Source organism: Drosophila biarmipes, chromosome 3L (genome assembly GCF_025231255.1).
Source record: "Drosophila biarmipes strain raj3 chromosome 3L, RU_DBia_V1.1, whole genome shotgun sequence".
NCBI lineage: Eukaryota > Metazoa > Arthropoda > Insecta > Diptera > Drosophilidae > Drosophila > Drosophila biarmipes.
This window is the reverse complement of record NC_066613.1, coordinates 5,265,397-5,332,954: the sequence shown is the minus strand read 5'-3', so window position 1 is coordinate 5,332,954 and position 67,558 is coordinate 5,265,397. Positions and strand designations below refer to the sequence as shown.

Here is a 67,558-nt window from a genome sequence, read left to right as displayed (position 1 = left end):
GGGGATGGCTCCTCCGATGGCCAGCCCGATGTAGGTGGCCTCACGGTAGTTGTCCCGGATCCCCCGCGACTTAATGGCCAGCACGGCGATGAAGACGATCAGGAAGACGATGTAGATCAGCGAGAAGAGTAGCTCCGAGAACTGGGTCTTGCAAAGCGGAATCAGCACGGTACTGACCGCCGCTATTCGGGTGTAGATCTCCGGAGTCCCGTCCAGCGTGGTGTAGGACGTGGGGTAGAACAGCGCCGAGTAGTTGGTCTGCGAGGCCACGGTGGTGCTGAGGAAGCCACTGCCCATGACGGGCACACTGGTGGTGTACACCTCCGGCGGCTGGGTGAGCAGCCACTGACCCCCGATGGCCACCTGGATGAGCAGCGCGAAGAGGAGTAGCAGGCCCTGGTAGGGCGCCGGCAAGTAGACGCCTCCGTTCAGGCTGATCAGGAAGACGCACTTGACCAGCAGGGCGGCGAAGACCAGGGCGTAGGACACGCCCACCCCGAAGCGGATTGCTCCGCAGCTGAGCAGCGTGGGCTGGGCCGTGATAACGGCCCCCAAGCTGGCGCAGGCGAACAGGCCGAGGAGCAGCATTTGGCCCAGGAAGAGGTGCCTCCGCGAGGGCGATGTCCGCCAGGCCTTGAAGAGCACAAAAATCTCAAAGGCGGCCATCATGAGCATCGTGAGGGTGGCCAGGACCAGCACCGGCACCACCCACGGCTCCTTGCGCAGTCCTGCGAAGGGCAGGTGGGTGGACACTATGCTGGGCGGGGTGCTGTTGGTGTGGCCCCCTGGAGGCGCCCGGCCAGTGGTGCCGGCTGCCCGCGCCTTAGCCCCCAAACTTCGCCGAGGCGTGGCTGACGTGGTGGTGGAAGTGGTGCTGCTGGAGCTGCTGGCGGACAGCGTGGGCACCACAAAGAATTCCGTGGACATTTCCAGACGGGCGGCACTCGATACATTTCCGCCCGGAAAGTTGAGATCCAATTGTTTGGCAGGGCGCTGGGAATGGGGGGCTGCCGGAGTCGTGGTGGTGCTGGTGGTGGTGGTGGTGGTACTTGTTGTGGAGGTGGAAATGGTGGCATTCCGGCTGCTCGGCTTGAGCACCTGGTAGGCGTTGCGGTCGGTCTCCTGGCTGGTCACCAGGCGCACCCGCCGCCAAATGTTGTTGCCATTCACGCTGAGGCTGCGCGACGCCGGCGTCGTGGCGATCAGCTGCAGGACCAGCAGCAGGATGAGCAGCAGGTGGCGTCTGCCGGCCATTGGATGCGGTGACCCTTCGTTGCCCAGAACCTTGCCCGATCAGATGCGGCACATCTCTCGCGCACTCGCACAAACCCTCACACGCGATCGCGATCGTTCGTCTCGCAATTCTTCAGTCCTCGCTGGCTCTCGTCCCTCAATTCTTCGGTCTATTTCTTCTCGTTTTCGATTCTCGCGCGTCGACGTCCGCTCGCTCCGATCGACCAACTGCAACTGACTGGCGGCTCTGCAAGTCGGGCTTTGGCCGGGCTTTGTCGTTTGAGACCTGTTTGACGGCGGCCCCGTCGAACTAACACTTGTTCGAGTTCGAAGCGAGCTGCGTTTGCTTGCCAGGCTAACGCACTGCGATAGCGGTAATATGTATGTGGTAAGGAAGCGGACCGAAGGGTATTTTTACATTTTAATTATTTATTTATATTTCGAAATTGGCCGGCTTCTGTTCGAACTGCACGTAACTGAAAACTTATTCTTCTGAAAAGTAGAGTCCAGGAGTCGTAAGTCTTTAAAACTGGAATAACGCTGCCACTTAAATACAATGAGAGCATAATTGATATCAACAAGCCAAGGACCTCCCCATGAAACCATTTTATTCATAATGTTTTCAGGATACAGTAAGTGGCACCTCATTCGGTGATAACGCTTACTAGATGTGTACTTCAGTAATCTAATTGACAGGGTACATAAGTTGTTGTGCTATTCAAATTGAATGGATGAGTTAGAGTCGAGCCCTGAGTTCTGAGTCTCTTGCCTAAGCAGACGGTTGCAACCCTCTGCGAACACGATCCACATACCCAGCCCAGGTCCCACTCTCAAGGCGACCGCGCCGCAGAGAACACTTTCATTCGTTCTGCATATGCGGATATCACTCCGCCGCTCGACTTCGTTGGTAGGAAAGTGCGGTGCTATTAGCCATTAGCCCGCCGCTTTTGCGGTCTCCCCACAGAGCCACTCTGCTCGAGCACGGCAACAAAAGGCGAAATGCGAAATCCGAGCACAAAAGGCGATTGTAAATCAAAAGAGCGCTAATGATATATCGATATACAAAGTGCTGAGGTGGGAAAGGCATCGCCAATGGCGTTGGAAACGGCAATAGGAGCTCGGCGACGGCAGCGCTCCGATTCCTTAAGTACTATTGTGCTCGGCGCGCGCTTTCAGCCAAGCACAGTTAGCACCGAGCCCTGTTCTGATCGCCTGAATGAGTGGGCAAAAAGAATCGTCTTGGGCAGGGTGCTGCATAAAGGTGGCTTTAGATCAGGTGGCTTTAGATCACACATGTTCTTTAGGGAATCCCGCAGTCCAGCAGTTGACCTAAATAATAATAATAAATACGACTATTATTCTGTGCTCGTATTCTAACACTAATAATATCCGCATCTTTTACCAGTAATTATTGTAAAGGGCTTGGAGAACATGTATTAATCCGCAATGTGCCCCAGGTAATACCTCAAGGCGAGTGCAGGCAGCACTCCAACCGAGGAGAACCTTAGTGGCCAGTGGACTTTCCGCATTCATCTCCATATTTGGCGCAACTCGCAATGCGCAGCCATTAGCCGCAACAAATGTTATGTAGATCGTGTCGACGGCAACTGACCCCTCCCCGACCCCCCGGGACCGGGCCAGCTTCCCACCGCCCGACTCGCCCGCTTACGGTATCGCTGGTGGCGATCTGCGAGGTCCGGCCAGAAGCCGCCCGGCAATCTGCGCTCTGTATTGACATGGAGGCGGGTAAATAACCTTTCGGCGTGCCCCGAAAACAGAGCCGGGAAAGAGATTTCGCATAAATGAGCGCGTAGTCAAATTTGAGATTCGCCATAACCGGCCATAACTCAAGCTCCGGCTTCTGCTGCGACCATGATCTTGAGCGATACGAGTGTACGTACCTGCTTCGCTATACCTGTTCGCCTTGTAGATTTAATCTGAGGAAGACATTCGGGCGGACTTCTTAATACGAATCGAGCAGGGATGACGATATAGCGTAATTTACGAACTTTTCAATTAGAACTTGTCGCCGGGAAATTAAGTTCTGCTCACGTTGTGCCTAATCCCTGTTTTAGCTAAGCCGGCGATTATTCGGCAGGCCGCCTTGTCGACTCCCCATTATCCGTTTAATTAAAGCTGTCACTTGGCTGTTGGCCTTGCCGAACTGCCGGTTCCCCTTGGCAACAGTGCTTTATGTAATCCTGCGGGCTTAGAGCAATCTTAGCTAATTAAAAGGCGTTCTAATATTACGTTTCGCCTTTCTCCCGACCGCCGGATTGGGTTTCACGACAAACCCGAGACACATTGCGTTAATAACCCCTGAGTGAGCACAAGATCAAGGCAACCCTGTGGCTCGTGCGCAGGCCAAAAGTTAATTGGCCTACACCTTGGGCAAAAGGTTGGCTCATTTCACAAGCCCAGTTTTAATCTTGGTTGGAAAAGCCACGTTCGTTCTAAAAATAGGTGCGGAAAGCTGAAATTAAATTTGAAGCTGAATGGTAGCTTGGAAGTGAATGTGTTGACTCTTTGTTGACTATATTCCTACTTTTCCGTAAATATTTGGTGAACCAATTCCTAAAATGTTTTTGGTGATCAATGTTTTCCGCTGGCTGTAGCGCTCTCATTACTTGGCCTATTCGAATGCGTTTGTTTGCCTTTTTTCGAGGGCCTAGAATTTTCACGATTCCGAAGGGGAAAGGACCGAACTGGCTCTGACCTCATCGCTCGGATGGGCCAATACTTCTTGGCCGAACACAGCGACGGCGCCGAAGTTCAGAGTCCCGGCCGAAGTTGATTGATTCCGGGTGATTTGGATGTTTGCCCGAGACCTGGACCTCGGACCTGGAGCCTGGACTAGGACTGGAGCCCAAAGAAGTGCCGACAAACGGCCTGGGTAAAGAAATGTGTCGGATAATCGAGCTGGACCGATGCCCGCGGCTCTTTTTTAAGCGCCTTAATTTATTTGCCACAAGACAAGCCGGCGCCGTCTGGGTCAAGTGTCAAGCGGTCGAGAATTTGCGAATGTTCCCGATCATAATTCTACGGGCGCAATTAATTTTCGGGCATTTCGATTGGGTAACTTTTTGGACCAAGCAACGATGTTGCGCGTAAATCTTCGGGGATGCTTTTTGAAATTTAAATCGAAACCAGTTGGCCAAGTGCATTGAACCTACAACCATCGGAATGAGCAGGGCTCAGAACCAAATGTCCAGAGACAAAGCCTCTTGGCGATCTTATTTATTTATCAATATGTAGTGCGGTTCCTCCACCCGATTCCCTTTGGCTCGCCACCTTTCGAGCCGAGTTCATTGTCGTCCCCAAAAGAGCGAATTCTGATTATAAGCGGGCTCTTGGTCTGTACCTCCTGCCTCGTACCCCGCGTGCTCCTCGTCCGCCCCATCCCCCTGTCCAGTACCCTCATTCCAGAACCCCTCCTTCGCGACGGGGCTGCGCTTTAATCACGTGCGTGCAATGCGCACATGATGATGCGCCCCAATCCGAATCCCCCGTGCATGCACCCCTATGTCCCCCTGTTCCAGGTCCCATCCGAGCCCAAAAGCGATCCCGACCCCTCCGGCGCTCTCGACGATGCTGGGATGCCGCCCTGGCTCTTGCCGGTGCAGTGGCTGGTGTTGCAAATGCTGCCAGACCAAACACCCAGGGAACACTGCTCAACAGAGGCGTTCGCTCTCTTACAACTCACAGTGCTGTGCACATGGTTAGATTTAGTGGACTATGTGCATAATATACTTCGATTGAGATTTGATATTAAGTCAGTGGGAGGAAAGACCTTAAGATCTTTGTAACATATTTGGATCTATATCGCTCAACTAAAACACGGAAGGAATAAATTTATTGTTGTTTTATAATTTAAAATTCTTCTAAAATGTTACCTAACTAAATATATTTTTAGGTGACTCACTTTTTGAAAAATAACCCTAAGTTTTGGGCCACTGGTTATCAACGCTTTTTCTGCAGTGTAAACAAATATTTCATTCCAATAAATTAGCTTTAACCGTAGTTTGCTTATGCCAAATTTTTAGGAAAGCCTAACATAAATTTGGATTATTATTGGAGTACAAATATTTATACCTATCTTTGCTATTACTCGCTAGATATAAACATTTGTTTATATTCATAACATTAGTATGCTGTACCCTACTTTTTATTAAACTTAGTAGTGTTTAAGGAGTCTACAATCTGTCAAGAACTAGAGATTTTATTCCGTGTGCGCTCTGACTGGCGAGAATTAGTTTATGGAACAGTTTCAGTGGCTGACATGTCAGTAATACCCCGAAAAACCTATGGGCGTTCCCTCCGCTGTTCTTCCCCCTACAAGTTGGGCTCCATTATGCAGAGTGCATATAAATGTAAGTGCAAGTACCAGAGCTAGTACCGGAGTGCTGCCTTCGCTGCCGTTGTGTGCGAGCGCGCATGCGTGAAGCGTCCGTTTTAATCGTTGCCTGGCCATCGAATATTTCTTCGGCCACGACGCTCCGACGGCGATGACGACGTGGAGAGCTTGCTCGTAAATCCGGCGTATAAAAGGCACATAGCGCGGCCCATTGGTCAGGAATCAGGGGTTCCAGGGAGTCCATTGTGCTGTGGGGAGCGGTGGGGTCAGCCGCGATCGCGAACTTGGGCTTCGGATCGGACGGGGCTGGGCAAGCAAGGCATAAAGGCCTTTAGATGGTGGCTAACTTGACTCTAAGAACGCGCACCGCAGTCGTCTGCCTGACCAAAGGCTGATTTACTATGATCCGCTTGAGTTTTATGTGCAGAAAGATAAAATTTTTAAGATATTGACACCTTGTTAGGCGTTTGAGAGACAGCCGGTGCCGGGCGATTGCCGGGGGCCAGCAATAAGGAAAAGAGCTCAGGCTGGCCATAATCTCCGCGGGGAACGCCCCCCGATCGCACCTTCCTCGCATTCGCATTCGCCCTTTTGCGTGGCTAATTGTGGTTAAAATTAAATGCATTTCCCGTCGCCAAATGCATAAACTTGGGCCAGATTATCGGGACGTCAGGCGCTGACTCCCAAGCTAGGGTCCTCGCCAGCTCTCGAGGTCTGTGTGTGGGTGTCAAAGGCGGGATTTGTTAAATTTGTGGAATAACACATATCTTTATGGCTTCATTAGCGAGAACCCTCTCGGTGCCCCTTTCGCACAAGAGGCCATTCGACACACTGTCTGCAGCAGCGCCAAAGGATCGGCATCGACATAGTCGTCAAGCGTCATCGTCTTCGTCTTCGTCTCCATGATTGCCGCAGCCGCTGTCTAGGTATCTGTCACTCCGCAGAGTGGGTCCTCATTCTGGGGCCCGGAGCACTTGAGACTTTGTATGCACACTTCAAAGAGGTTCACTTCGGGTCGCTTCGATTCGGTTCTGAAAGCCTTTAGTGCACCTTGGCTTGGTGGCGGAGAATGGCATGCACCGCGAGATTTAGTACTTAAAGTTAACAATAGCATTGTTTGTTCAATGCTCAAATATAACTTAAGCGAAAGGCCCATATTGTTAATTCTCAAAAGATATTATTCATTATTGGACAAGTCAAAAGTGTTTTTTTATATGTCGACACTTGGCCCAAGAAAGCCCTAAAAATGTAAAACTCACTTAAGCAGCTTGGTTACGGTTACCAGCTAAGAACAACATACCATATTTATCAAGGTTAACTATACAAGGCATACAAGTGAATGAGTTAATTTAGATAATTAAGATTTATATACTTAAACCCTACTAATAAAAAATTAATCCACCTAATGTGGTAGTTACAATTAACCAAAGTTATATCGAACTAAAATGCAAAAGTGCACCCCCAGTTCGGTCACATTTTCGGGTTGGTCTCAGCTTCCCAGATTGATTGAGCCTTTTATTAAAGCGCACGTACAGCGTATTAAATAAATTGTTAGTTACGTTCCGGAACGGAACGGAACCAAAAGGAACGGGCCCGTCCCAGCCTCCGAACCCAGGGAAGCCCTTCTGATTCGTCAGAGCCTGTGTGAAGAGCCGTGTGCTGCGGTGTGGTGTGGTGATGGTGTCATATGGCACAACGCCCCCGAAGGTGCTTTGCGGGAAAATCTGAAGAACATGGCGGGAAACGACGCGCCGCCAGGAATTCCTTTTTATTCGCTTTTCTTAAAACGTCATTTTGTGTGCGGCGAGCTAAGGCTGTGGACCCGTGTCTGTCGAGCTAGATGTCTGTGCATTTTGCTTTATGGTCCAGCCACGTATCAATTATGTGCCAAAGTGCTAATGGCTGTTGACGGCTTTGGCCGGCCATTGTGGGTGTTGCCCCGAAGGAACATTCCTCGGACAACGTATGCCAGAAAGGGTTTCCTTCTGCTTGGGAACTGAAGCTGCGCTAGCGCCAAATTAGTTTTCCACTTTTCTGCAGTGCGGTGCAAGCGGTTTCCTTGGGGCGAAAAGTGAAAACCAGTTTTAATTACTCCGCCACTTCGGCGGTGAATATCGCGTGCCAATCTCCAGGCAGAGCACTTCAATTATGACACAAATCCATCGCATGCCAGCCAACTAAAATCAGCATTAAATATCCCAAAACCATCGAAGCGCAATGGGCGGCCAACTTTTCCCAGCTATGCGAGAGTGCAGAATGGTTTTAGAAAAGCGAAATCGAGTACTTTCTCAGCTGGTATTGAAATGCAGGAATTATATCTGAAAGTACTTTGGAAAAGGCTTTATTGAAGAAAACATTTTACCAATAAGGTCTGCGTTTAATATTATATAAAAAACAAAAACATTGACCAGGATTTTGCTTTTTATATGGTGGTTTTATTCGTATTTTGTTTAATTTGTGCCTATACTTAGGTTCTTTTTGACGTTTCAAGATATATAGACAATGTTTATTCAAAAGTTTGAGAAAGTTTTATTTCTATTAAAAGCGGCACAAGCATCGGCTAGTCATAGCCTAGCCTTAAAGTTGCAAATAAATAATGGTCCTCAACTGTTTTAAAATTTTGTGAGCTCGTCCAATGTTATACTTTATTTGTAAACCCACCAGGCGGAATTTTCTATTGTTACCTTCTTTCAGAATCCCAGGCGTTTCCATAAGGCTCTGACAAACAATTGAGCAACTACGCCTTGGCTACTGAAGCTGATCATAGCCATCAACCATCGTCTTACAGCCAATCACAGCAAGAATCGCACAGAATCGCCCAAACTTTCAGTCGTCCGCATCTCTTGTTCGGGTCTTCGGGGTCGGTCCGTTATGCCCATCTGCATCCAATTAGACGAGGGCTTTCTTCCAAGCCGTGCCTTGTCCTCGTGGCTCTAGGCCCTCGCTGAGCCCAATTCCGATGGCCTTTTTTGGGGCCAATCGGCTAGTAACTTATACGCTTGTCGTTCACAGCGCATGATTAATGACCAACAAGGGCCTTAGACCAAAGTTGTTAAAAATCCAGCACTAGAATAAGGATGCCAACAGAGCTGGGCTCCCAGCAGATCCCAGGCCCAGACTTTAGCCTCAGCTACGAGCTGGCAATTGGCACAGTCCAAAAAGAACGCAGGGAAGTCAACGAAATGTAAGCCGATCCAGCTATGAGCTACTTGGAAAAATGGGTTCCTTGGGGTTTGCGGGAATAAGGTATTATATTAATTCACAAACGTTTTATGTACGTGTTTTAATAAATTATTAGTAAATTTCTAAAAATAGTAATTTAACAAATCAGAAAGTACTTTATTTTGAAAAAGAACCATCTCCAGTAGTAATCCTGACATTTGGAATCCTCAAGCCCAGTCACCTACTGACTATAACGGATATTTTTATTGTGCCAGATCGAAATCTATCTCCCTGCCTCCAGCCCAGAGACTCAATTACCAGATTGTAGAGTACAAGAACAAGTAAATCTCTGCCATACATGTGAGTTTCACACCTGAATGTAATCGAATTTTTATCATTTTACCTCCGCATTGCATTGTTGCCTGGCAACTCGCGGCGTGTACGTTTGAGTGGGACAGAGCTGGAGTTGCAGCCAGCAAATTGAAATTTATTGCCACTGAGCCACTGGAAATCCCGTCTGCGTTCTTGGTCCCTGCTCTGCGGCCTCCCCCCACCCTTAACTCCACCTCCACCTCCACGGGATTACCAAGATTTGGGGCCAGGCCAGGGCAGGGCAAGGCAAAAGAATGGTGCTGCAGCTTTTCTGTTTATTTTTGGCCAGGCCAACTGGTCGCGTATGTGGGTCGCATTTATTACTGGCGGTCTTTCCACTGGGCCGAGGCTTTTTGTTAGATAAGAGGTGTGACGTTAGCCCATTAGAGACGGCGGACGATGATAGAGCATCGGAAATCGGGAATCGGGAGCTGGGAATCTTTAAATCTGGTATCGGGGATCGAGAATCGCCTTGATTGCCAGTCAGTCTCGGTTTCAGTTAGCCAGCCACGGACTTAGTCACTTGCCATCAAGTGGCCAGAGCCAAAAGACGAGGCCGATTGCCTGAGCCAACGCCCGCACGACTTCAACTCGTACTTGACTCGCTCTTGGACTTGGCTTTGGCTTTGGACTCGCAGTTGACTAGGAGCTTTTGGACTTGCCTACCGCCATCGGAGATTTATGGCTCAGATAAGCGCGAAAAGTTACAGATGCTTATGCAGCGGCAACCACTGCGAGGCTCGTCCCAGGTTCAGTTCGCGTTCCTGATTCGGCCCATGGACGTGGGTGGGTCAGTGAGTTTCCCCAGAAATTATTTCTGTATAAAAAGCGTTTAAAGAGGATGGTCTTTCTGGCTTCAATGGGTTCGCTATACTTTACGGATTGACTAGGTGAAACTTTACGATTTCCCGGGGAGGAATTGTGAACGCTGCACTAAAACCGAAAAAGTTTATTAAATCTCAATGGACACAAAATATTTAAAATATTTTATGCTTATTTATTTAATTTTAATAACAAATGTTTAGTTCAAATTTTAAATCTCCTCTCGCTGGAAGTGCCTGCAGCACGCTGTTGTCGTCGTCTCGTTAGCGTGGCGCGATTGTTGGCCGCGATTGGAAATTGGCAACTGGCAACTGGCAACAGGCAATGGCCAAGAGCAGAAGCGGCAGGATCAGCAGCAGCTATATCCAAAGTCAACTTCCCTTTTGGTCTAGTCCTAAGGGCCGACCGATAAGAATCATAGTCAGGCTCGGGCTCTGCGCCCCATAGAACTGGCACTGGGCCTGTCCTTAAGCCGGGAGTCTGACTAAATTAGGGAATGCCGCTTTTAATTTCTATCAGCCTTATCGTAGCAGCCGCATCTTAAATGAGGACAATTATCAGCCAAAAGTGCAAGTTGTTGGTCGGCCGCAGCCTGAGTGGGGATTGGCTTCTAGGCACCGATACCCCTTTTGGCTGCGGCCTTCTTCCCAGATGAGTTGTCTAGCTGCCTCATAAAATTGAGTTTCACTTTCAATTGCTGCAGCCTGGCGAGAGTAATAGAAACTGCACATTAAACGCAACACGTGCCACGCTTCATGGGAGCAACAACAGCAAGTGCAACAGCAACAACAACCTCCTCCTTGGCGTTCGTTGTGCTGCACTTTGCAATAAATCACAAAAAAAGCCCCTCTGTCCGTAATTAGCGCAGGGAAAAGCGCAGCAACAACATCATCAAATATCGCACAATGAACATTGCTCGGAGAAAAAGCAAAGAAAGCATGACGGGGCAATGGGAGTACACTGCGCAGTGTGAGTGATCGTAGTTATAAGGGCGGAAAGCCACAAATTGGAAAAACTTAAAAATATTGATTTTTTGTTTAAAGTATGTAATACAATACACCATAGCTAGAATTACTGTTAATATGTTCTGAAATCCAGTTCGACTTAAGTTAAAACCTTTTCCTTATATATCTTGATTAGGAGGGCAAAGCTTAATGTCTTTATGCCAATTTCATCAGTCTGTTAAGGGGGATTCAATAAATACCACATTATACTTTCATAGCTTATTACTCGGATACTCACCATTATCTTAAGAGTACTTTCGAACAATAGGCTTCATTCTTCCAGTGTAAAGCGGCAAATGGTGGTCTTTATTTTCGCGAGCTTGCACTTGCCGCAGAATAGACTGCAATTTGTTGAAGCAATGGAGCAGCAACTCGGCCAGTTTCGTTAAAAATATTTTGGGTTGAATAACAATAGTAATAATGTAAAGTGCAACGCAGAGTGCCGCACTGAAAACCAAAACCATAAAAGAAAAAGTGAAATTTTCCAGCAGCATCGAAGGCTGAAACTTCAACGGCAGCAGCAATCATCTTTGGAAATTTTTGCTTTTGTCTAAATTGCAAATAAGCCGAAGCCTGAAGACAAACCGCAAGTAAAAGTCTCCCTGGCGATAAGTACTTCCTCTCGAGCGGATCTCTTCGAATGCGGATCTGTAACGGTGGAAATTTACGTGGATGGGCTAGGAAGTGGAAGATTTCCTTCTTTTGGTTTTTTCCGATGACAGTAACAAATCAAAAACCCGACAAATGTGAGCGTAACTTTCAGAACGCTTTCTTAAAACTAACTTAAGGTAAAGGTAAGCTAAGGTAAAGTGTAACTACAAGAGAAGAAAAAACCAATTAAGTTTTATGATCCTCTTCCTTTACGTGCCGAGGGCTTTCAACTCCGGTCAGCTCCCCCCAGTTGGGACATCTCATTTGCGGGAATTATTTATGTGGTCCTGGTTCTCAGACCCGCTCAGGTCTCGGGTTCCTCCATTGGGGATCCACCCCTCGCATGGTCGTGCCATTGACAACTTGCACAAATGTTGACCTTTAATTACGACAGCCAACAGCAGCCACAACTTGTTCTGGCTGGCCACTGTTTGCATAACTACGCACATAAGAACGGCTCGGGTACGAAGCCTTTTTACATATCCGCACACATGTGTATGAAAAAAGGAGGCAGCATCCACAAAACGGCGACGACGACAACTGCAATTTGTCCAGCTGCAGTGAAAGACATGTCCCGGGATTGGACACCAGCGGGGACGGAGGAAGGCAGGGACACACGCATGCCGAGCGAAGATGAGCAGGATTCGGGATCACTGTGAACGCTTCGCTGTCACGGCTAAGCGAAAAATCTTTTGGTATTATAAAATCAATTTCGATACGATAAAGATATTTCAAAAGAAAAACTTAGTTCTACCATTTTCCAATTTTTCTGTCCGTTTTTGTAACCTGAATAGTATACCAATTTCAAAATGTTTCTTTCTGTTTTTGTGTCCTGTTTATATAGAAGAACAGGGTGATCAAGGTCCTAGACCAATCTCCTTAAAGTTAGCAAAATTATTTAGTTAATCGAAATATACTTTTGCAAATATACAGAAATATGTTGATTTCTGGAATGTATTTATTATGATATTCTAACAAATGGCTTTTTTAACAAATAAAAAATGCAGTCAGATTCTTTTTAAGTCTTTTAGGCATGCGCTGATCCACTATTACAATAAAAATGTGTATTTTTATACCTTTGCAGGTTATAAGGATTTCAGTCAAAAGTTTGCAACGCAGTCTGTCCTTCTGGCCGTCTGTCCGCCCGTTTCTACCAAAACTAGTCCTTCAATTTTACAGCTATCGGGCTGAATTTCCCAAAAGTCTTCTTTCTATTAAAGGTAGTATATAAGTCGGAACCAGCCGGATCGGACAACTATATTTTATAGCTCCCAAAGGAACTATCGTTGAAAAAATTTAAACAAAATTATATCTTCGGTGTTTTTAACATATAACCTTCTAAGCTTGGAAATAACACTTTTTAATAAGTTCTGAATTTCAAACTACATTTTTTCGAAATTGGACGACTATATCATATAGCTGCAAGAGGAACAATCGGAAAATTAGTGGTAAAATAATATGAAAAAATTATATCTTCGGTGTTTTTTAACTTATAACCTCCTACGCTTGGAAATAACATTTTTTATTTAGTTTTGAATTTCGAATTAAAATTTATCAAAATCGGACGACTATATCATATAGCTGGTATAGGAAAGCTCGGAAAATTGGTCGGAAAATAATATGAAACAGTTTATAGCTTTGGGGCTTTTTGACATATTATTTCATAATATTGGGAATATAATTTTTTATATTTTTAAGAATTTCGAATTCAATTTAATATAAATTGGACTACTCTAACATATAGATGTCAAGAAAATGGTCTTAAAACAGAATGAAATAATTTTTTTTAATATTACTGGAGTCAGCAACAATCCTTAAAAATTTCACATGGTCTTACTAAAGTTGATTATTTTTTATAACTGCAAGGGTATACAAACTTCGGCTTGCCGATGTTAACTTCCTTTTTTTGTTTTTAGATGAGTTTGATAAATGGCCGATAAGTATTTTAGTATATTCCAAACAAACAAACCCTAATTGCACCAATGCTTTTTAAAACACTTTTTAAAAGGGATCCAAGTAATTTCCCAACCCATAGCAAACACTTCGTAAATTATTAGCCAAATTATTTTCGAGGGAATTACATTTCTCCTTTCTCTTTAGATGACGAAACAGGGGTTAACATACTAATAAAAAATTAACGTAATTACTTACTTAAATAAAATGGCCGACATCCGATTTACTTGAGAAAAACACGGTGTAAAAGTCTTATGGGTCTGAATCAGTGTAATTAAGTTGCACATTAATTTCTGTAACCTTTCCTTTGCGAAATCACTTAGCATCACTGGCATGCATATGTAGCATCGGGCTTCTGGCTCTTGCTGCGGACTGGGTGACAAGTGCTTAGTGTCAGCACCTTGGTTAGCATGTGGAGCTCCAGCGCCTCGATCCCCGGTCGATGACAATTTTCCACGGGCCAGGGGATAGGGGCCTGAGGATCGGGGATCGGGGAGATCGGCTTACACATTAATTATCACTTTTGTTGCTGGTAGCTGCAACTTCTCCAGCCTCGAGTAGGATGAGTAGCGAATCCCAGCGTTAACATTAGAGGGCGACTGCACTTAGTTCGTTACCAGAGTCTTTTGTCTTTTTATTTGCCATTTTCCCGCAGCCGTGCCCTCTGCTGTTTGCCCAAGTGATAAATGAACTGATGAAAGCCCAGCAGGGCGGGGGGCACTGATTTATGGTTGCCAGGCCGGGCCTGCAGAGTAATCGATAATAATCGAAAGCAACACCCACTTGGAGTGGGAAGATAAACGAACCGGGCCCCGACACTCCAGCGCTGCCACATATGAAAATTAAATTATAAAATGCCTTACAAGTGGGGCGGTGTCCCTGGCGTATCCTTCCATTCCCAACCCACCAGTGCCCAGGCTGCCATAAAATTGGCGAGGCCCAGACGCAAGGACCGCCAGCAGACGAGGGTGGACATGCGGTTTCCTTGACATTTAATGCAATCCAACTGCAGACGCCAAACGGGGCGGCGACCCAGATGCCCAACTGCCGCCTTGCCTCTCATGGCCTCCTCTCCTGCTGCTGCCACGCCCCACTCGTGTTGCCCCGTCGTCCAGGATGAGCACTCCACCACGCACCCCTCCGCAGCTCTGTGCTTCCTCCGTTCCCACACGCTGGGCCAAAGCAAACAGCCAGCGGGCAGATTTTGTCTTTGCGCACAAGTGCAGCACGTATCAATTATAGTGGGCTACATGCTAACAACAATAACTACACCAGCCGCAGCAGGATCCTGCACATCAGCCACTGCCGCAGATTCGCCATGGACAACGACACTAAAGTTTTAGAGGCGATTAAAGTTTGGGGGCATCTCTGGTGTGGACGAGGAGGCATACTCTTGAGCGAAGGAGCACCAGAAATCTCGAATTGTTAAGTGCCGCTTTTTAAGTTGAGTAAAGTTCTATTTGTGGAAGATTGAATTAAAACAGTGTACAAAAAATAAAACTCTACTCAAATGAAATTTATGAAAAAACATGATTTTAATAAGGACTAGATATAAATAGTTTGGCCAAATTCTTATGGAATTCTTAGGTTCGTCGGTACAAACATTTGAACCGGTCTCCAACCGAAGAGATGACTTTGACACCCCCGATTTTGACATGACAGTCTGACTATAGCACAATTTATGTATTTATACCATAATATACTGATATTAAAATAGGGTAATGTTACTATTAGTTAAAGTTTTGTTAAAACTTTGCATAATGGCCCAAACCTCTCAAAAAATTATCTCATTTACGACAGGGACGTTTGACTGCTTCGTCCAATTACCTTGGCCTTGCTGTGATATGGGCCAGGCGCCAAAACACCGTCCTGTGCTATTTCAACTCCAATCCCCGGACAGAGACAAAAATTCGGACCGACTCCAAGTGCCCCTGAAGGCACTAGATCCCAGATTCAGCCAGATCCACACCAGGCCGGTCCAGAAAACTAAACCTAATGGGCAGGCAACGAAACAAAAAGAAAACAGGCCATGCTTACGTGGCTGTGGTTCTAGCCAGGCTCAGCCGCAGTCCTGCATAAAACATGATTAATTCCTGGCCGGGTAATTTATGTAGGCACATAATTCACAGCGGGACACATTTTGCTAGAGAGTTCAGGCCACGGCCCGGCCGAATGCGGTCGCCACTTAAATGCACCACTAAAAATAGCACGAACACACACTCAAGCGAGTGCGAGTGTCGATCATATGCTTACTATATGCTAAAAATAAAAGGCCAGGGCCAGCCGAGTCGGGCCACAACCAAAACCCAAGCCCAAGCCCGAACCCATATCCAAACCCATACCCAAACCGAGCCTCGTGGCGACGACGGCATCGTTGCGCACATTTGATTTAAATTGAAGCCAAAGCTGGGGAATAAGCCCGGTCCGCAGCCAAGATCAGGGCTGTATGTATGGTCTCTGACCGCGGAGCTGACAATATCATTAAATATTTATGACGCCGCAGCTGAGCACGGCCAGAGCCTAATCCCTAATTAAATCTGGCCGGTCCGCTGGCGTACTTAGCTGGAAAATCTGTCAGGTTCGTTGCCTAAGTCTTTTGTTTTTGCGAACCTCCGAAAGCGTACCCCAAATTCCGAAAATTCTTCCTCCTAATTTATATCGAGCTCAGCTCTGCAAAATTCCTGGGTACAAGCTTAGGGTTTGATTTTGCGTAAGTGAGTCGTAAGTTGTGGGACTCCACTGTCCGGGGCTGCCGGTATTGGCAGCTTGACATGATTACGATGCAACCCACTGCAATACTATTTGTTATCTTTATGCGCTGCCGCTGTCACTCGGGGCGCACTTCCTCCTCGATTTCGATGCAGAGTCATGAATTGAGCCTTTGCATGCGCCAGTGACAAACGATGATGCTTCCGTGCTCATCTCTCCATCGGATCTCCCCAGTCCCAGTCCCAGTCCCCCCGAATAGCCAACCAGAATGGCATAAATTCTGGGCAAGCAGGCGAGGATGTGCAGGGAAAGGAGGAGGCTGGGGAGGAGCTGTTGCTGCAGCCCGCCGGCTTTCGCTTCTAATTTTTGCATTTGGTCCATGGCTACCGATCGGTCTGGAGTTGCGATCCCTGGCCGGCGATGTTTTAGCGCATTTTATTGCTTTATTTGAGAGTTTGGCATTGCAACGCTTGTCAATTTTACAACTTTATAGAGGAGAGCTCTTATCGTTTGCATATTTATGCATGATCGCCGTCCGATAGCCCGGCCGATCCCAAAAGCCGAAACCACAAGCCCCAAACCAATTCTTATGCCAATTCCTATGCCGATTCCCGATCCCATTCCCGGCCCATGGGCCATGTCTCTTAATATTTTTGACATATTGGCCAGGGCCAGAGCCTTGGCCATAAGTCTGGGCCCTGGCCAAGAAGGCTCCCTTCTCAGAAATTTTCACAAAAAGGAAACGGCACAACAACAGCAACAACGAGAACAATCTCAATGAAACCCAGCTCGAGTCGACTCGAGTCTTCGTTGCCTTTTCGCATTTGAATTGCAAATCCTATTATGACTTGTGAAATTATAATTTTTCTAGCTGCCTGGCTGAGGTCCCCATCGCCTGCCCCTGCCCCGCCCCTCCCCAATCTCCGTGGGTAGGTTCAAGTCCAGGGCCCATGTCCATGTCCAGTCATAACCGCAGAAGGTTCAATAGCATGAATTATGCATATGCAGACGGTTTCGTTCTTTTGGTTTCGTTTCGTTTCGGGAAAATCACAAGCACACGCATCCACATGCACTTAGTTATGATAACGTTGCACATTTCTGACTTCTCAGACTCCTAGACAGAAACAGAGATGCGGCCTCAGACTGCAGCTCTTCATATTTGTTTAGGCCAGCAATAACGCCCCAAAAGAACAGCATTCGCAGTAGGCACTGAAAGAAATATCTTACCTGTTTTACTTTGCTTACTACAGTTTATAATAAAATATTAAAAGATAATCCCTTGTTTAGTTTAATAATATGATTGAGAGTGGGTTTGACGAATTCAAAATGTATTCAATAGTTTCATCCAAGAAAAAAACGTTTTGAGTATAAATACGTGCCTAAAATTTAAAGAAATAAACAAATTTGTATATTTAATAATTTTAGGTTTTTCTTTAGGGGAGGCAACGCGCGCACAAAAATTAATATAACCTTTCATGTTGATAAATAATATACACATCATTTTTTTCTGCTTCAGTCCATTAATAATTCGAATAAGTAAATATACTTAATACTTATTTCTCTCTGTGCCGAGCGTATGCTTTATGCGTAGCAGCTGCTGGCAGCGTAGATGGAGATGGAGACGGCTCTGACGACGCCCCCTCTTTTGGGCTGCTACCGCAAAACTCCGGCATCAGCTCTTTTGGCCTCAACGCGGGCTGGAGCTCGGGCGTGGAATCCAACTGGGGCTGGTGCTGATGCTGATTCTGGGCTGCTCGGCTGCAGCAGGCCTTGCTGACAGAACAAAGAAGTCGTCCATTTGTAATTGTTGTTCCTGATGTTGTTTGGCTGTTTCTGTTGCTGTTGCTGCTGCAATAAGGGCAGCGCAGACATGGCAAAGGATTACCAAGCAACGCACATCTCGCAAACTCGTACCCATACAGCCATCCCAAACCCATTTCCGAACTCAGGCCCAAGCCCACAGCCAAACCGAGAGCGAGAGCTATACAAAACCATCTGTAGACTCGTACATTTGTTAAGGCAGTCAGACTGCACAGGCTTGCATATCTTTTATGACTTTTGACTTGACTTTGACTATGGCTCCTAAACGCCCTGGCCAGCAGAAGTTGAACGACCCCATGACTTGGCTCCGCGTGGAAAGGCCCAAAAATCGGTGGTCAAGGCTGACCAGCTTACTGGGATCTATATCTGCCAGAACCTTAACATTTGGAGACATCGTTTCGATTTGAGTGGATTCAAGAAATGCGTCTTGTAATTATTCACATACCATAAAATGGCGAAATACTACTTCTACATATAGCTCATATGATCTTAAAATAAGTTCTGTAAAGTGTGAAGGTTATTCCCTTGAAATAAAGTTAATTTAAAGACCTTGAAACATTTGGTAAGCTTTCAATCTATCAGTCCTAAGAAAAAGTAATTTGGTCTGGTTTATTTCTAAGGCTCTTTTAAAATGGTCGCACATGGGCTTTCCCAGGCAATTATGGATTTCTTCTCTTTGGAGCCTTGGCTAGATGGCGTGGGCTACTGCAATTTAGTTGGGCAGTTCTCCGACTCCAGGACAAATTAGATGTCAGTGAACAACTCAACTTGAACTTGTCTTAGGCCTGGGCTCGCCCTGAGGAGATTCCCTCGAAGAGGTATGACATTACCCCAATGCCAGCGATCATTTGCAAATTAGCCGCAGACAACAAAGGAATTATATTGCATTATATAATGCCAAACAAGGTAACACAAATGATCGGAGTCCAGGCCTAGCCCAACGTCAAATCAATTTGTTGCAGTCCAGGTCCCAAAGGGAAAACGGAAATGGAACCTGGTCCTCGGAGGCTCTCAAAGCAGGCTGCTCTTCTGATTTCTCATCATTAACATTGTCGCGGTCAAATCCAGGTATGCAGATGAGGCTAAGCCCCCAACGAACCCTGGTCAACACGCGAAATATGCGTACTTACGTCTTTGACTATTTGTTTCACGAATTCGCGGCGCATTTTACTTGGAAAATAAACAAGGAGGGGCAACTCATGTTTGATGAACTTCAGATACTCTTTTAATAAGTTCTGTTGGGAATTTTTAGTTGAAAGGGAAAAAACTATTTCAACTTAAAATTCAGGTTAAGTAAAAAAAAGAAATCAATAATATTCAGTGCCAAATTGGAAACATATAACTTCTTTGAACACTATCAAAGAATAACTTGATCCCCTGGAACCAACCGAATGCGTTGTCATTTGTATCCAACGGCCTGATCTCTAAAGAGCAGAGGCATTCTGTCCGTCGGTCCAAACAAGGCAAAAGGCATGTCCATCCTTCCTATCGTAACAAGAGCAATTTGTTCTAATGCACCGTGGCAGCGGCAGCTGCTGGAGATGGCGAGGCCAAGTCTGTGGAAGAGGCTGGAGGAGCTGGAGTAGAGGACATGCAACTGGCAGTGGTGCAGGAGTAACCGAGTTAGCTGAGATTGCAAGAAGGGCAGCCACTGAACACGCAATGGCCAGAACAAATGTAGACATTAGGCTGCTGGCCGGGACAAGGGGTCGGACGCGGGAGGGATAGGGTGGTAGATTGGCGGAGATTGCAGCAGCAGCTTCAGGTGACAGACACGCAATGGCCGGGACCAGAGAAAACCCCGGTCTGGGCCTCGCTATCATAAAACCATAACTATATTTGATACATAAAATTTTACATACATCTCCTGGCCAAATAAATGGCTCCCCCACCCACGATTCCTTTCGGTTGACACTAACGGTCGCGTCAATAAATTCGCTGTGCAAATTTCATTAATTGCTCTGGGTGGGTGGAAGGCAAACCGCGCGGGCAGGTGCCATATGGCCTGCAGATGCCACCGCTGCTCAGAGCTTAGTTCGCATGCAGTGCGCTGTTTGCCATAAAAAATATTTGCCGCCTTAATGTGAGTGGCTTATAAATTTGTGCACAAGCCCAGGCCGTTTATGGCCATCGGGCAAGGACCCATGGGGCACTTGTACCTAACTGTTTATGTGGTTAGATGGCAGCCCGGTTGGGTGTGTCTGTGTCTGGGAGTTTGTGTGTGGCTCGATGCTTTTTTGGCTGAAGTCAAATATGGAATGCAGCTTCCAGGCGGACATGTGCAGAAATTCTTTGGATGAGCCTCTAAGGTCAAGAAGGCCTCAATCACTTAACGAACCAGTAAAATTATTAAAAAGCTACACATCGTTAAATGTATATCTATCAACTACTGCCATGTCTAGATACATGTATCGGTATGGAGCTAAAATAATCATTTTACAAAACTGGATTTTTCAGCCATTTTTCATATCCTTACAAAGGGTATTAGGATTTCAGTCAGAAGTTTGCAACTCAGTGAAGGAGACGAGTATATATATTCTTGTATTTTTAAGAATTTCGAATTTAAATTATTAATAATCCTACGACTCTACATATAGCTGTAAATTAATAAAATAAAAAAAAAAAATTTTTTTCTTAATATTACTCAAACTAGCAATAATCCTTAAAAATTGAACATGGTGTTATTAACATTGATTGTTTCTAATAACTGCAAGGGTATAAAAACTTCGGCTTGCCGAAGTTAACTTCCTTTCTTGGTATATCCTGAGTTCTTAATTTTTCGTTCAAAAAGAAATGGTAAAGCAAAGGCAACAGTATTAAAAACTATTTGGCATTTTTGATTTTAAGGTGCGTTCTTTCTGATGAATTTGGAAATCAATAAATCACCATTTTACGCACTACTCTGTTAACCGATTTCTTATTAAACGTCGGGTGATATGGAATTATTTTGCCAGAGAAAGCACTTGTTCCATAGTTTTCTCATCTAGACCTCTACAGACTTTTCACATAGTTACAATCGAATTTATGTCAATAATTGTGTTCGAAAAGGTCCTCTATCAGATGCCAAAGTTAAATCCGTCCCAGTATTCGACAATAAAAATTATTCACAAACAATACTTTTTATATTTTGGTTTGCATTTCATTAACACCGTTGTACACATTAGTTTTTCAATTTTTACACATTAGCTTGTACTCTTTTGATGTAGGCAAAAGAAAGAGAGATTGGGAAAGACAAACGGCAACTAAATGCATGGCCACAGTGAGTTCAATTCGATTTGAGCTATTAGCTCTTAGGATCTGAGGCTCTGGCAAGACTAAATACAAGTAAAATATTTGTGGGGCTCAACTCATTCGCATTACACTTAATATTATATAAATTATTGCATCAAGTTACTTCTTAAGACTAAACTTTCTTTATAGAAAAGTTACTAAGGGCAACAAAGTCAATCATTTTGTAAATTACATTCTTTTTGGTATCAGCAAACGTGGGAATAATGTAAATTAGGCCATTAAAATGATCAGTACTACAAAGTATATATCTTTGGGATAAATTATTTGGTTGGGTTTCTTTCTGCAACTTTCGGTTACTAAACACTAAACTAAATGGCAAGAACTAGATCTAGAAAACCTTCTTCTATGGCACACTTGCATTTTACGTTGGATAGCAACTCCTGGTTTCTACTTTTGCTTCATATACATGGTGGCAATCTTGTCAAGAATTGTGTCGATCGATAGCAATTCTTCGCTGAATTTCTTCATTGTAGGTGCTGGCACAATCCATTTGAGGAACTCTTCCACATTCATCCGAAGCCTGGCCAAAGGCGTCAACGTGACGTCGTCGTGCGAGGGTCGTTGTGCCAGCTTTAAAGAAGCAATGATAACATTATCGATCAGGCGCTTCTCATAACCCAACTGGCGCAGCTTTTGAGCCGAGCTAATCTTCTTCAGTACCACTGCCATGTTGAATCTTATGGTGGAGAGGACTTGTGCGTCCTCAGACTGACTTCCAGTAGACTCGTCTCCACCCACTGGACATTTGGCGCAGTGTTCCGCATGCGCCTGCAGTTCCACCTTAATCTTGAAGAACTCGTGGCAACCCTCGCACATGTAGGGCTTCTGCTGTTTGTGTATCTTCTTCATGTGGTTTTTTAGGTGCGCTAGCTGTGAGAAGGCCACGTCGTCCTCGCATAACTGGCATCGAAAGGGTTTTTCGCCCGTGTGCTTCCGGATGTGCAGCTTTAGAACACTTGAGTGGGCAAAGGTCTGGTGACATATCTGTAGAAATGATGGGTGTGACCTATTACTACTTCCAAGCTAGAACCTCCTGAAACTTACCCTGCACTGGTAGGGCCGCTCTCCCGTATGCATCCGCATGTGTACATTGTACTGGCTCTTCTGGGTGAAATACGTATTGCACACCTCGCACACGTGCGTCTTAACCGCGGCGTGCTTTTGCATGTGAGTGGCCAGATCCTCGTCCGGCTCAATCAACTTGTGGCAGATCTCGCATTCGAGTTGCGTCAGCTTGTGGTGCTCCTGGTTAATGTGGGCCCGCAGCGCCAGCTCGTTCGCGAACTGGCTCTCACAAATGCCACACCGGTGTTCCATACCCTGCTCGTGGCGCTCCATGTGCACCCGCAGATTCGCGTTAGTTGAAAAGCTGGCCGAGCACTTGGTGCAGTTGAACTGCTGGATACTTGTCTTGTGGTGAGAAACCATGTGCTGCTGAAGCTATAAAATTAAAATTAGTGTCAATTTATATGGATTTTAAATTTAAGAGTAATACAGGGACTTTGCGAAAAACGTGAAGTGCATTTTTACAGAAAGCTACAGATTAATAAAAATTAAAAATAAAATCTAAAAATTCTATTAAGCTGATTTTTTTAAAACTTTTATTCAGATTAATAGAAACACTTAAATGTCATAACATCAATTTACTTTAAATTAAAAAAAAAAAACTATTTTAGGTATAGTTTTCAAACTGTTTGGAAAACTGTTTTGGGCAATACAATTAAGAAAGATTTAGGTGTGTAAGTTTTACATTCGCAAAGAACATTTTCGGTAAATTTCAGGAATCAAGAGTGGTATTCAATTTACACAACTTCGTTCTAATTTGGTGTTACTCACCTGACCTCCCCGCGCGAATTTTTTGTCGCAAAGGGCGCACGGATATGGCTTCTCGCCAGAGTGGAGCCGCATATGAAGACGCAGGCGCTCCTTAAGGGCAAAGGACTTGGGACACTGAGAACAGGCGAACTGCTTTCGATGCTCGTGGGCGGTGGTGATGTGGTTCTTGAGGTTGACCGCCTGGCGGTAGCTCTTGCCGCACTCCTTGCACTTGTGCGGCCTTTCGTCCGAGTGGATAAGCATGTGTCGCTGCAAATCAGTCTTGCCGCCAAACTCTTTGGAGCAGTGGCTGCATACATGGTGCTTTCTTTTCACCGGTTCCGCCTTGCGAGGAGACTTCTTCGGCAAGGGCTGCACGTAGTCGGCATCCTTCGAGTCCTGCTCGCCGACGTCTTCCTCTTCCTCCTCCGCACAGGCATCTCGCAGACTGGCTAAGCTGCTCTTTCGCCTCTTTATCGATTGCAGTGGGGCTGGAGAAGATTCCCTCGCCGCCGGCGGCGAGGACAGCGAGATTCCGCTGTCCGTAAGCAGGGAGACGGCATCCTCCTTGGACACGCTGCGTCGGCTGCGTACCATGGTTTTTTTTTTTTATTATTTACTTGATGTATTTATTGATGTAACTATACTTTGGGGACTTCTTAGTCGGGGACACCGGCACCAGCGCTCTTTGCTTTACTTCTAGGGTTAATGCTCTACGTAATTTACGGTATTCTGATTTTATTTTTGGTTTGGATTGCTATTTCTAAGAAAGTTCCCATACACCTTTGGTTTAGTTTGATTTAGTTTGGATGGGCTGCAAAAAAGTTAAGAACTGTTTAATTGCTCCACTCGCAGTGCGCCACGTTCCGAAGCAGACGGAGAATCAAAAACACAGACAGAAATAGTAACAGTGAGTGAGGCCGAAACAGAAACAAAAAGAGGAACAGCAACGGAACAGAACCTCCAGCTGTGTCAACAGTGATAAGACCTATGTATGCACAGAAACATATATCCGAAATTGTCTATCAGCTGAGGATTTTGCATATCTAGAAGCATTTAGAGATGCACAAAATTTTACCAGGATACGTAAATGTGCATTAAAGTGCTACACTTCAAAATATTTTGCAGAGATTGCAATCGAACTGGTGACTTAAATTCATTATTTATGAAGTGAGTTAGGATATTTGTAAATATATTTATATTATGAATTTAATTAAAAATTTAACAACATTTATATGTTCCAAAACGTGACTTTATAAAAATAATATTATTCTTTTTGAGTTTAAAATAAGCCGTGAGTCCATGCAAAAACATAATTTTTTATGGAAAGTTAGATAATAATCGAATAATCTTTTTCACTGTGTAGAACGCTAGGGACTTCCTAGCCTCGAATATGATCGCTTTATCATATGGCATTTCCAGAGAACGTAAGCTTCCAGAAAATTTTCCAGTTTGTTGTCTTAATCTTTTGTTTGAGCGGGAGTGAGATGGAGCGAGCGTTCGATAAGATCCCATGGAAGGCAACCACTGATAAGCAATCCGTCTGGACGATAAGACTCCACACTCACAATCACACGAACACCCACTTAAGGAGCTATAGATAGGTAAAGATGTATCTCTGCGACCTGAGCAATCCGGAGTCGTCTGTTCTCCCAGGCAGCGCAGTTCCCAATGAAAAGCGAGCACAAAGAAATGCAACTGGAAGAGAGCCGTGACGATGACCCTGGACTACGGCGAACATCTGGCAAACAGATTGGGAACCCTGCAGTGCGGCCAGCCCCTGGCCCAGCGCAGGGTTAATGGTTCATTAGAGTCGCACCCGCAGAAGCTGAAAACCAAACCTCACTTAAACAACACAACGGCCCTCGACCAAACTGTTGAAAAAGCGAATTAAAGCTAAAATCCGGAGCTGGAAATCGAAACTGAAGGAGAACGGGGCAAAAAGCACGAACGCCAGCGAAAATCGCACAAAAAAGCGAAAATAAAGAAGTGAATACATAACAGCAGTTTTGTAATGCTAAATAGGCGGGGTAATGGGTTGCAAGGGGTTGGGTCGGGGTGGTTAAGGGCTGAGGAAAGGGGGAGGAGGGCAGAGGGGCCGTTGAAGTCTTTCGTATTCGAAGCACAAAACTCGACGAGGTCGCAGATTGGGGACTTGCCACCGATTGTTAGTAGTAAGTGCCAGCACCACAGCAGAGTTACATACGATCTAAGCAATCTATACCAACAGAGGCCACACATGGTACCTATACGTTCCACAGCTCCATCACCGAAAACAAATTGGCCGCGCACTTACCCTCACAGTCATCGGGAATTACTAAAGCCTTTGATGCGCGGGAACCACTCATCACCCACGACTTGGACACACCTCGACTTCCTCTACATTCTGCGGCCAGCAATAAAATTGGGTTCTTATTTGTTTATAATTCCAACGCCCCATCGGCGTGTGTACATACTCTTTGCGATCCGCTAGCTGGCATTCGCCCCCGATTTCAGGGAGTATCCATCGCACTGCCCGGGGTTTACTCGGAGGACCTCGAAGGTTTACCTGTCCAAAGCCGCATCCGCAACCGCGATTTGCCCAACAAAATAAATAACAGTTTACGGGTCGCGGTGGTTTTTCGTTGTTGTTCTTAGTACTAGGGATGTGCTTTCCAGAGGGACGGTCACACTAGAAATCATTTTCTGCACACCTAGAGATGGCAGTGTGTTGTAGTTCCCGAGAGTCAATAAAATGTATTAGCTATTATTTGTTTTGTAACTCAACGTGCGTTTTAAGCGACAGCAAGCTAGTCTCAGCTTAATTAATAGAATTTATTCTTTATACAATATATATATTTATAAAAAATATAAATAATAACGATATGTTACACCCTGCTGAACTCGGCCACTTTTGCACACTGGATATTAGCTCTTGTGGCAACCCTGGAAGCCGCCTAGTGGCATCCCTTATTCCGAAACACGCGAAAGAAATGCAAATATTAGTTAGCAAAGGTGTTTATAATAAAATAATCTGCTTGAATTGAATTGAAGCTCACCAGGACCAGCACACTACCTCCGCGAAAAGAATTTACCATATTTACCAATTCCTATAACCGACACAAGGTAAGTTTCCCTTTTTTTCCGCCGGTGAACAAATTCCTAAGTAACCATAAAAATCTTAACAATTCCAGCTACCATGGCTGGCGTACTCTTCGAGGACATCTTCAACGTTAAAGACATGGATCCGGAGGGCAAGAAGTTCGATCGTGTGTCCCGCCTGCACTGCGAGTCCGAGTCCTTTAAGATGGACCTCATCCTGGACATCAACTCGTGGCTGTACCCAATGGAGCTGGGCGACAAGTTCCGCCTCGTTCTGGCTACCACTCTGCGCGAGGATGGCTGTCCGGACAGTGGGGAGTACAACCCCATGGAGCACGAGGGCACGCGGGCGGACAGCTTCGAGTACGTGATGTACGGCAAGATCTACCGGATCGAGGGTGACGAGGCGCACAACGAGGCTTCCCGGCTCTCCGCCTACGTGTCCTTCGGCGGCCTGCTAATGCGACTGCAAGGAGACGCCAACAACCTTCACGGCTTTGAGGTGGATCAGCATATGTACCTGTTGATGAAGCGACTGGCCTTCTGAATTTCCCTTATACTTGTTTCCGTTCGAAAATTAGACATAAACAACAATCTTTATTTACAGTGTGTGTAAAACATTGGTGCACGCTGTTCCAGGTCAAATTAGTGGATGATGTGGTCTAGTGCCTAGGTGGCCGTAAGAAAGGAGCATTTACTATCAGGCGAGATGGCTGCGGGCGAAATGGAACGCGGCGATCCACAAACGGTAAAGCCAGGGGAGTTGATGGGAACACAGGAGCATTTACAATCTTGGCCGGATTTTGCCGCGGACGAACGGAGAGCTTGGCAGGGCGGCGCTGCGGAGTCGCAAGAACCGGACGCTGCGGGCGGAAGGCAGTCAGGCGGCTCAGCAGCGGAAGAACGAACTGAGCTTGGGGAGGCAGCGGCAGACTGGCCAAGTCTATGATGGACGCACTTTGTGGTAAGGTGCTTGAACTGTCATCGTTGGCTGGTTGATCCGGGGGGCCGTAGACAAAAGTGGGCTCTTCCACCTGCGCAGGCGGACCGTAGGTGTCTGCTGGTGGTCCATAGGTCTCATCAGGTTGAGGGAACTCCACTGCCTCCTCCGTAGGAAGTTCGAAAGGCGGTTCGGGCACCAGGCCGGCTGGTGGGTATGGTGCTTGCTCCTGTTTTTGCAGGATAAGCGGCAGGGATCTAGCCTTCGCGGGTCCTGGAAACGTCAGGTGAGTGGCTTTAATTCCATTCAGGCAAAGAATGGAACAAAGGGTGAGACTTGCCAAAGAAGTAGTTGGATAACCGAACATTTTGATGTGCCAGCCTAAACTGTTGCATGGTGTGGCTTAGAGTCGCCTATAAATACCCACTAGGGATGCCCTTGGGGACTGCCCAATCCATTGGCCCAAAGAAACCACGAGGCCGATGACTTATAAGGCAGGTCGAATACTACGTGCCCATTGCGTTGATGACTAAAAAGGGTGAAATGGTGATTATGAAAATTCAGTAAGGTTTCCGTATACAACTTGTTAAAAATTTGTTCGGACAAATTGTTTGGTTATTAGTATTTAGTTTTTATTGTAAAATAATTTTGACACCTTGTTGGTAGAAAACATATCGAACATATTTTTTTAATATTACATTATTTTTTTAATGTTTAATTTATTTTTTTGTTAGTTAATAAGTTTCTATCTTTCAAAATGTAGTCCAAAAAGTAAATACACACGCAACAAGTTAAAGGATAAGATTTTGTCGGACACAAAAGCTTCTTTGTGTGATAGCAGCTAAGTAGTAAATTCCAGCCTCCATAAAGTCTACCAACTGCGACGCAGGATCAATCGCTGAGGAACGGGCTGCTGATAACGACGTCCCTGAGGGAATCGCTGGTAGAGCCGGGAGGACTGGGCAGGCTGCGGCTGGTCGAGACTGCTAGCCACGACGATGACGGTGCCATCCTCAGCCACCTCCAACTGCGGCTCATCTTCCTCTGCGTCTGCATCAGCGGGTTGCAATTTGGGACCGTCCACCGACTCGTCCTCAGTTTCTGGAATATCATCGGTCTCGGGACTGGGGTTTTCGGGCTGCGGCTGCGATTCGGTATCAGCTACCGGCGATAAATCATCCTCTGGAGGTCCATAAGTGTTATCTGGTTGTCCGTATGTGTTATCTGGAGGTCCATAAGTATTATCCGGTGGCAAGTAAGTGTTCTCCGGCTCGACTGTCGAGCTGGGCAGATCGAAGGGAACGCTCGGTGTGACTCCTGCCTCTGGATAACCAGTGGGCGAAGGACTGGGCGGAGTCTGTTCCTGCCTGGCGGATAATCTCCGACGGAGCGGCTCTGCCGAACCCAGAGCCATCAGGCTTAGGACAAGAATAACAGTTGGTGTGGAGCTGGCTTTGAACATTTTCGCGGTTAAAGGGCTTCTGTTCTGATTTCCCAATCCGTCTGGGCCTATTTATAGTCCCGAGATACCGGATCGAGTTTTGCTATAATTTATGCTCGTCACTTTCAGTTTTCAGGCTCTTGTTCCCGGTAAAGCTTTGATTATGTTGCGCTGACCGCTGATCGCTGACTTCAGCTTAATACACGATACGTGACCTTTTTTCGAAATTAAGTGGCCAATGCTATGATTTCGAATATAATTCCCCTTCCCCTCTATGGGATCATTCATTAGCACTTCACTTGGGCTTTGGGGTCGCTTTGAACAATTGAGATTGTTTGTTTTTGGATCTTGGGTTCTTGGTAGTTCATATTTCGATAGATGAATTTTGTATTCATGTGAAGGAAAATAGGCTATGAAGAAATCCAATTAGCACGCACCTGAAGACCCACGTCCCGCCCATAGGCGAACGTATTCGTAGCTAGTATCAGGGTCAATGAAAATATAAAACAAAGGTATAAAAAATAATAAACTTTATTTTTTTAAAAAATGAAATACATATTACAAGTATTTTATTTAAGAATATTTTTACCTTTTAATAGGTAAAGACTATCACTGTATAACTAAACAAGGAAGAACGCTATGTTCAAGCCGTTACTCAGCTTAGGGGAGCAAAAGAGGAATGGAGATATACTCGTTCATATAAGCAGCAAAGCGATATTTTAGGGCGGCTATTTCAGTAGATGATTTTAGCAGGCTTAAGCGTTTAATCAGTTTGTGGGCGTTAGAGTGGGCGTGTCACTTTTTTTTAGGTCAGTCGATAGGTATTGATGAGTCAAACACATTTCAGTTAAAATTGTGTCTCTATCATAAAAAATGTAGGCGCTACAGATTTTTCCGGATTGTGGGCGTGGCACGCCACAGGAAGCATGCATAGTTTCTGACATCTCAGCGTTCATACGGACAGACAAGCGGACATGGCTAGATCGACTGGGCTAGTGATCATGATCAAGAATATATGTACTTTATGGGGTCTGAAACGCATCCTTCTACCTGTTACATACTTTCCGACGAATCTAGTTTTACTCTACGAGTAAGGGGTATAATTATAAACAAGAAGGGAAGTTAACTTCGGCAAGCCGAAGTTTGTATACCCTTGCAGTTATAAGAAATAATCAACTTTAGTAACTCCATGTAAAATTTTTAAGGATTGTTGCTGACTTCAGTGATATTAAAAAAAAAAAAATTATGTCATTCTCTTTTTTATACCATGTTTTTGACATCTACATATTAGAGTAGTCCGATTTTTATTAAATTGAATTCGAAATTCTTAAAAATGTTATTTCCAAGCTTAGATGGTATTATGTGAAAAAACACGAAAGATATAAATTTGTTCATGTATTCCGACTAATTTTCCGATCGTTTTATGGCAACCATATGATATAGTCGTCCGATTTTGATAAAATTTCATTCGAAAGTCAAAGACAATATAAAAATGTTATTTCCAAGCGTAGGAGGTTATATGTCAAAAAACACCAAAGATATATATTTTTTTAATTTTTTCCCCGATAGTTCCTATGGGACCCATAAGATATAGTTGTCCGATCCGATATATGTCCAATATACTCGTATACTATTTGCAATAGAAAGAAAAAAAGTTTCAGCCTGATAGCTTTAAAACTGAGAGACTAGTTTGCATAGAAACGGACAGACAGACGGACAGACGGACATGGCTAGACCGACTCGTCTAGTGACGCAGATCAAGAATATATAGACCCCATTCCTTCACTGCGTTGCAATAATATAATAAAATTTAATTCAAAATTCAGAACTAATTTAAAAATGATATTTTCAAGCGTAGAAGGATATATATTTAAAAAACACCTGCAAAAGAAAGAAGACTTTTTGGGAAATGTTTAACCCGTTCACTGTAAAAATTAGATTAGTTTAGATTAGATTAGTTTGCGTTGTTCGGATGGCCAGACGAAGGAACGGACGGACATGGCCGGATCGACCCGTTTAGTGAAGCTGATCAAGGAAACGTCTCCTTCACTGTGTTGCAAAGTTCTGACTGAAATCATAATACCCCCTGCAAGGGTTAAATTACTTTTGAAAAAGCGAATGCTAATAAAAAACTAATTTATTACAATTGAAATATATAATCCTTACGTATTTTCCATTAGAAATTATAATGGCAGTGAGAAATTGTCAAATTGTGGCTTAATAACGTTTCTGGCTTGCAAACGTTTCTGGCTTTCTAGAATGACGAAATTGAGGGCATCGACGGTAACTCTCCAACCGATGTAAGTACACTTTAACTTTTGGTAAACTGCTCGTAATGTGATAATCTTTTATTGCCTCATATTTATCCTTATAAGATTGATTCAGTTCCCGCCGAACGGCAGCGATTCGAAAGAGTTATGTGCAAGACTAAACCAGTTTACACTTAAGACTTGGACAAGGAGCTGATGCACCGTGAACAAAACATCATCAGCCGGATTGGCTGGCGCGGAGGACACACATCTGATCAGAGTTTTGGTGTCTGCCAGCCACGACGGCCAGATGATCCGGACTATTGTTCCACCATCAAGAGGTGTCCCTCTGTGTAGCAGTCTCTACACGCACAGCGGTAGCGCATTGAGCGTTTGCGAAGATGGAATTGAAAGGTCTGCGACCTGCGCTTCAGCAACGCTGGATTATGCCCACCAGGAATCCATGACTGGATTCCTTAAGGTTGCCTTGCATAAACTAAATTCAGATGCATTAGGTACAAAATTTCCCAAACAAAAAGAATAATTATGTACGTTGGGGTGGTTCGACCTTTAAATTTGGATTCAAAAAGTATAAAAAATAATGAATTTGGCGTTCCACGTCTTTGGGTTTACTCAAAAATTTTCATACGACACGAACGCTAGTTAGGATTTTGATCATTTCTAGGGATATAGTCTTATGTATAAATCTGGAAAATCATACTGCTTTGGTAGCGGAGCAAATATTTGTATCATTTCATACTACGACTGGCCCGAAAACAATTCTTAAGCACAATTAAAAATGTTTAGGATTTTTGTGATTCCACTCGGTCATTACAACCAACAATCGTCAGATGTAACATTTTATATGCAGCTTGGGATGATTTTACCAACTCTTTGTTTTATGAGTAGTTTATTGAGCAACAATTCGATTATTTATTTAGCAACAAAATTCAGTGAGTGTCTCCTATAGGTTCGATTCAATTTGTATATTAACAAATTCGTGTAGACCCTTTTAGATGGAGTACACCAGCACTGGTCTGGAACGAATGATCTGGGCGTTTTGAAGTTTTTCCGGGACGGGACGACGGGTGCGGAGGCGTCCATTGCGGGGCTGAATGAGACTAGCGGGAACGGTCTCCGCGGCATCCACAGGAGCCTGGTCAACTGGGGCCTCTGCCGGAGGTCCATAGGTGTTATCGGGCTCGGCAGGAGGTCCGTAAGTATTATCCGGAGGTCCGTATGTGTTGTCCGGCTCAGCTGGGGGTCCGTAGGTCAGATCGGGCTGAGCTTCCGTCTCCGTAGGCAGGTCGAAGGGCACCTCCGGAGTGACACCAGCCGGCGGATAAGGAGCTGAGGCCGGAGTGGGCGCAATATCAGCTGAGGGATCTGCCGAAGCTGCCTGATCCTGTGGAGCCTGCTCCTGCCGTGCAAACTGGAACCGAGATGATCGGATTCGGAACGTAGCTGGTTCCGCCAGGGAAACGACAGCAATGGATGCGATCAGGAGCAGAGAGCAGGTGAACTTGTAGGCCATGTTGAGCTGCTGTTAAGTAGTCTTAGAATGTTGTCAATACCCGAAGTTCCACTGCCTTTTATACCCCCAGGTTTTTGGCCACTCATATTTGGCACACCGAGGGACACCCTTTCGATGGCCTACGAACGTGACAATATTTAGTCAAGGGCCCATGTCTAAGCCATAACCATTGGCCGTTAATTACAACCCGCTGTGGGTGCTTACCTTTGACACCTAACTCGCCTCCACTGCGGATAGGCAATGCATCGAGCCTAAAAATGTTTGGGTGGAAAATACGCAAGTGGAATGGAAATGGGAAGATTGAAACTTATTCCGAGAAAATGCCCCAGTCACATGGCAGACAACCTAAATAATAAAATTGATTTTGATAAGTTAAGTTAGGTAATAAGTTATATGAGCTATCTGTATCTATGTTGTCTTTATCGAAGCTTCAATTTACAGTAGATGACGATACGTATTCCTAAGGTTCACCCAAATACCCACTGGGGCAACGAGTGCTAGAGTTTTGATGGCACTTTAAATTCCACTCCACTGAGCGGCGCCTGCTTGACATACGCACTTTGATGGCTTTCAAATCGCGGCGCTCTGCTTAAAATGCACGGCGTTGTCGGGCGGGCTAGAATAGGTGACCACTGAGTGCCGATCAGCAGGGCCACCGCCGTTGTATTGTGGGTATAAAAGTTGAAGCTCCATATACGACCGACAGCACAGCACCACTGCAAGTCCCACAATCATGGCACGTTATCAGCTTTTCAGTTCGCTTCTCCTTCTGGCCATCTGGGCCGCATCTTGCTCGGCACAGGCTCCACTCCGGAGGAGTTTGCGCCTGCGTCCGGTGGCATTTGCCAGGCAGGAGGTGGCTCCACCTTCCCCCACACCCTATCCTTTGGCTGCGGAACTGAAACCTGCCGCCGAACAGCCTGCCCTGACCTACGGACCCCCTCAGGACGTCGATACAGACGCCTTGCCATCGGAGCAGGAGCCACCGTTGGACAGCTTTGAGCCCAGTCCGGAAACCGAGGAGGTGGACACCGAGGAGAGCTCCCTGGAGGCAACCACACCCTCCCCCGCTCCCGCCCGCCTGCGCAGCCGCCAGCGACTGGCCAAATTGCAGCTGGCCAAGCCCAAGCGCCTGCGTCAGCGCATAGCTCGCCTTGAGGAGCTGCCCGTGGATGAGGCAGTGGCTCCGGTGGTCCCAGCCCCTCAGGCTCCAGTGCTGACCACACCCCAGTTTTACTATGTGGGGGCGGGCCAGCAGCCCTACTACCTAGCGTACAACGCTGCTCCCCAGCAATTGGGCTGGTAAGCAAAAGCTGCACTGTTTTAATGTACCATCGTCTGAAATTGTTTATTTCGTTGAAATATATTTTTGTAATAGAAAAGTATCTTGCTTACTTTCCGGTGTCGTTGGAACACTTGGCCAAGGGTTAAAGCATGAATTACTATAAAAAAGCAGCTATCCTATCCAGGCATCAAATTTAAGTGGGTCGAGTGTCTCGACTATATGATGCCTGTTAGTCAGCTAAAGAGAGCAAAAGGACCGTTATTTAAATATATGGTAATGGGGGCGGTTGGCAGACTTAGGCTTGTGTGGGAGTTAGAAGGGGCGTGTCGAATTCTATTTATGAAACCAGTTCATTTCATTTAGAATTTCCCTAAAATTTTCCTAGTATAAAAGCTGTTTTCGCGGATTCTGAGCGTGATAGTGGGCGTGGCACCCTGCTGAAACTAACTTAGGTTGTTCAGGAACTCCAAGAATCCCACTTCTATAGCTCTTATATTTTCCGAGCTCTCAGCGTTGATACGGACAGACGGTCAAATCGACTCGTTTATTGGTGTTTACCGAAAAGATATACTTTATTAGAACGACTCGTCCAGTAATGCCAATTCTGAAACTATATGCTATTAGTTCGTAAACGTCTCCATAACAAAATTGCGAAACTTTTGACACCAATATAAATACCCTCTGACAGGAGTATAACAGTCGATTTTTAACATTACCCTTCTAGAACATATATATTTGTTAAAAGTTTTGCATTTTTAAATCCCTTTTCCCTCTTTAACACTTGGCTTATAGTTTTTACTCACCGCCGTCTTATACGCAAATCATTGGCTTTTAACAATGGCCTACAAAAGACCAACTTCCTCTTCGACTCCTTTGCATAATCCCTTAACATGTGCAATGCTTTGGCAGCGTTTGAAAGCTTTCTTGGTCTTCGTTTCGCAGTGAACATTTTTCCAAGAATTTGACGGTCTTTTGTGAAACTTGTTTTCCCTATTTCTATGCATTTTTAATGCTTTGTTTTATGTTAGGATAAAGTAGCTGCCTTACGAGTGTAATGTACTGTCAAGCTTTTTTGCCGGCAGTACAATACAAGCACTAACTAACCCCAACGTGGAAGTCATCAAAGGTCTTTGATCCAGGTATTGACTTCAGAAATCCTAAAGTGTCAATTTCTGAAAAAGTTTTACTCATCAATTCAATATATTTAAGGTGGAGTCTATTTTTTTATGACACAATCGTGACATATTCCCTTTCCGCGCACTATTCAATTGTGATGCAAATACAATTCTGTGTCCGCATAAAAATACCTAATTAGCTTTTTCGCGTTACATTAAGATTTGAGATTCTATTCAAAGGTATACAGGGCATTAGATACATATGTATGCCAATTTGCATCCCAAATATCACTCTGAAAGGCAGGATACGTAGTAACGAAGCGTTCTGGAAGTGCGCGGAAGGTGAATCTAAACTTAGCTGTTAATAATTTTGACTTTCAATGCCCATTTACACCCAAAAGATTGGTCAAATTGTACCTTCATATAAAATTTAAAAAGTTAATATAAGAATAAATTCTGGGTGGTGGCTACCGATTTCTTGTGTGCATATCTATCATATGCACCCCCATAATGGAATTTTATTTGTTATTAAGATTTCAAAATCTTTGTGCTGACACTAGGTTTATACAATTTTGTTGGAACAATTAATTTTTTTTTAACAAAAACAAGTATTTGAGCGCTTATTCGTTGTACTCGTACTTGACGATTGTAAGGCATAATCGTCACAAATTTTTGTTATTTCGTACATATTTCGTTAGCACGTCATAAGTATTTGTGCAGTTCTTTAATTCTCTGTTATCACAGTCATCAGCACTAAAAGTCTGTCTTAAAAACGTAGTTGTGATGTTTTACAGAATTAGTTTTTTGAGGTCGTTTCACCAGTATACATCACTTGGAGTTATTGAGTTAGTAATGTTAGTGTTAATGTTAAATTTTTTTATTTTTGGGATGATCCTTGCTGCAAATTTGGTGATGTTTGCACAGGCCCAGATCCCTAACCCCACCAATGAATGCCCCAGAGACCACCAGTTGGAATAAAAGTGGTGCAGCCGGAAAAAATTTAAGTGGGTCCGCAGACCTCCAACATCAGTAACATGAAGAGATTTCATGAAACCTTTATTTCAGTCTGTGTCTTACTATTTTTTTGTAGTTCAAGAATGCCTTTCTTTATCGAATAAACTAAAACTTTTTGATATACGTTATGATAGTAGTAAAGCCACGATTTCTTTAAGATTTTGACAGCAAAGTGACTACTGCTCCATGGGTAGTTGATTAATCCTGTCTTAACTCCCAATCACCTTGGGCTTTGATAGGTGTCTGTTGACACTTGGACCACTTGGCTTGGGAATCTGAAAAATTTGTTAGCTACAGTTGGAAGATCTACGGGTAAAGCCACAGGAACTCCGCTGGGAGGGGTATCAATTGTCCCAAAATGTAATTGACCCAAAGTCAACTGCCGCGACTATCAGAGTCCTCTTACTGAGCCGAAGGGAGAAAGGGAAAAAGGTAGATAAATATACAAGCAGGAAAAGTAGATTTCACTACTTCGTTAAGTAAACGGCAGATAGATTTGATCGCGTATGGCGTTCTTGGGCGTTAGGTCGGTCAATCAACAAGTAAGTACGGCAACAACACATTTCATAGGTGATGATGATATCTCGGAAACCATAAGTATAAAGAATGTACACAATTTTACTTCAGAAGCACCAACAATGTCATGAAAAGCATCTAAAAAAAGCTATTGTACAATCTCCGTCATATTGTTTGGTAAAGTAGACAGCTCTATAGGCACTGGGATTAATCGAGAATCGAGTTCTCAATAAGTAAATGGCGCGATGTTGGGAATTACAAAGCTTATCAATTTTCAGTTGATCAACGAACAAGGTTATCTCAACCTATAAATACTCATGTTCAAAAATAAACAATCTTTATAAAGGTTAATAAATAATTATATATTAAAATTCGAAAATATTTTTTAAGGGTATGCTAAGCATAGGTTTGTTAAGTCCCATTAAGGCTGCTAGCCGCGGAAGAAAGATCCCGGAGTTTCCAGAGCGCCCACATTAGGTCTGGAGCTGTTCCGATGGGCTTCGATGGCCTGGTAGTTTATGAACCAGAAGGGCTGGTTTTCCACGGGCAGCTGACTCAAGTAGTTAACCCACTCTCGGTCACCGTGGGCATCGACGGGAAGCTGGTTGAAAACTGGGGCCACTGGTGCCACTGCGGCTGCGGTACTGTCGGTGGGGGAAGTAGCAGTTGCGTTTTGGGAGTCAGGTGCTCCAAATCGGTTGGCCACAGTTGGGACCTGTTCCGGATCAGAGCTGTTTATTGGCAGCACTACGGGAACGCCAACGGGCGGTCTCTGGGGTGCTCCGAAGGGTAGATTGATAAGAGCAGGCCTTTGCGAACTGGACGACTCTCCGAATCTCGTAGCTATATCCACACCGGTGATATTCTCCACAGCCGTGTTCTGGGTGGCGTGGTATTTGTCCTTTTGACTTAGTCCACCTGGTGGTCTCAAGCCCGAAAAAGATGGTCTCTGGGCTTGAATATTTTCCAACAAAGTCATGGTGATGATAGCCGCATAAGAGATTAATTTCAACATTTTTGCAATTAATTTCACTTTTTCTTTACGAATTTTTCTGAGCACCCCGCGATGTTAACTGGTGTGATCTTCTCCGGCAACTGAGTACAGACAGCTTGTAAGATCATTTAAATAAGTTTTGGCTCTCTGCTCGACCGCAGCTTTCAGACAAGGTGCACAGAAAGAAAAGTGAAGTTAACTTCACCAGTTTATTACAAATTCATTTCATTACAATTCTATTATATATTTATTTCGTAAGTTTAAGGTGCAGTTACAATTAAAGGGGGTGATGTCAAATGTATATAACACTTGATAACATTATGAAAAAATCGCATTTGAAATCAAAGCGTTTCGTTCTGTGTTATAAATGAGATGCTGATGGAGCTAATTAAATGTTAGGATCCCCCTATGAAATTCCTCTCTCTTATTAGCAGTCTCCCGTTTTTATGGGAAATTTATAGTCATTGTTTCGTTCAAAAATTTTTTTCTTAAGTCACCGTTCTTTAACTTCCTTGCTGTATGATTGATAGAGTTTTTAGTTCAACGGCTTAATAGTTCTCTCAGTTCAGTTTATACCAATTGAATAACTACGGCTAAACGAATAAGATTTTAGTTTTCGGTATCTGGTGGAAACTTTTTAACGGAAAGTTAAAAAGCACACATACTCAGATGTAAGATTACAATCAAAGCATTTATTCTGTTTTTCCCCCCTTCGGAATATTATATTAACTACAAGTTTGACGGCTTTCAAGTTTTTAGCAGAAAATAGAGTATTTATTTTTCGCTGGGCCATAAGACTACGTTAATTTCTTGTTTTTTTGCGGCTGGGGCAATCCCAAATTCGTCACCGCTTTGCGAAGCGTGCGTCTCCAAACCAGTTTGTGGTCTTCCCCTCCGCCCACTCTTCCCAGACCATGCACAGTATCATCTCGATCCAGCTGGCAGGAAACTTTGCTTTTGGGCGCGTCTAGCGGAGCTTCTTTAACGTCTGTGCTAAAGTGACTCACATGAATGTCTGCCAGAAAAAGAACGTTCTGCCTCAAAACAAAATTTATTCGTGTTATATTATAATCGAGTAGATTTTCATGTGTATATCAGTGTGTCCAGGTGAAGAAAGTGTGCGCGAGGGTAGCTTTGTCGTCATCGTGTCTCGGTTGGATCGTCATGGGTTTTTGTTTTGAGTTGGCTTCTGAAATGAAAAAGATTTTATACTCGAACTAAAAGTAATACCTATTTGTCTTTTAAAATATCTTTGTAAATTCGAAGTTTGTTGATTTGAATAGTATCAATTAGGTTACTGATCATCTAGGTAGCGAAAAGGTAGACACATATACGTATGTTTTTATGTAAATGTAATGTGAATTTAAATGCGTTAATCACTGAAGGCAGCAAATAAAAGTCCTAATAAGAAAGCGGCTACGGAGAGAAACATATTGCTTTAAAGTGACTGCTAACCTGCCATTTATTCTAGAATCGTCGCACCGTGGAGCGGGCAGCGCTTAACTTGGCCGGACGAGCCGCAGCAGAAGACGGACGAAGGTGGGCCACTGGCTGGGCGATTCGCCGGTAATTAGCAGCCCTCCTGGCGGCCACCAAACGAGCCTGCTGCTCCGCCGGAATGTCAGCGGCGGCGGGCAGGTCGTTTCCGGTCACGTCCGGCGGTCCGTACACCTCATCGGGAACGTTGTTGGGCGCAGCTTCGGGCGGTCCGTAGACGGCATCCGGTGTGGGTTCAGCAGCCGAAGGAGCAGCCGCCTCATCGAACGGCACTTCCGGCTTCAGCTCATCGGCCGAGGGATAGGGCGTCACAGCATCCGTATCGCCTCCATCCGCGGGAGCCAGCTCCTGGCGAGCAGAATACCTCGATCGTCCGCGGCTCAAGCGCTGCGAATAGCGCTGCTTCTGGGCTTCGGAAACGGCCAGCAAGCTAAGGGCCGCAACCACGAGGACTACTTGGAACTTGGCCATTGTGGAGTTGATGTGATGGAAGTGTATCTATGGGAAGGCTGAACCAACGACTGATGACTTGGAGAGCTCCCCTGGGCGCTTTTATAGGTAGGACTTGGATGGGCACCTGCTTAGTGTGCGGCGCGTGGACCCAATAGGGCATCCTTTTTTGGACTTACGCTCTGACGTCGGCCCACTATAGTCTTGGTTACCCACGATCGGCGGTGTCTGCGGCGTCTTTATGCGCCCACGACGTGACCAGAAAGAGGTAGCAGATGCAGAGTTCCGAGGTTTCGCCAGCAATCAGTCCAAAATCAGAGAGTGTGCTCCACCTCGACTGCACCAATCGCTCAACATAAAAATGCTCTTAATGTGACAGGAGACGTAGTTAATGGTTGCTCGTAAATTGTTAGTGAAGTTAAAGGATATTGAGAAATTGGATATGGAAGAAATCAGGTTAGTGCGACGACTTCGCTGTGAGAATAGCCACAACCTATATATAGAAAGATAACTATATCAATTAACCATTTTGCGGAATAAACTCTCCATTTATTCTTATAAAAAAATGTATTAAAGCTTTAGCCTGTTTAAGCAATGTAAGTGGAAATTGAAATTTACTGACAACTTTGAATACAAAATGTTTCATTTTGCATTTGTCAGAAAGATGAGGAAATTATAAATTATTATAAACTACTTCCGAACTGGCAAAACTCTTATTTGGAGGTGTTCATGTAGGAATGATTTAAATTTAAAACAAAACCATTTCTGTCTTTACGCATTGTAAAATATAACAGTCCTTAACACCTGTATTTATTTAAACGGTGAACTGGTTCTCAAGTATAGTATTCGCTCGCACCTATTAACTATATTAAATCATCATCAGTTCATTTTATGTCACGATAGTTTAGGACGTGACACAAAACAATCGTCTGAGGAGTGGGCCTTGTGACCTTGGTGCTCACCTCAACGCCAAATCGTTGATCGCATAAATATCGATTATAAGTGTTTAATCAAAAATTCTAACGCTCAAACTGACAATTCCAGCATAATGCAATTGACAACAGAGCTCGATGTCGACTTCGTTTCGTTTTCGCTTTCAATTGGTTGGGTCTTGGATTGCTTATCACGTACGAAACGCATTTAATTTTCATAGAACATGGCGAATCGGACGTGGACACCGGACAGTGTGGCAGTTGGAGACCGGCGATGAGGTGGGCGATGTGGTGGATGAGTTGGCGGCGGACGTGGTTTTGTCGGTGGAGACCAGAAACAAACAAAAAGCTATGCAAAATAAATCATTAAGTGTGCGCCTAATCGATGTCGTGTCGATATAGAAGCCTCATGTCTATATTCCCCGGGACGACTCTCGATTTCGAGAACTTTGTATAAAAGTATCACCCGCCATCGCACCTGGAATCAGTTGGGTCTAAATCCGGGCCGAGATCGAAAGTTCAGCATGCAGTGGCTTCTACCCGTTATCCTTTGCTTCAGTTCCGTTTGCATCGAGGCCCGCCAGGTCAGGATCAATCGCTATGCGGTCAGTGTGCAGGAGGATCAGGCGGTTGAGGCCAAGGAAGCGCCCTATCCAGCGGCGGGCTACAGGCCACAGGGTCGCTCCTTCTGGCTGCCAGGCGAAGTGGAAGTTGAAGTCCAAGAAGTGCCAGGGGACGTGCAAATTGAGGTTCTGGAAGGATCAGGTATGGAGGCGGATCGGTTAACCACCACAACCGAGCTGCCCTTGGAGGATTTCTCTACCACCACCACGGAGCCAACTGGGGACTGGAGCACCACCACCACCTGGGAGTCCCTGGACACCACCACTGTTCCCCCGTCAGTGGAATCCCGCTCAGGACGTGCCTTCGAGAAAGCTCCCTATCCACCAGCTGGCTACCGACCAAGTCGCGCCTTCCGACTGCCCACCGAGCAGAAGTCGGAGGAGCAACAGCAGGTCTCTGCCAGCAACTCCACCGACAGCAACGCCGATCACCCGGTATGCGGGGTCAGCACGGACCCCCTGAAACCCACACCGGAACCTGGGTCCAAGGATGAGCCCGACGCGGAGAGCGTGGTCTTTACTGCCAATGTGGGACCTGCCGTTTTGGTGGCCAGAGCTCCGTCCTCCATTCCGGTGGCCATTCCCCTGCGATCGCAGCCTCTGGTACAGGCTTCGAGATCCCGCGGATTCGTCTACACCACGCATGTGGAGCAGCGGTGGTGAGCATTTCAACGGCAGCTATTTTTTTTCGTTGTTAACGGTTCAGTAAGTTATTTGTGAGTGTGAACAAATAAATGTTTTTTAATGTTAACTAAAGTATTTTGCTCTTGGGCTGAACTAATGGGCAAACGTGAAATACGGAATGACAAGTAATAAATAATAGTATAAACTACCATATTCTTGGTAATTTAACTGGTTATTTAACTTGACAGCAAGGACTGGAGAATGCTTTCCGGTTGGGAAATTATAACATCATGGCTTCCATCATTTTCATCGACCGGAAGTAGTGGCACGTTCCAAACTTTGTTCCTCTAACGTCATTGAATGTTTTGTTAAATGTTGTTTTCGTTCCCAAGTGAAGGAGTCGCGCCGAGCAACAAATTGTTTTCTATCAAATTGAGACTGGTTATGGGTGGAGACAGCCGGAGAGCTCCTCTTCCCGGCACCCGTATTAAATTTGACGTGCGGATGTGCAAAGTTTTAACCGTGGAACGTGCGTGGCATGCGGAAAGGCGCGAGGCGTCTTCGGAGGTGGAGCTTAGAGCCTCCATTCCCCAATCCCGTCCTCGTGGAGGATTCAAATTGAATAACGAGTATGCGAGTGCTTTCCGTCCCATCTGAGGGGCGGTGGGACGTTAAATCCACCGGAGACCATTGAACCTGCCTCTACCGAAGAGGACTTGTTGAGCGGGAGGAGCTTCTGGGGCAGACATTTATGGAAATATTTCTGAATATTTTATGGGGGAATTTCGTAGGTTCTGCACGGCATTCAATTGAAGCGACAGCTCCAATAAATGCTAACACAAAGTACCATATTTATGAACCGCTTTGTTTTTGTCAAACCCAACTTGATAGGGCAACAATTGAACCTTCTTCGGATAACCAACTCAAGGCCACGTCAACTCCTTGGCGGTTCTGATTTTATATAGCGAACTCTCCCAATTTTAAAAAGTCCCTCAACTTAATATGTGTGTTTTTATTTATTGCGTTATTCGAGAAGTACTAAATATTCAAAGAGTAACAAAGTCGTAATAAAAGAGGTATGAAGAACTTTAACAGAGTCCGGACGCCAACCGCACCGGGTTAATTGATTCGCCCGGGCACGCCTCCTCGGCCGAGTCACCGCAAATTGTGCACGTAATTGACAATCAAAGGATCATCGATGCTGGTGGGCACGATTTCGACGGAATGCACCACCGGCTGCAAGTGGACGGCGCTGTCGATGTGCGTGAAGCTGGCTAGCTGGAGGTCCAGGTCGTCGTGGCTTCCATCCACCAGCACGTAATCGGCCTCTGGCTCCACGAGGGCCAGTTCCACGGCCGCATTATTGTCGCCGGGCACCTGCGGCTGCTCTGCAACCGAGACCGTGGCATTGGAGTTGTCCTGGGCGGAGGATATGGCCACATTCGGTGGCGGGGTGTCCACTCCGGCCGGGGTGGCAACGATGGCAAACAGTTTGGTCGAGGTCGTCGGAGGAGTGCTGCTTTCTGCGGCCGTACTTCCGGGGGTGACCTCCTCCTCCTGCTCCTTCGGCTGCTCAGTTGTGGTTGGCTCGGCATCGGCCTTGTTCTCCTCCCCTTCCTCGTCGTCCCGCTCCTCCAGCTGTCGCTCGTTTTCGTGCAATCGCTTGGGCGATGTACTAAGCAGCAGCAGCTTCCCGGACTTCTCCGGGACCACGGCGCCATCCTCCTCCAAAGTGCCCGGGGCGGGATCAATCAGTATGCTGGCCTCCTCATCGCGACTCAAAGCAGGACCCGCCAGAGTGGCGGACTCCTCGGTAGTGACATCCCCCTCCAGATCCACAATAACCACACTAGTGGTGGTTTCCGGACTCGCCGCATCCCCTTCGGGACGGATAACGGCCGCCTGGACCATAGCCAGGCAGAGAAGTGCGCAACCGAATCCTGTCCACATGTTCGCTGGTCAATTTGTTCACGATTTGATGCCAGTCCATTCCAGACGGGCGTATTTATACGAGTGGTTCCCACCCATTCGGGAGCTGTCATAATTTCAGCCCTGAGCATTTAATTTGACGCGAAACTTCCGCAAGCGGCCCAAGCCGGAAATGTAATTCCCCCGGTCTGTGGGTGTGAGTGTCTGTCGGAGGGTGTTGTGCGAGTCTGCGGTGGCATTGAAGGAGGCCAGAAAGGCCTGGGTCGTTACACCTTAAGCCCCCACAGCCCCCATTGACCGCAACGATGGCCGGAGTGCCAACCCCAAAAAGTCACTTTACATTTTCGCCTTACCTCCGCCACACATGCTAGATCGCATACAGCGGAGGACACGTAAATAGTGTTAATGGGTTTTCTTTTTATCAAGGATTGCCCCGAATGCCGATTTGCCATCTAAAGGTATGCAATAAAATATGTTTCTTTTGGAGACCTAACCCATTTCTGAAAATTCTTAATTGAAGGCAAAATTTAATAAGTTGTCAAAAAGAAGCCCCCTTTTTATGATGTACGCAAAGACATTTTTATATAGTTTTTGTAACCTGTTAATTTGACAAACAAAATTTCGAAGTGACTCGTGTGGTGCCAGACCTTGCTAAGATTCTTAGCTGTAAAACTAACATCATATCGAGAAAACTAATTTGTCGTTCCAGTTTGCTCTTGTGAACTGAACAGTGAAAATCGGTCCTTAAATAAACAAGTATTTTAAACAATTTTTGCGGCCAAATTAATACCAAATGAATAGTGAGTGGACCGTTTGGTAATACCCATAACTATCAACGTGACCCCAAGTGTAAGCTCTGCCTGTGGGCTGGTGCGTAGCTGTGTGTGAGCTTCTGTAGTTTTGTCGGTTTAACTTTGTGATGAGCAAAGTTAGTGGCTTGACCGTGCCAGCTGTTGGACATGCTGGTCACGTTCTTCGGGTGACTTTGTTTTCGTCTTAAATGGGAAATGATAAAATTGAAAATAAATTCATACAAGCACACATACTCACAGGAAATAAATGTGCTTGAGGCAACAACAATAGCAACAGGCTACAAGTTCATTGATTGCATGCTGACCCAGAGAAATATTTGCAGGCATAAAATGTACAGCAGTCGGTGAAGGGTTAACTGGGAGTAATTGCATTTGAGCGTGGTTTAATTGGATTCCTGTGGCAGCTTCTGGGCAAAGCAAGATCAACACAATGGACTCCTTTATTTGTAATATTACTCTGTGTCATTTGAAAAGCATTATACCAAGCTCGAACTACGCCGCTGTACTATTTATGATGATCGTTTGGTGCACACTTCTTTCCCAGAGAGAGGCCAGCGCGAGAGAAGTAAAAATACAAAGCTGTTTGATTAATGGTATAGTATTTGTATATATAAGTTTATTATCGAAGATTCAACACTACTTACGTTAAAAATATTGTACGTCTAATGCTTTCTTATTTTCTTATTGATTTTTGTCATTACTTGTATTATTTTGTTGTTCTTCTTTTTTGTGTCGTTTTCGTCTATATCGAAATTTCTAATTTCATAAAATGAGTATGTGTCGTGTTACATGTAGATATAAATGCATAATAATTGCATATGATCGATGGCTTGTACATGAAGAGTGGGGAGAAATTGCGAAATGGCCTGGATATACTCATATCTTTTAGGTAACTATATGATGTTATGTTTATGTTAGTTTGGAGCCTAGTCCACGATCGATATCGGTGCCACAGAGTGGGCATCGAAATATGTGTGCTTCGTTTAGATACAAGGTTCAAGATACAATTAGTTAAGTACAATTATGATAATTATTGTTCAACGTTTATACGCAAATGTTGTGGAGTTCATAGAATAAGATTTCGTTTTTGGATTTCTCTTTAGATGGTAACCTGTGTAAATGACACACGTATAAAACGAATTTACGTCTACTTACAAGTTAAATAAAGTTGTTCGGTTTTGTCTTACATGTCTTTACTTTCTGTTTTTGGTTTGTGCTTTGTTCTTTCTCAAAAATCTACTCTGGTTTTTCTGCCTTCACCTTCCAGCTATCCTATCCAACTAATCCATTTCCATAGCCACGAGGAAGCGCGAAATGCTGACTTGTCTACCACTATCTAATTCATTCTTTGCTAAATTAACTAGTCATAATGGTGGTAGGACTTCCATTCATAAATGTTAATATTTTGGGCAAAACAGAGAACGAATTTCGTTTGAATCATAACTTCGTGGTCAGCTTTTAGGCTGATCTACAAATCGCTCAAATCTTAATTAAATCTTGCTTAATTGACAGAGTTAACGAAACATTGCACTTAGATAAATCGTCCAAACATGCTGAGTAGCTCGGATTATGAGAGGTTAGACTAAGCGTCTGAGAAATAATAGTGATAATACTCTTTCGACAAACAATACAGCTTTGGACAGCCTAATAGTTAAATAAATTGTTTTCACGGTACGGAAATCCACTGTACCCAAAACATCAACAATTATCGGCTTTTCCCTCCAGGTCAACCTCGTCCTAGGCAATGTTGTGAACCTTGGCCGACAGGCAGTTGTGCACGACAAATACAACCGGCTTGGGGCAGCACTCCATGTCCAGTTCCTGCAAAGTTCAAATTAGATTCATAAGTTTCGGGGTGTGTTTCAAGGGACTCACAATCTCTCCGTCATCGCCGAAGTCCAGATACAACATCCTGGTGCCGTCATCCGCGGAGCCCTTTAGCTTGTCGAAGGCGAACTGCCACAGCTGCGTCTTGGAGGTGGCCACCGTCGGAGTGGTTGGAGCGAATCCGCCGCAGTCGTACAGAAAGAAGCCTCGATTTATGTGCACAACCAATTGACACTGCCGGCCCTGGAAGAGGCAGCGGAAGGAGAACTCCCTCTGGTAGTTGACCGCCTGGTGGGAGCCCTGAACGAGGGATCTGGCCCAGGCGGCCATGTCCCGGTGCGTCTCCGAGCGCAGCCAGTAGACGAGCACCCCGCGGGCCGTGCCGCAGCGGACGCAGAATACCGTGGTCTGCTGGCCCTGCCAAAGGATACAATTGTTAAAATATTTGTCTTGCATCGGGGTCAGTTTTCAGCTCACATTCAGGGATGAATTGTTGCCGGCCCCTGCCAAACGCGTCGTGGCCAGGGCGTAGATCTCCAGGGGACGACTCCAGGCCTCCACCGACCACGGAGCACTCTCGTAGATCCGGAACTCACGCTCCGTAACCGCCACGAATATGGGCAGCCACTTGTCGCTCTCATCCGAGCTCTCCGAACTGGAACGACCGCTGGGCTGTGGAAAGGAGTGTATATGTTGTTCAGAAGCGATTCTTGTTGACTAACGAACCACTATTACTATTTAATACCGATTGTTGTGGACCGGTAAAGTAAAAAGATGATTTAAACTTTGTTAACCGCTTTGGGAGATCAGGAGGTCAGTTTTATCATCTGATTTAACAGATGGATGGAGATTTAATATATTGAGCATAATTTTGAAGTTTTGACGATATTTGCTGAGACCTTTGGGTCATGCAAAGGTTATAATCACTTGTAATTTTTGACTTTGATTGGTCGCACAACTTATGTATGGGATTTTGGGTCAACTTACACTTACCAGCTCGCCGGCCACGCCGCTGTTCGAGGTGCCGCTGCCCCCGCTGGCCGCTCCGCCCCCGGCGCTCCCAGAACTCCCGCCGCCACCGCCGCTCATCCGCTTGCTCAGCCAGCCGATGTGCTTCAGCTCGCCGATGAGGTTGGTCAGCGCCCGGTTGGCCTCGGCCAAAGCTCGCTGCGTGCTGCTGCCCATCGCCGAGTGGAGGGCATTGAACCAGACCAAGGCCTCCGCTGAGTCCGCTGCTCGCAGGATGCAGGAGTGCACTCCGTCCGGCGAGTGCAGCTCGAAGCAGCGGTTCTCTGGGGGAGTAGGATATGTGATCAACTTTAAGTATAATATGTCTTTTATCAGACAAAAATCTGATTATCTAAAGACATTAAATCAAAAATTCAGTCCCTAAAATCAAGGAACAATTTAAAAACCAAAATGTAGTAAAACACAAAGCAAAGATATTGCAGTCAATAAAAGATAATTAATAATTATTATGATTTAAAATCGCATGGGCATTTTTCAGAATCGAATAACATACCAGGGTCGATGTACTTGAGGTTCCTGGCCAGATGCGTCAGCTGCAGCGGGATGTATCGCGTATCCGCCCGGGGGGTCGTCTTCGGGGCGGGCGGCGAGGTGGGGACGCCCGGTCCCAGCGGACAGAGGAAGGCGCGCTGCAGTTCCCAGCCCACTTCCGAGATGATGCTGGCCTTCCGAAAGTAGGGCGTCACTTCGCGTAGGAATTTAACTGCAAAACACACAGGCGGAAACCAACCGGGGATATAAACATCAGAGCAAATCAAACGACGGCGCATGAATATGGATGCGGGGGGGATGTGGGGCACGGTGTCATCAGCAAAGCACTCGCAAATGCAGCACTCACAGCATTCAATCAGCCGGAGTTAGAGCCTTCTTCGTTAAAGCCGATGTGGCTCTTGCTGCGGCAGTCTTGGCAAACGCTGCGGCATAAATTCATTAGAGTTTCCGCTCTATTTTTATTCGATTTGCACGCCCAAAGTCCCTCGACTGGCGTCGAACTCCTGCGCACAGTGGGCCAGGGGTTACGACTAAGGGATGCGATTTTTTCGTATCCTCAGGGCTTTCACCTTTATTGATGACATTTCGTGTGACTTGCTGACTACCACACCCCAAGAAATCCCTTAGTGTCAGTCTAATAAATACGGGTAAAGACGACACTTCTCCTATGATTGAATCCCAAGCTAGTGTCAAAACTATGCTACATTTGTATACTGCTGTTCTGCTAAACTATTGTGCTCTACATACAGCACACGGAAACTAGAATGATACATTTTGTATAGTATGGTACATTTACTAAGTGGACTGATCGCTAGTTGGGTACTCTGGGTACGATCGCGGCAGCAATATTGGAAACTCTCCGAAACAATAATTAAGCTTCTTAGTCAATCTTAGTCAATTTAATCCTGTTTTATCGATTGCCAGAACACTGTGCAACTACTATGCAAATTGTGCTGACGACGCCAGGTGCTCTGCTCTGGGGGAAAGGGGCATCTGCGAGTCTCGTATATCTAACTGGCAAGGCCCATAGCTTTCCCGCCCGAGCCCAGCCCAGTTGATATGCTCAGAATTCCGCCCACAACATTTGCACAATTTCCGTTTGCTGTTGCCGCCGTCGCTGCTTGCCTTTGCTCTTCCCTGGCTGTTTCTGTTGTTGTTGCTGTGATGTTGTCGTTTGCCGTTCGAGTGATTTGGAAATTCAATTTTCACACTTAATGCCGACGGCCGGCGGTTGGCGGCGGCTCGTCCGACTCAATTCGTGTGTTTAGCTCAACTAATTAGAGCAGACGGCCACGCGGCGGATGGGTTGTGCGATGGGGGCGCCACCCCTGCTAATTGCTTGGCATTTACCGTGCCCCGGAAGGTGGAAGCCGCCAGGGCACTCCACCGGCCAAGCGCCACTCCCACTCCCACTGCCACTCCCAGTCCCAGTGCAGTTCGCAAACATTTGCATTCACAAATATGCAACCGACGACAAACGGCCAAACAAGCGGAGCAACTAAAAATAAAAATGTTGCATAGCGGCAGGCGCAAAGTGTGATGAAGCCTTCGGGGAAGGGGTTTCGGCGGTCCGGGATTTTTCGGAGTGGACTGCAGAGCAAACTGAACTAAGCCAAAAACGACAAACGAGGAGCGCAACTGGCAGCGGGAAAAGTTTAGATGCAACAGCAAAAACAACAAAAGCAACAATAACAACGGTAATAAGTTGTGCAAATTTTTGCATTTAAGTGTAAATAAAGTTGCCGCTGCACGAGAGTGTGTGTTTGTGCTGAAAAACCATTCGAGAAAAACAAACAAGTTATGGGAAAGTTGGCTGCAACCACCGCAGGCCACAATTGTTAGCTGCTTAAGTATGAATATTTTGCGCTTACGTTTTTCAAATAAATATGGTATTACAAACAATCCACTGAGGATTAAAGTCAAGGATTTGCTCAGTGCCCCTGGCATGTGGGTTAAATCAATAGGCGGGCCAGGCAATTTAATATAAGCCTCTACTGTTTACGCAAATTTCTCTTGAAAGTTAATTTCATTTCACCTAACAGCTTGCAACTCGTTTTAAGCATTTCGTAGTATGCAGCTGCAGCCTCTAATCTCTATCTCTAATCTAGAAATAGTAAAATATTTTTTATTTCAAAAATCTGAATTTCCCAGAAACCATAAATATTTTACAACTGCTTCAAAATTTTAAACCACATCCTTGGTTTCCCAATAACGGTGCTAAGCTGCTTAAGCTCATAAGCAAGGTTAACGTTAAAGTATTAATTTTATTTAAGCGCCTTGCATTTTGTTTTACACAGCTTCTGGGATCATCTTTGGGGTAATATTATTACTAAAACGCATTCATGTGACTCCGCTCTCTCGTGGTTTCCAGGTTCCAATATCACCCCACTTAATTCCAGTCGGGCAGAAACTTTTTTACACCTTTGCCGACAAAAGGAAATCCTGAAAATCCGGCAGAGCTGCCACCGCAGAGCATAAATCAAAGGGGCAGGCCGTACAGTGGGCGTGGCCGGTCGGAATATGATATCAACAGCAGGCGGCATTCGGAATTCGGCAAATCGTGCGTTAAAACAAACTTTCCGCAAAACTTTTGCGAGTAAAATCTCACGCGTTTCTGGGGAGGAAGTGGGCAGGTCGGTTAAGTAGGGGCCACTTGGGGGGACGGGGGTGGATGGGTGGGTAGGTGGGCTGATGGGCTGGTCGGTGGATCCGGTGGTCCGCAAATGTGTGCCAAGCTGTAAAAACCATTGCTAATGGACTTCTGGGAGGCGAGCAAAGCCAACTGTCGTCGCCTCCGTCGCCAACTCGGGGATCTGTCGTTTGGCAGTCGGAGCTGGAATCCAGTTGCAGACCCCGCTCGCCGCGCGCTCCTCCGGCTTATTTAAATTACAATGAGACGGCTGCCTGCGCGAAAATACTTTGGGCCAAAGTTGTGCGCACAGCGGCCAGCGGAGCTTGGCAAACAACTTGGCCAACTTGTAAATTGAAGTTCGAATCAAGAGCTCGGGCCGGAGCCAGTGGGCGGAATCGGGGCAGGATGGTGCTGAGCTGTTAAGCATGTCGCCGCCCATTCATGGCTAAAGGCTTTTGAAATTGTGATTACATTTGCGCCACTTTGCGTGCCTATAGATCTGGGCCACTTTAATTTAATGAACACACCGTTGAAATTATGAAAACGACCGCAAACCAAAAGCCCAACATCAAAATGCTCACTCGATAACAAAACGGGCAGGGGAGGCGGGGAGGAGTATCTGGGGATTTGGTGCGGGGTGATTTGGCTAATTGATTGGATTGGCTTATTGAGAGGATTGTGGGTTTTACAAACAAGTAAATATGTAAATGTAAAGGAGCTTAGACAAAATCAATGGTAATGGGGTTATGAGCTTTGAAATCCAACAAACATAAGAAACCTTATTTGGGTAAGTAAGTTATTAAATCTGGCTATTGGATACTTTCATTTTTACAAATTTAAAATAATTCTCGAAATAATTAAAAACGCTACCTATGGTCCTCCTATATTGTTCACTTGGGTATTGAATTCTCGCTCTAATGTAGTTTGAGGTGTTTAAAAGTATGCAGTAAATAAAGGAGTTTAAAATATATATTCCATATATTTAGACACCTAAAATCTTGGAGCTTCGGATTTTTGATTAAACCTCTGAAATGCTCTTTCCTAAGAGATTTCATATTGAGCAAGAAAAGAAGTTAAATTCGGCAAGTCGAAGTTTATATACCCTTGCAGTTATAAGAAATGATCAATATTAGTAACACTATTTTAGTTTAAAGGATTGTTGCTAGTTTCAGTGATATTAAGAAAACTATTTCATTATTTCTCTGACCTTTTCTTTGACAGCTATATGTTAGAGTCGTCCTATTTTTATTAATATTAATTCGAAAGTCTTAAAAATATAACATACGATATTCCAATATTATAAGATAATATGCCAAAAAAGCAGAAGCTATAACTCGTTTCGAATTATTTTCCCACCAATTTTCAGATCCTATGGCAGCTATAGATATAGTTATACGATTTTGATAAAACTTAATTCGAAATTCGAAACTAATTAAAAAATGTAATTTCCAAGTGTATGAGGTTATATGCTTAAAAACACCAAAGATATAATTTTTTTTAATTTTTTCCCCGATAGTTCCTATGAAAGCTATAAGATATAGTTGTCCGATCCGGCTGGTTCCGACTTATATACTACCTGCAAAATAAATAAGACTTTTGGAAAAGTTTCAGCCCATTAGCTTTTAAACTGAGAGGCTAGATCGACTCGTCTAGTGAGCTGTGGTCGGAAACGTCCTTCACTGCGTTGCAAACTTCTTACTGAAATCATTATACCTTCTGCTATGGTATAAAACTAAGAAAGAAAAGTAACAATTTTATTTATATTTTATTGCAAACACTACTAAAAGCTTACAAATTTAATTTTATACACATTATTAGCAGAGTACAACGGCTTCGTAGTAGGGCCAGTAAAATCCTCCGAAAATAGTTTTGCCACTTTAATTGGCTCGCAGAAATATCTGTGGCCCAGAAAGGCGGCGAAATAGATCACCAGCAGCTCAACATGGACATGTGCTGGCCCAAAATTAAATGCGAGTCAGACTCTCGGAGTCAACAGATACTCGGGCCCTGGGCTGCGTGGCATGCGAGGCACGTTGACGACGATGACGTGAGTCTTGGAGGGCTAAGCCCGAGATGGAACTGAAGTTTTGCGGGAGGGGCTGGCCGCTGTTGATATTAAAGCGACATTAACATTGAGCTTGATGGCTGCTTTGATGGGCCATGATACGTTTTTAAATGCGCGAATATTGTCAGTTGCCCATACATTCAGATTCGGATTCGCACTGTGCATCTGGGATCGAGTGAGTTATCATAACCCCAGGCGACGGCAGCGGGAGCGGCAGCGACGACCTTGCTACCGTTACTGAATTCTGATGGCAGAATCGGTTGTACAGTGCGCATATATAGCGGGGCACCCACAGCAGCCGGGCACAAACCGTTAGCACTCGTCCACCAATCAACATGAAGAGCCAACCCATCCTGATCCTAGCCATGTGCCTCCTGGCCCTCTCCTCCGTTTCCAGCATGCCGCAGCGTCGGGCGAAGAGTCAACGCCAGGTGGAGTACTCCTCCACACCCTATCCGGCAGCTGGATTCCGCCCCAGGATCGCTTTCAATCTTCCCAGCGAAGTGCAGCCCAAGCTCGAGACGGAACCACTGACCACCACCACCAGCAGCACCACAATTCACAGCGAAGTGCAGACCCTGGAGAACACCGAACCACTGAGCACGACCGAGCAGCAGCAACCGGAAACAGAAACCGAGCCGGAAGCGGATTTGGAAGTGTCCGTCCGCACGCCCGCCAACACCTACGGAGCCCCCGGAGATCAGGATCCCCTGGAGCCTGACACCGTGGAGGTGGTGGCCCAGGAGCCAGCCCGTGACTTTCAGCCACCCTCGCTGGAGGCCGTGGAAAACTTTGCCGCCGATGGCGCTGTTGCTGCTGGCAGCGAGCAGCCTGTTGCTGATGTCCCTGCCCTGGGCGAAGCGGAATCCCAGGACGATGAGCCGGAGACTGAGGTGAAGGCCGCAACCCCTGCAGGAACCTACGGACCACCCGCCACCACCTACGGAGTGCCCGAGCTGAGCGAGCCCGAGAACGAGTTGGACCAGGAGGAGTCGCAGGTGGAGCTGGTGGAGGAGGCGGCTGCGGAGGCGGCGCTGGCCAACGAGCTGGCCAGCGGACGCCTCATCCTGCTGCCCCTGGGCGCCAGGGGAGCGCAGTTCGGCCGCCTCGTGCTGGCCGTGGAGCAGCCACGTATGCGCTTGAGAAGCGAGCGCCTGAGGAGGATCTAAGGATTGTCTTGTCACTTTACAAATGGGGATCATTCCAACGAAAATATACGTACTTATTTCAACTAAAGCTTTTCTGGATTTATTACCTATAATCATTTAATTGGAAAAGGTGTCTATGTGTCGAAAAGTATGCAACCATATACCTTTGGCTCAGATGTTCAATGAGTTCATTCTCCTTTATTGACTGCATTACTTTAGACATCTTAATTTTTTTGTACGATTATTATGTAGCACAAATACGAAATACAAAAATAGATCCAGAATTTTTTTATCAGCTGGTATTATTTGTAAATTTGCACAACCCCAATCATCCCATCCGTTGACTTCAATATTTAACATTCAATCAACAGTTTTTCGTGGATCTCTTAGAGACTGGCCAAAAACTACCTGGCATAAACGCAATACAATTAAAGCAATGGTTTAGCCGAAGCAGCTGGTGGCCAGGAAATGTATCTGTCAAGGAAATGGAATTGGCTGTGTCGGAGTGGATTCCCCGATCCGACTCCAGCCTTTTCCCATCATTTCGCAGAGGAAGTTGTTTCAGCAAAATTGCCGAACACGGTTCATTGCATTGTTTATGCCAACTGGCTTGGCTTGTGATTGGGTCACGCCCACAGGATGCACAAGTGGGTGTGTCGGGACTGGGGTTGTCCCGCTTTTGGGCGATGTGTGCTCCGCAAGGACACCCCACCCATACATCTCCTAATTGATGCTTACTATTGTTTATTGTGTTTTGTGCGAGGAGCCGAGCAAAGCGAAGCAAAACGCAGCTGAATGGAGATGAGCAGGAAGCGATGCTCCAACTTTGCCCGGCCATTTTGATTAGGCATTGTCCTCTCTGTGCGTCTGTGATTGCGATGCTGATGTGCTGGTGTGATTATGTACTTGGGTTGTTATTAGATCAGGCCTGGCAGTGGTACACCTATTTTTAAGGTGCCGGGTCGATGGGTTCGGCGCCTGGATATTGGCTTATGCAGTGGGTTCCTAAACATGAATGGTACTCACTGAACCGTTCAGAAGATAAGGGGGTTTCCATTGAATTCGATAGTTAGTGGAGAAAGAAACCCTTAGACCGTTGTCTATTCAGGTGTAAAAGCTTTCTTGAGCTAAATAAAAATTTAAGATATCCATTACAAGCACTTCTATAATTAAAACAAATACAAGTTAACAAGACCCTGATTAAACTATATGCAACTCCAAGACAGTCGAAGGGCGGCCGTTCAGCTTGTCTTCCGGAACGGCCCTGCAGACAGCTTAGCAAACCTGGATAATTATTTTCGTTCTCTATCCATGGCAAACCGCTTTCATCACCTATAACCCTTGCTTTATTTACGTCTGCCAGCTACTCAGACAGTTGAGAACGCAGTGCGTAGCAGGACTCCAGCATCCCGGAGTCCTGCAGCCAAACATCCCAGCAACCCATCCTTCCGCAACCTGAATCATTTTCGCTTTTTGCCACTCGACAACACTGGGCGGGTGCGCCACCCACAAGTAGCGACTATGTATTTTTGGGCCATTTGATCAAATGGAAAGAAAACTTTTCTCATTACTCATTGCCAAGCCGGGGCAAACAAACCAGGCAACGAGCCAGCCAACCAACCAACCATCCAACCATCCAACCATCCAACCAACCAACCAACTAGCGGCAGTCAACAGCTAACAGTCAACATGGAGCGGTGGACCGAAGGGGACTGCTCCCGGAGAGGGGCTGCATCTGGATCTGGATGCTGGGGATTTATAACAGGACCCAGCTGCAACAGTGGCAGCAGCAGTCGCAGTGGCTGCGGCAGTAACTCGCATGTTTTGCTGAGTAATCCCACGTATGTATTTGCACTAAAGCCCTCTGTTCCGCCCTTCCAACTCGCCACTCCACCGTGCCACCATGGGACGGATGCCACAACAACGGGACAAAAAAGATCCCCACTGTCGGTCAATTAATCACGGTTGAACAAGTTTGTAAAAGATTATCTGTGCAGTTATGGGACGGGAGCGGGGAATCAAAGACACAATTTATCACAAAAACAAGCAACAGATAAAAATGTTTCAAATTTATTGTTGCTAAGAGGGACCTGAATTTTGAGATGGATTTTAGTTCATAGTTGGGGACTGCGATTGAAACTTTGGGTATACATCAAACTTAGTTGTTCATGTCGTGGGCGGAGTGAGGAAAGACTAGAGAAATCAACTTGCACAGATATTTCATATTGCCGAATAGCATAGACAACGTAAGGACCACTCAAAACTGAAATCAAGGGCTTAAGCTAATAATATGGCATGTTGGAGCTGCTGGTTCTATGTTTTTGAATAAGCCAACGCTATCCTACCCACTGTGCGCAACTGTGCGCAATGGTACTCATAGTTTACTTGTTAGTTTGACTCGCGTTTTTTAAGCTCTCCTCTTTTTCGGCACTCCACCTTCCCCATTCCGTGTGTGCGAAATGTTTTACGCAAATAACAATTTGACATTCTGGCCAGGAGGGCAACAAATGTATCATCGGCGTGTACTCACCCTCCAGATCCACCACTCGACCAGACCGCTTGAGGGCCCTCACCGCCTCGTCGTGGGTGGCGTCCCGCAGCTCCTCCCCGTTGACCGTCAGGATGGCGTCGCCCACGTAGAGTCCCTTGGCCTGGTCGGCGGCCATGCCTCGGAAGATCTTCGAGATGAGGATGGGCATACGGTTCTCGCGACCACCCTTGATGGAGATGCCCAGGCCGTTGTTATCCGACTTGATGATCCGCACATGCCGCTTCTGGTTGGCCACATGATCAGGTACGTCGCACATATCCATGCCGCCCCCGTCGCCGGCATTGTTGTTGTTCAGGCAGAGGTCGCGGTCTCCATTGTCGTTGCCCCCCGAGCCATCTAGCTCCGTGTCCTGGATATTCATCCCCTGCAGCGAGGCGGAGCTGGGCAGGGTGCCGTTCTGGCCAGCTCCGCCAGACCCACCTCCTCCGGCGCCACCGGCTCCTCCACTGTGATTGCTCCTGAGGAAAAGGTAGATGGCTATTAAGACATTGATGACGTTTTTAGAGTACACATTCACATTTAAGACTGTTATAGGTCTTACCTAAAAAGCTTAGGAAAATTAAGAGACTCGTAAAAATATGCCTTATTATACTAAGGCACTTTGTTAAAGATAGTTCTACGAAACCGGTGTATTATACATAAGTGCTCAAAGGCCAAACGTGGCAAACAAATGGCAAAATAAGTTTCTCAATTGGGTCGTCCAAGAGCAGAATACTATTATGCAATAGATGTACTCTAAACCACAATCTGGTTCAAAGATTAGGTTTCCCTAAAAATTATTCATACGACCCGTATGCCTGTAATATTTTACCAAAAATATCGATTTTCTATTTACAACCTTTTCAACTTATTTCAACATTAATTTCATTGGAATAATTGCAAAAATAACGCACAGCAACAAACAAATTTTTTAATCTATTTTATGAGTTATAAGTTCTGAAATACCCTAGTAATAAATACAATTGTGTACTGACACAAATATCTCTAGACATAAAAATCTTAAGCTTATATCAAGTGAAAACTAATTCGGAACTGCTGTTCTTCGGCACAACTCACCCCAAGGTTCCGTTCAGAGTGGTAGACTGTCCATCGTTGGAAGCTTGCGCCGCCTCACAGGACTCGTCCAGGCTGACGGCCAGGAAGTCCGTTTCCAGTGTGACGAGGACGCGGTACCAGGCGCCTCGCACCCTCGTCTCCATGTTGCCGCACCGCAGACCCGAGGGGGAGGGGGAGTGCTGCTGCGGAATGGGCTGCTGGGCCGCCGGCGGGGTCCTCCCCAGACTGGAGGATTCCACCATGATTCCTCTCTGACTTCGATTGCGCGGTCCTGATATGGTATTCTACATGATAGTCGCCGGCAAGGGCTGAAAGGATCGAGAGAACTACACTTTAGTTTTGGCGTTCATTTTGTGGATTGGAAAATTAAAGATTGTAACAAAAGATTGATGGTGTTTGCATCCGCTTAAAATTACGCAGCAATAAAATCATTCCCTGCTCTCTTTACAATTTATAAATTCACTGCGCCCGATAAAATATAGGCTTAGCCCAATTTATTGCTGTTTGAGAAATAATTAACCGAATGACAGCTGAACGGAACTAAGTCATACAACACTAATTGCGGAGATAAGCGACTCAGTCGGTGCGGTCGTTTAATGAATTCAAGGGAAATGGGCCTGTTGCAGGCGGCAAATACTTTTGGCCAGGTTAGCCATTGAGATAATATCGCAATTAAGCTGCCAACTTCGCAGTTGAGTCTCAACGGATCTCCAGTTAGACAGCAGATGACAGGAGCTGTAGGGAGTGGCTGGCAATGGGCGGATATCAAATTAAATGTCCGGCATGCGGATGACACACACGGAGGCAGAAATGCGTAGCGGAGGAGAGGGCATTTGTCATTGTTTTGCCAGTCCAGGATTTATTGCATTCCCCGACAAGTCAAGAAGCAGTGCTGGCTGGCGGAGTGAAGGCGAGTGGGGGAATGCAAAGCCGAGGCATTCGGGGCGCACATCCTTCCATTTCCGGCCACATCCTTCCACACACATCCGCCCACATCCGCGGCGACCGCAGTGCAACAGTTCTCCGCTCGGAGCTCCGCAATTACGCATCTTGTCGCCGCCGCGGGACTTTTTCCTATGATTTTCTATTTGACAAGTTGCCACTCTCCGAGGAGCAGGACTGCTGCCAGAGATGCCCTCGTGAAGGGGCATGGGGTTGCGAGTCCCTCCGCTCCAATTCGATTTCGTGCTCACGCTCTCAACCGGAAAAGGACTGCTCCAGTCAGACACATCCTGCTTCTGTGATTGCGATTGCGTCTGTGTGAGTGCCATTTGTATGTACATTTCCGCTACGATCCAGCAGGAAGTAATTTTGGCGCTGCCTCGGCTTCTGCTGCTGCTGCTGCGGCTGCGGCTGCTCTCCCTATGCTGCTGCCGTCAGCAAGTCTGTTTACTTTGCAATTTATTGTGCAACATTTGTAATTATTATTGCAATGCCGCAGCTCAAGGCCCCCGAAGACTTGGCGAACATGTACAAAAAACTTTTCCAAGTGTGTGACTGCTTGAGACGCAGGCCGAAGGACGAAGGCGCTGGCAACGTTGTCATCAACACGCTCATAATTGTAAGTAAACACACCCGAACACACTCAAGGCAGATGTGTGTACGTACTCGCATTTAAGGCCAGAGAACGAGGGGCGACTTGTGAGTCTGGGAAAGTTCGTCAAACGAGCTAGGGTAAACATGGAGATTCACTTAATCAATACCCAAAAGAAACATATCGAATGTCTGCGACGCTTTTATTCCGCAACAGAACTTTGTGGAGTACAAGTAAGTCAATGTATGTGTATTATCGGTCAATTAATAATAAGTTATATACAGTTTGAAGAATTGGCGTACTATTTGCATTAAACATTTTCCTTGTTGAGGGTGCGCTGATATTTGCTTTAGCGTTGAACCATAAAACACGAAACACGATCAAGGTCCTAAATAAATTTGTGTATTTTGTTGTATTTATTTGCAATTTGGTCATCTCAATTTATAAAAATATAAACTATAAACTATAACATTTTTATAATACCATTTTACTGCCACGAAAAAACTGTTCGTGGAAACAAAATCGATATTGTTATATCTGCACCAGGCACTTCCTAAACTCACTTGCTTAAAACGGCGCTCATTGTATTCAAATGAAATGAAAACAAGCGCTTAAAAAAGCAATAGCCAATACAGTCTTAATCGTATTCCAGAAATTCCCCAATTGTTCCCACGTGCTATTGCTCTTGCTTTCATTAAGTAATTATTCCGAACATTGTCATTGTTTACTGATCACCAAATATAAAAGGAACTGTGGCCGAAGACCAATTGTGTTTCATTGAGCTCGACTTATTTCCCCAAAAAGATATTCGAACGAGAAATAAATATTCGAGTAACCTAGCATGCTGAAAAAGTCCTGCCAAAACAAACGTGGAATGTTGGTAGCGGCCCGCTGACTTGGCCAAGGGAGATTTGGCCGATGTGGGGATGTGTGCCACGCCCTCCGGACCACCCCGGCAATCGGGCCCGTCCCTCGGCCCCCGCCCGCCACGTCACCGCCTAATAAGCGCCGGACGTCGGTTGTCGCCAGCGCTTCTGCCGTTTTTCATGCTGCGCTTGCTAATTTAATGCCGGGCGGTCATAAATTATGCGCCCAAAAGTAGGCAGCGCGGGAATCGGCAAAAAGGCACACAAATGCTGGGAAGTGGCAGCAGCTGCTGCACACACATTCGCGGGGAAGTTGCATTCAACTCGAACAGCATTTTTTCGCGCTTTCGTGTAATAACTTTTTTCGGCGCCGCTCTAAGGCTCGCCCTTTTTGTCCGATTTTTTCGCTTTGTTTTTGTGCCAGTTTTTTAATGCAAGCTGGGGGATGGGCGAAAAGGAGGCCTTTGTATCGATGCATAAAGCAGCAGCAGCAGAAGCAGCAGCCGCCCAATGCGAAATTGCCATAAATACGTAAAGCGTTTTTCCTTCGGGTCGCCCTCCCGCTCCTCCTTCGCGGGCGGAAATATATTGCCCTGCGTGTGTGTACGCGGAATTGCGTAAGTGTGGGTCTTGCGGCGGCGCCATCAAAAAGTCATAAAATCATAATTTGTAAACGAGAATTTATTTCGAAAAATATTTATGGCTGGCTCCGCTTCTTTTTGCGGCTCGGAAGCCTCACGGAATGTGCGCTATTTGCTCCGCGGATGTGTGGGTGCGATCCGCAGCTGTGTGGGTGCGTATCTGTGTGCGCAAATGTTGCTTCATTAGAGCGGGTGGCAACAACTGGCGGCCTCGCCCTCGCCCTCTCCCTCGCATTGTTTCGCACATTAATTTAATCCGCAGCCTTTTCCGGCGCGGCCCTGCATTTAATTCCCTTTATCTGAACGCGGCCGCCCAGGACCCTGCATTTCGATGGAAATGTATGCAAAAATGCTGCGCCAGTTGACGGCGGAAGAGTCTCTTATAGGTTTAATGGAATCTTGATCGTTATCGGCGAAATTGACAACGATATATTGCGGACGGTGGGCGGCGACGGAAGGCCCCTCCGAGCGCTCGTTTAAAATGCGGAACGGTTTTTATTGCATACTCCGGGGCTCCTGGGGAAATAGAGGCAGTCGCATAAAAGGGCAGGTGAAAATCGTTTAATGTTAATGGCAAAATCAATTCCGGGCCATTGTGTCCGAGAAGGAGTGAAGAATGTTTTGTGGGGGTTTGTTACAATATATTCGCAGAAAAAGAAGCTCTCCTTCAGCAAATATGGAAGTAAAATGGAGGGCGGCAGAGGTCCTTTAGGGTTATTTAACTTTGTTTAAGCCAATTCATCCTCGTAAGCAAGGCTCCATTTGCGCCACTCCCGTTCTGCCCTGCCTCATTTGGCCCCACATCCGGCTTGGCTTCGATTGAGGCAGAACCCCACCGGGAACACATGTCTTGACGCTTGGCCTTGACACCGCCCTGAGCCATCGGCCCGCATTGCGCCCTCTCTCGACCTCGACCCACCCCCGACCTCTGCGACCTCCTCAACCGCCTGGCCGCTGATGCCATCGAAGCCTCTTAATCATTCTTAACAATGCCGCCACACGTTGGGGCTGGCATTAAGCTCTCAGCCCGCTCAACTGGTGGAAATCGATACGCATTTACGTACGTATATTCCGGAATATCTACATATAAATTGCGCACTAATGATCTTTAAATACACATAATACCCAGGACATGCCGCACACACAAAGAGCGGCAGCCACTCGAACCGTGGGCCAGGAACGGAAGGGCACTCCGGGATGCTGCTGGGAGCCCAGGCGGCTTAGTCATTTAGTTGCCCGACTTTGTCCAGTTGTTAGTTATTTTTGTAACGTGAGAACTCAGCCGAAATAACCTTATGAGATTATTGGAGCAGCATTTGCACTTTGCCACTCGATGAAGGGCATTTGTATAGGCTAAGGTTTCGCAAGGAGGAGACACGGTTCTCATTGGGTTTCAACCGCAAACATTTGAATGGTGGATTGGTTTGTACGCTATACTACGAAACTAGTTGCTTAATTTAGATCATGACGCCCGACCTTTAAAGAAACGCTGTGTTGTTCCGGAACATTTACAAGCTTGTGCACGACAAGGTTGTTAAATCATAGATAGTACTCTCTATCGATGTTTTTGGCTATTGAAGGTGTTAACAATCGATACTATCGATAATTGTTATCATTTAGCCGAAAACTCAATTCTTGAGAAGAGTCCAACCTCTGACATACTTTTCTTTTCCATTGGTACATTTTGAATATACGTGTCTACTTAATAAATTATATTTGTTTACTTATATACATTTAAACAATTTAAACAATGAATAATAAATTATTTTAAAGACAAGATATTATTCATGACCTATTAAAACTTGTTCATTTTTTATGTCGAACCACTGCCAACACCACAGAATTTCTAATATAATGTTGGTGAAACATTCCATTAGATATAGTCAATTTTAATCACTTACATTGATCCTTCTTTAATTTTAAAGTGGAAAACTTTAAAAAGCTCGGAAAAATATAGCACAGTATACTATTTGGTTTTTCACATATACCATAATTTCTCAAAAAATTATTTTTTAATGGATCGATAGTATCTGTTTGCTTAATTTTTCGACCATCGTCACTTTTGGTAGTACTATCCATTGCTTCACCAACCCTAGCACGGTGTTTGCTTTAAACCCCAAATCCACAGCTATTTTTAGCATTTTACTATCGCCAATCTGGGTCCAGTGTAAACGCGGCTTTCACAGTTGGCTTGGCCTGCCGTCGGCGTGCCAGCATGCCATTCATGCGCGCCGCCGTGTGTGTGGGATTCCGATAGATAGATTTTTCATGTGCTCACCGCAAAGCCGCCGCTGCGACCGATAAAAGCCAAAACAAACCTCTGAGATTTGCTTATTAGCACACCCGCCCACTCGCCCGCCCTGCCCCACCGGCCCGGTGTCACAGCATAGCCCGGCTCTGCCTGACAAATTATTCAGCATTGATTAATTATGAAAATGCGTTTATATTGATTGTCGAGTGTGGGCTCGGGCGGCTTATGCGCATGGGTTGCGTGTGTGTCGGCCGGAGGGGAGTGGGCGTTAGGCGCAGTTCTGCTGTTTGCCCAGTTCCAGTCCCAGAACCACTTGCATGCCTGCTCATGGTATAAGTTGACACTCTGCGGCGTCCTGGCTAAAACAACTGCCAGAACATGGTTTCAAAGTATTAGCAGTGTATTTGCATCCTGAGAGAAGACATTTTTATAGGTAATCATACTTAAGGTGCCACTTTGTGCAGTATGAATGATGTAAAAATAAACACGTTTTTCAGAAAGAAATGGAATATTTATTACTCTTCCTTTATACAGCTTGGTAAAGAGAGATCTAGAGGGAGTTCTGACGACCTATGTAAGCCCCCACTCTCATATAATGTAGCTAGCGACCGATTCCTTCTGAATGGAAAGCAGTCTCACTTCTCGTGTGCGTAGTTTTGAATAGCTAAGCATGTTGTATGACGATTGCCTTTCGAATCTGTCTTGGTATGCAAATTTCCCTGGAAATAAGAGTGCCCAATCGCCAAGTCAATCGCAGCTATCTGTGTGAAACCCCATTAAACTCAAGCCATGACACCGAGCCCAATTATATTTTCGGAGCCGGGGGACGTCGACAAGAATCCAGAAGTCGATGAAGCCCGAGGATTTCGAGCAGTGCAGACCGTCCTGGGGATTGTGATGTATTGCCGTTGGCAAGCACTCAACGCCCCAGTGCAAGCATGTAAATGAGACGTTCGGCTTGCAGGGGATCTCAGGTGCGGCGCATGGGCGCGTGGGTGTGCGGAGTGTCTGTAATCACTGAAGGCGGCTAGCAGCAGGTGGCCAGAGACAAAAGTCAAGCGGAAGGCGGAGGGGTGGGAAATGCGGGTGGGGAGGGGATGGGGATGCTGCTTTTCCGCACTTATTAATTGCCAGTGTCTTGGCATAATTTCCACTCATTTGTCTGTTGAGTGCAAGTGGCTGAAGCATTGTTCTCCGGGTATGGAATCTGCTCACGTACGGAAAGAAATGGCAGCGGAGTGAGCCCTTCCGACGCCGCCTTCCCGGCAGCACAGAGCAAAATTTTTAGATCAACATTTAAAATTAAATCAAATAATTTAAAAAAGAAACCTCCAATGCACTGGACATGACGCTATTATACCATCCTAAAATTGTGTCAGCATGGGTGGTGATTGTACTTAAAACCACTTTGTTAAAGTTGAATCACGCTCAATCTATTTAGAAGTACTTCACCCAATCCCCATAAAGGTTTCAAAGACCCAAAAAGAGTTAGATCAACCTAAACGAAGCACGTTTATGTAAAACGCATTGTACACCTTCTGCTGGGTATTTCGGCTCAGTGTGCCGTCGCCTGAAATGCAAAATGTGATGATGCAGCTTCATTAAGTGCAATTTAAGTGCGATATTTTCCGAAGGCGCCGTCGCCCTCAGTCGCCTCGGTGAGCTGTTGAAAGGCGCGACGGATGACAAAAGGTAGGGAAACAAATGGAACAAGAGCCGGCCAAGAAAGGAGCTAAGCAGCCGGGGGTCCTGGGAATGGGGGCTGAGCGCTGGGAACTGGAGGCAGGAGGCAGCAGGCAGCAGGGCCGAGTGGAAATGCCCTAATGCACGTAATTGCACGTCGCTCTGATTAAGTTAGCGCAATTTGGTTTCTTTCTCCGGGAGACCCGGCAGCAGCATGCTAAGCCAAAAAGCGGATTACACTTCTCCAGAACGTATTTCTGCGCTGAATATGAAAGTGATCTGGGGAAGAGCGCGCACTCAAGGCGGCACCGGGCGTAATTAGGTCGTGTTTCGTCAAGGAAAGCCTCAAGAATACCCACGAGAGGCTAGGGGCACTCGGGGAACATGTCTGTAATCCAATTTATGCCTCGGACTCGTCACACCTGTGCAAAATTAGCTTTGGAACATGTATTTATTAATGCTGTACCATAATCAGACGCAGTGAAGTCCCGGGACGAAGTTCCATTTCGGATCAGTGGTTCCATATAAATATTGTAGGGCAAAGGAACCACCATTCAATCAGTTTCCCACTTAAATGAGTTTAATGGCTTGTAATGTGTTCAGGAAGGGCAAGCGAACATCTTTGTGACATGTACTGAGTGTGCTTGGGAATGCCAAAGTTCTGATCGAAAACGTGCTCTGCAGACCAGTTCTACCTTCCGAGGCAACGCGACTTGTGAGGTTTCCCCCAGTGGTTCTGTTATCATGGCTTTATAAGCGCAGTATTGCAAAAGGTCGTCGGTGGGTAAGACGATTTCCTAACCGAGCTGCAAATGCGTTTCAATTTCGAAGTGTTATGCAAATAAAATTCTAGAACCCTGAGATTCCCGGCCTTCGGTCCCCGCCCCGCCTGCGCCGGCAACACTTTAAGCCGCACTCAAGATGATGAAAGTTGGGCTTCGCGGCGGGCACTACCCTAATCCCGTCGTAGTAATGTCCCAAGCCCACCCACTCTCTGCAGAGCGGAGGAAGGGCGAAAGGGCAAAGGGCACAGGGCAGCTGGCGTCGGCCAACGGCAACAAAAAGGGAAGGCAGTGGTTATCTGTCAACACATATCGGCGAATGCATGTCAATTGCCGCTTAAATGCTTAGCGCAAAAAGCCGGCGAGGGGCGGCGAGGGGCGGCGAGGGGCGGCGGTGGGTGGGGAGGCAGAGGCCGGTGGGCGGAGGTGGGCGGCCGGCGGCGGCGATGATGATGAATGCCGATAGTAAACGGAATTAACTTTCACGCAGCGCAGCGGCGGCGACTGCGACTTGAATGAAAGAAAAAGCTTACGCCGTCGCAGACTCGAAGCTTTCCGGCGAAGCGCGCGTAGTAAGCGAGCGGGTGGGGGAGGGTGGGAGGCAGTGGCTTGCCTCACCTGCCTGCGTGGGCGGCCCCTTCGGGGACAATGGAGTGCATAAAATGGAGCGATAAAGTACTCCAAGACCGGACGGCGGGGGAACAGTCACCTACCTTTCGATCGCAGTGCTGGGACCTGCCAGAAGCAACTAATGCAGGGAAGCCCGAATGGCGCCTGCGCCGAGCGCACACCCACACCAGCACTCACTCGCACACACTCCCCAGACGTCTGCTGTGTGTGCGTGTACCGAGGATTTTGCCTGCGACTATTTTGATTTTATTGCACTGGCTGGCAGCCCTGGAGAAGCGGCCCGATACGCGGTGGCAGCCGGAATTGCGGAAAAACTGCTTGCACTGGCCACTTAGCTCGTCTGCTCGCGCCTGGCGCTTTTCATTATTGTTGTTTGGCGCGGCGACGGCGGCGTCGGAAAAGCGTGCAGTCCCGTCGTCGTTAGAGAGCGGCGATGCGAGGGGCGCACCAGGGGCTTGGTATCCACTGTCTGCACTGCAAGGCTCCTTCGCCTGTGTTATTCTCCCGGCGATTTATCGGATATCGCAGTATTTGACAGATACTTTGTGGCAACCGGAACCGACGGCAGCGCGGGTGAGTGGCAGAGTCAAAAAAGCAAGTGCTTGCGGGTGCTTAAATAGACTCGGCTCTCCCAAAGCTCGCTCCCGAGTCGGCCACACGCTCTCTGGCCCGGTGTTAGAGCGCTGTTAACCGGTTGGGTCAAAATAGAAGTCGAAACAGACTGAGACTGGCAGCAAGGAGTTTTGAGTCGGGTCTACGTTGGCAGGGCCGGTCCAAAAACTGTTCTACCACAGTCCTAGCACGGACACAAACCGTGATCTCTCGGCGCACTCTTGGGCGGCTGGATTCGAATAACCGGTTAAGAGAAGTATAACAGCTGGCGGGGCAGCAGCGTGTTGCGGAAATCTGTTGTTGCCAGTCATCAGCTGTTCCAGTAAAAGGTGGTGGAAATCTCTGTTAAGCTTAACCACTGTTACTGTAGGGAATGAGAAGTATTTTATCGATTTTGAAGACATTGACTTCTGTCTTTCAGGTATATCGTAATCGGTATTCAATGTAACAAATATATTTATAATATAGAAATCTAAAAAGTTATTAAATGTAAGTCGTGATTATGTAAATATTCGTGGCAGCACTGACAGCGTTGCCGTGCGGATGAGAACAGGGCTACCAGATCAAACGGAAAAGGTGCCCTTGCTACAGCTGCCGCTATATTTAAATGTAGCGATTATAAAATTTGTTTGTATGTAATTAAACCTATTTGATTTCCTTTAGATTCCTCTAAGACGCTGTCAATATATTACGTACATAGTTTTTATAGTTTCACACCATGCAATCCATTTTGTAACAAAACAAGGGAAAGCGCCACAGGAGAGGCCCTAGAAACAAATAACCAGCCAACACATAAATACACTTTTCGGTGAAGACAAACAACATCGACTTATATTTTGATCTATTACGGGGATATCCGATCCTCCCTTAACCAAGAAACAAAATTAGGAAAATATATCTTCGATTAGGTGCAAAGAAAACTTGATTTTCATCCACGTATATTTTCATTTTAATTTATACTCTTGCACTACTTCTTCTTTTATCTACAGACTACGATGACACCGACCGTGACATTAGGGACAGTAGGTCCCAACGTGTCAGCAAATGGTCCGAAATAAACAAGTTTTGCGTGCTGTGTAGGGACTGCCAAGAGAAATAAAAACAATTATTTAAACGAAATCTTTAGAAATAGGTCCCACAAACTTTTGCGGCTTGTGGACTTTAGAGTGAGCCAGAGCAATCGCTAAAATAAACTTCAGCTGCTCAAGAATCTCTAAAACTATTTTTAAAATTTCTACGATTTCATGTGTATTTTACCTTTCTAATTGTCTCGTTTAAAAGTGTGCAAAATATATTAAAGTAAGTTAACAATTTGACTTAAAAGTCTTTACATGTAAATTAGGAAAATTAAAAGAAGAAACAATTAAAACAAACCTATAATTTTGAATTTTTAAGAATGTAGTTGCAACAAAATATATTAATTAAACTTGTTGTATGCATACGCAATAAGATAACATTTACGGTTAGTTAGTTATTAAATATATTACATTACTTGTTCAACTTAAGCAAATAAAGATCAAATGATAATGTTATTAA

General features: G+C 45.7%; 13 protein-coding genes across 22 annotated transcripts in view; 4 read left to right on the top strand and 9 right to left on the bottom strand.

The window, feature by feature from the left end:
- The window catches only part of LOC108030883 (uncharacterized), a 13,482-nt gene extending 12,026 nt beyond the window's left edge, over positions 1–1,456 (bottom strand). For all 3 annotated transcript variants that reach the window (XM_017104041.3, XM_017104042.3, XM_017104043.3), the window contains exon 1: positions 1–1,456. This exon is cut by the window's left edge and continues 343 nt beyond it. In XM_017104041.3, coding sequence (XP_016959530.1) covers positions 1–1,254 — 1,254 coding nt within the window. In that variant the 5' untranslated portion in view covers positions 1,255–1,456.
- A 19,725-nt stretch (positions 1,457–21,181) lies between these two features.
- Positions 21,182–25,834, bottom strand: LOC108030886 (zinc finger protein OZF). Of its 5 annotated transcripts, XM_017104052.3 has the most exons (6): positions 25,644–25,834; positions 25,484–25,573; positions 23,209–24,001; positions 22,417–22,812; positions 22,033–22,356; positions 21,182–21,942 (listed from the first exon to the last, which is right to left on the bottom strand). In XM_017104052.3, the coding sequence occupies exons 3-6, from the start codon at positions 23,782–23,784 to the stop codon at positions 21,760–21,762; spliced, it is 1,479 nt and encodes a 492-aa protein (XP_016959541.1). In that variant the 5' UTR covers positions 23,785–24,001; positions 25,484–25,573; positions 25,644–25,834; the 3' UTR covers positions 21,182–21,759. The 5 variants fall into 5 exon arrangements, with proteins under 5 accessions (XP_016959541.1, XP_016959537.1, XP_043950914.1 ...); XM_017104048.3 differs by having other exon boundaries at positions 21,182–22,356; XM_044094979.2 differs by lacking the exon at positions 25,484–25,573 and having other exon boundaries at positions 21,182–22,356.
- Positions 25,835–26,112: 278 nt separating this feature from the next.
- On the top strand, positions 26,113–26,872 carry LOC108030926 (DNA-directed RNA polymerases I, II, and III subunit RPABC3). The gene is made up of 2 exons (XM_017104120.3): positions 26,113–26,292; positions 26,361–26,872. Exon 2 carries the CDS (start codon positions 26,366–26,368, stop codon positions 26,813–26,815), a length of 450 nt encoding a protein of 149 aa, XP_016959609.1. The 5' UTR covers positions 26,113–26,292; positions 26,361–26,365; the 3' UTR covers positions 26,816–26,872.
- LOC108030923 (uncharacterized) lies at positions 26,850–27,782 on the bottom strand. Its single transcript, XM_017104117.2, has one exon. It carries the CDS (start codon positions 27,573–27,575, stop codon positions 26,931–26,933), a length of 645 nt encoding a protein of 214 aa, XP_016959606.1. The 5' UTR covers positions 27,576–27,782; the 3' UTR covers positions 26,850–26,930.
- A 135-nt stretch (positions 27,783–27,917) lies between these two features.
- Positions 27,918–28,702, bottom strand: LOC108030925 (uncharacterized). Its single transcript, XM_017104119.3, has one exon. It carries the CDS (start codon positions 28,668–28,670, stop codon positions 28,080–28,082), a length of 591 nt encoding a protein of 196 aa, XP_016959608.1. The 5' UTR covers positions 28,671–28,702; the 3' UTR covers positions 27,918–28,079.
- A 3,074-nt stretch (positions 28,703–31,776) lies between these two features.
- On the bottom strand, positions 31,777–34,837 carry LOC108030934 (uncharacterized). 2 transcript variants are annotated; one of them, XM_050885939.1, is made up of 3 exons: positions 34,521–34,837; positions 32,637–32,777; positions 31,777–32,551 (listed from the first exon to the last, which is right to left on the bottom strand). In XM_050885939.1, exon 3 carries the CDS (start codon positions 32,430–32,432, stop codon positions 31,911–31,913), a length of 522 nt encoding a protein of 173 aa, XP_050741896.1. In that variant the 5' UTR covers positions 32,433–32,551; positions 32,637–32,777; positions 34,521–34,837; the 3' UTR covers positions 31,777–31,910. The 2 variants fall into 2 exon arrangements, with proteins under 2 accessions (XP_050741896.1, XP_016959623.1); XM_017104134.3 differs by having other exon boundaries at positions 31,777–32,453.
- Positions 32,689–33,817, top strand: LOC108030933 (uncharacterized). The gene is made up of 2 exons (XM_017104133.3): positions 32,689–32,813; positions 32,874–33,817. Exon 2 carries the CDS (start codon positions 33,166–33,168, stop codon positions 33,736–33,738), a length of 573 nt encoding a protein of 190 aa, XP_016959622.1. The 5' UTR covers positions 32,689–32,813; positions 32,874–33,165; the 3' UTR covers positions 33,739–33,817.
- Positions 34,838–36,682: 1,845 nt separating the features above from the next.
- Positions 36,683–37,453, bottom strand: LOC108030752 (uncharacterized). The gene has a single exon (XM_017103799.3). The coding sequence runs from the start codon at positions 37,375–37,377 to the stop codon at positions 36,793–36,795; it is 585 nt and encodes a 194-aa protein (XP_016959288.1). The 5' UTR covers positions 37,378–37,453; the 3' UTR covers positions 36,683–36,792.
- A 935-nt stretch (positions 37,454–38,388) lies between these two features.
- On the bottom strand, positions 38,389–39,389 carry LOC108030758 (uncharacterized). Of its 2 annotated transcripts, none has more exons than XM_017103810.3 (2): positions 38,812–39,389; positions 38,389–38,542 (listed from the first exon to the last, which is right to left on the bottom strand). In XM_017103810.3, the coding sequence occupies exon 1, from the start codon at positions 39,322–39,324 to the stop codon at positions 38,824–38,826; it is 501 nt and encodes a 166-aa protein (XP_016959299.1). In that variant the 5' UTR covers positions 39,325–39,389; the 3' UTR covers positions 38,389–38,542; positions 38,812–38,823. The 2 variants fall into 2 exon arrangements, with proteins under 2 accessions (XP_016959299.1, XP_016959298.1); XM_017103809.3 differs by having other exon boundaries at positions 38,389–38,545; positions 38,812–39,387.
- A 1,194-nt stretch (positions 39,390–40,583) lies between these two features.
- LOC108030760 (uncharacterized) lies at positions 40,584–41,608 on the top strand. Its single transcript, XM_017103811.3, has one exon. It carries the CDS (start codon positions 40,760–40,762, stop codon positions 41,519–41,521), a length of 762 nt encoding a protein of 253 aa, XP_016959300.1. The 5' UTR covers positions 40,584–40,759; the 3' UTR covers positions 41,522–41,608.
- Positions 41,609–42,479: 871 nt separating this feature from the next.
- On the bottom strand, positions 42,480–43,473 carry LOC108030766 (uncharacterized). Its single transcript, XM_017103819.3, has one exon. It carries the CDS (start codon positions 43,430–43,432, stop codon positions 42,638–42,640), a length of 795 nt encoding a protein of 264 aa, XP_016959308.1. The 5' UTR covers positions 43,433–43,473; the 3' UTR covers positions 42,480–42,637.
- A 2,126-nt stretch (positions 43,474–45,599) lies between these two features.
- LOC108030871 (beta-1-syntrophin) lies at positions 45,600–65,983 on the bottom strand. Of its 2 annotated transcripts, none has more exons than XM_017104024.3 (8): positions 65,494–65,983; positions 57,024–57,331; positions 55,947–56,425; positions 47,573–47,782; positions 47,038–47,342; positions 46,528–46,722; positions 46,099–46,467; positions 45,600–46,044 (listed from the first exon to the last, which is right to left on the bottom strand). In XM_017104024.3, exons 2-8 carry the CDS (start codon positions 57,263–57,265, stop codon positions 45,961–45,963), a joined length of 1,884 nt encoding a protein of 627 aa, XP_016959513.1. In that variant the 5' UTR covers positions 57,266–57,331; positions 65,494–65,983; the 3' UTR covers positions 45,600–45,960. The 2 variants fall into 2 exon arrangements, with proteins under 2 accessions (XP_016959513.1, XP_016959514.1); XM_017104025.3 differs by having other exon boundaries at positions 47,044–47,342.
- LOC108030872 (fibrous sheath CABYR-binding protein) lies at positions 52,588–54,099 on the top strand. Its single transcript, XM_017104026.2, has one exon. The coding sequence runs from the start codon at positions 52,604–52,606 to the stop codon at positions 53,435–53,437; it is 834 nt and encodes a 277-aa protein (XP_016959515.1). The 5' UTR covers positions 52,588–52,603; the 3' UTR covers positions 53,438–54,099.
- Positions 65,984–67,558: the final 1,575 nt, after the last annotated feature.

What these genes read in the sequence shown, in the direction of transcription:
- LOC108030886 (XM_017104048.3), bottom strand. Translation starts at nt 23,784, where the DNA reads ATGGTACGCAGCCGACGCAGCGTGTCCAAGGAGGATGCCGTCTCCCTG. An exon ending in AATTCGCGCGGGGAGGTCAG is followed by an intron (nt 22,813 to 23,208) that starts GTGAGTAACACC and finishes TTAATTTTATAG; the next exon opens with CTTCAGCAGCACATGGTTTC. An exon ending in AGCGGCCCTACCAGTGCAGG is followed by an intron (nt 22,357 to 22,416) that starts GTAAGTTTCAGG and finishes TCATTTCTACAG; the next exon opens with ATATGTCACCAGACCTTTGC.
- LOC108030926 (XM_017104120.3), top strand. Translation starts at nt 26,366, where the DNA reads ATGGCTGGCGTACTCTTCGAGGACATCTTCAACGTTAAAGACATGGAT.
- LOC108030923 (XM_017104117.2), bottom strand. Translation starts at nt 27,575, where the DNA reads ATGTTCGGTTATCCAACTACTTCTTTGGCAAGTCTCACCCTTTGTTCC.
- LOC108030925 (XM_017104119.3), bottom strand. Translation starts at nt 28,670, where the DNA reads ATGTTCAAAGCCAGCTCCACACCAACTGTTATTCTTGTCCTAAGCCTG.
- LOC108030934 (XM_050885939.1), bottom strand. Translation starts at nt 32,432, where the DNA reads ATGGCCTACAAGTTCACCTGCTCTCTGCTCCTGATCGCATCCATTGCT.
- LOC108030933 (XM_017104133.3), top strand. Translation starts at nt 33,166, where the DNA reads ATGGCACGTTATCAGCTTTTCAGTTCGCTTCTCCTTCTGGCCATCTGG.
- LOC108030752 (XM_017103799.3), bottom strand. Translation starts at nt 37,377, where the DNA reads ATGTTGAAATTAATCTCTTATGCGGCTATCATCACCATGACTTTGTTG.
- LOC108030758 (XM_017103810.3), bottom strand. Translation starts at nt 39,324, where the DNA reads ATGGCCAAGTTCCAAGTAGTCCTCGTGGTTGCGGCCCTTAGCTTGCTG.
- LOC108030760 (XM_017103811.3), top strand. Translation starts at nt 40,760, where the DNA reads ATGCAGTGGCTTCTACCCGTTATCCTTTGCTTCAGTTCCGTTTGCATC.
- LOC108030766 (XM_017103819.3), bottom strand. Translation starts at nt 43,432, where the DNA reads ATGTGGACAGGATTCGGTTGCGCACTTCTCTGCCTGGCTATGGTCCAG.
- LOC108030872 (XM_017104026.2), top strand. Translation starts at nt 52,604, where the DNA reads ATGAAGAGCCAACCCATCCTGATCCTAGCCATGTGCCTCCTGGCCCTC.
- LOC108030871 (XM_017104024.3), bottom strand. Translation starts at nt 57,265, where the DNA reads ATGGTGGAATCCTCCAGTCTGGGGAGGACCCCGCCGGCGGCCCAGCAG. An exon ending in ACTCTGAACGGAACCTTGGG is followed by an intron (nt 56,426 to 57,023) that starts GTGAGTTGTGCC and finishes CCTTTTCCTCAG; the next exon opens with GAGCAATCACAGTGGAGGAG. An exon ending in TGGCCGGCGAGCTGGTAAGT is followed by an intron (nt 46,723 to 47,037) that starts GTAAGTTGACCC and finishes TCCTTTCCACAG; the next exon opens with CCCAGCGGTCGTTCCAGTTC.